We start from the raw sequence: 62,612 nt of genomic DNA, 5'->3' as shown, positions 1-62,612 counted from the left end.
CACACATAGATAGTAACTTCACATACCTAGTAATGCTCCAAACTTGAATTAAAGACTTTAACTTTGAAGAAGATTTCCAAAATCTTGAATCTTGAACCTTGAGATGGGTTTTCTTGAAAATCCTAAGTTAGGAATAATGATTTCTTGTTTAGATTACAAGGATATATATTAGAATTGACTTGGAATGATTAGAATAGGCTTACCTTGGTGTTCTTGATGATGGGAGAGAATAGAAGGTCGTTCTAGGGCTTGGGGGTGTGAAGAATGAAGTGAAAAAGCCTTAAAACGAAGTTTTAAAATTGTTGTTGGACCCATTTTACGCCCTATTTTACGGCGCATAAAAGTTTTAAGGACCATATATCCCACCGTAAATCAATTACAGTGATTTGGGCTTTCTGGGCCAATTTTACGGCCTAAATCTATGGCCCGTATAATTTTCACGGTTCGTAGATTCGTAACCCAAGCGAGAACACTATTTTAGTAAAACGGGCATAACTTTTTGTACAAATGTCTGTTTGACCTCCATAATATACCGTTGGAAAGTTATTTCAAAGATCTACAACTTTCAAGAAGGAAAGTTTCCTAAATTCCTTACAAGTTTTTCCGTATACTCATTTTAATTGAGACATGGTGCAAACTCACTTGAAAACACGCTCCGTAGGGTAGCTTCCGACTTTCCTTTGCTCAAGGACTCTTCTCATGTCTTGATTGGGTTTCAAACACCATTTATATACTACTCAGATTGGGTTCATTATACCCCCCTCTTATGAGTCAAATCTTAGCCCGAATGCACGAGGTGTTACAAAATCCTTGAACTAAACACAAGTAACGGAAACCCAATTTTGAGTTAGTATACACTCTAACGAAATAAGTTCAATGTGGTAATAACAAGTTGCTTTGTGTTGCTTAAGCACTGATCTCCTTTCAGCGCCTTAATTCTAATGTACTACATACTCTTATGTGAGAAGTTAAGGAGTTGTTAAATGCCTGAAATAACAAAGGCATAGTGACAAACTCCATAGTGCAAACTATTATGAGAAGAGGTTGAATTAAATCTTAATGGAATTAGTAAATGTCTATAGTAACAGGGACATAGTAGCTAATTCCCCCTATATGAATATTGGAGTGGTGCCGCTTCAAGCAAGATTTACAAGGGTTGATCTTGTAAGTATTCATGAAATCAGGATGAGCACATGGTTGTAAACGTGCTAAAGCATATACTGGCTTTTCTGAGTTACTAAAATAACATCGTGAGTGTGATATTCTCGGTTTTGACACAAGTAGTTGTGGTTCAAATCTTTAAAGATACAAATAACTTCGTTAGAACTTTAAAGTGTTTACACTAATGAAAAGTTCAAATATGTATAAGATACTTTTTTTTATGCATGATATTATGAGAAATATAACAAACTAGGGGGGGATTGTTGAGTAGTTTGTTATAAAATGGGAAAGTGGTGAATCCCACATTGATGGCTTTTAGCCTTTTCTTGGTCCTTTTAAGTCCTTGTCCACTTTTTACATTTATTTAAGAATACTATCATATATTTGATAGTAAAAAACTTATGTATATATAATATTAAATACTTGGACTTGGGGCTTGGGCGGGGCTGAATAAAAAATTAATTATTTTATTTATTTCTATAACAGAAAATCAGTTTATTTGAATATAAATTTTGGGAAAAATCAACTTATGCCTTGCGAATCCCAACTTCTGCCTTGCGAATCCCAACTTATGCCTTGCGATTTTTAATTTTTTTGACTGAGCTTGGGTTTGAACCCAAGACCTCTGGGTGTTAAGCGAAGGGCAAATATTAAAGACTACCAATTTGAGGGCCAAAAATTAAAGACCACCCCAAAAGAAGGGTAATCCGCGCAAAAAAAATGAACAGTGTTTTCTGCTTTTCTTTACCCTTTGTTTCTAAAGAAAATTAGTACTATATGTTTCCCTTATTTGGATTGAAAACATAGTACAGTCCAGTTTATAAGATAGTATTTCCCTGTTAATTCAATCCAAAAAGATTTAACAAGTTTCTAAATTCGGAAATGATTAACTATTTTTTTATAAAATTAAATTAATATACAGTGTATGATCAACAGTCTGGGTTAATTAGTAGATTATCATAAAAAGATTTCAAAAATTTAACTGTGGAAATTTTAATGGATCCTATCTCATATATAGGTTCATCCAGAGGTGTATCTAGCCTGTTAGATGGGGTTCAATTGAACCCCTAACTTTCAACGCGGAGCATAAATTTATGTGTAAAAAATTACTAAAATTGTAGTAAATAATAGATATGAACCCATAACTTTAAAAATATGATGGGTTTAATGCTAAGAATATCGGAATTGAACCCATAGAGTGTAAACCCTGGATCCGCCTCTGGGTTCATCATAAGAAACATATTTTCAGTGTTACTTAAGACTTGAGAGGCTACTAAATTTAAGTGGAAATAACTCATATATATAGCCTACACATTTAATTTGCAGCCGATGTAGCTCACTGTATCATCGGTGTATAGTTACGTTCTGTATAGCTATATATAAAAATTCATATACTCTCTATATATTATGTATATGCTTTGTATAATCATGTGTAAACACACAAAACAAACTCTAAATTACAGTGTATAGATAATTTATTTGTTTTGTATAAATAATGTATCCACACTGCAATACACAAAAACAAAGGGCTGGCAACCTCCGTTCACCTTCAAATTACACGAATCGAACCGTCTTCTTTCTCCCTATCAAGATCCATAACCCAAAACCTTCAAAACTCACTCCATCCCCATGAATTTCAAAATATCCGATATCCCTAATTTCTTCCTTCTCAATCCCAAAATCGTTTTCTACATGATTTACTAAATATTTATCACTTTACAGAACTTTAGTTTGCAGGGTAAAAAAAAAAGAGCACAGGAAAGAAGAAAATAGAAATCAAGCAAATCATCAAAGAAGCTTCAAGAATGGTAAACTGTCAACTTTCGAATTTGACATCAGTGAAGTGTATTAAAAAACACAGAGAGACCAAGGACATAAAGAGGGCAGAGACGAGTTAATGAGCTACCTACGTAGTACTAAGGAATTGGGTTAAATTTGATAAAGTAGATCACTTATGTGTATTCCGCCGTAATTATTTCAGTTGAGTTATTCAATGGAGCCTTCATTGAATTGGACATAAATCTCCTAGCTAAAGATCAAATCTTTTGAGTCTTGATCAATTAATGATGAATATTATATTATGTTATTATTGTTAATGTTGTTATAATCACCAATTAGGCACCATCGTTGTTATCGTCCCTAGACATTGTATGTGATCAAGATTTTGTTTAATTAGACTACTGACCACTGACCACTTTGTTCAAGGCCAAGAGATTAAAATATTTTAAGAAATTTCATTACTGGTTGGTCAGAAGAATCTGCATCCAGCGTGATTTAAGTGGTTAAACTCCTCAAATTTAGAGTTTGATATGAATAATTACGTTAATTGTATGCAGTGGTATATAAACAATCCCTTTAGATTGAATGCATGCATGTAAACTTGATTTCGATCGTCCCAAAGAAATAAGTGATTTGTATATACGTTACATTGTGCGGGGAGGATGTGCAGTAAAAAATTATGGATTCATATATAATCAGTAGCTTTAGCTTAAAAAATTTACTATATAAATATAAAAGATAGATTTCGAACTAGATCAAGTAAATGGGTTGTAATAGAATTCCGAAAGGTTGAATATGTTGAAGAAGCACTAGACAAATATCTCAAATCGTGAATCTGCATCTGTCTACATGTATGTATCAACGTTATATTTTGACTTTTAATAAGCGAACGATATAACAGAGAAGAATCTAGCCTTAAACTTATGCATCAATCCACATGAACCCAGTAAATGTGGTTCAAATCCTATAAAAAGTTATAAACTTTAAATTCTGAATCCATCTTTGGATAACTCGGCCGCCTTTCAAAAGTTTATATTTTGTTTAACAAAGGGACTTATTGATCGAGATAGTTAGGCAAGGAAGTTGAAGTCCTTTCCAACATATTTTGCCATAGTGGAGTAGTGATAAATTAACAAATACTCCTAGCTACGTACTAAATAATTGTTTGAGCATTTCTAATTTGGTTTGACTATTGACAGTCTTCAATGATATACACATTGATCCACGTAGCTTTACGTTGAATGCATGCATGTTTATATGAAGAAAATGCTGCTGAGGTGGAATCAACAAAAATTGGGACAAACATAAACGATATGTACGCTAGGAATCCGGAGCCAAAAGGGTATAAAAATACACGGTATAAACTAAAAGGGGGCGGCCAAAAATTTATATACCAAAAGGGGTATAACATGGATCAGCCCACGTTATACCCCAACTTTTTTTTTAATTTGTCAGATTCACAAACAGGAAGATTTTTTTTTACGTAAAACGTGGATCAGTCCACGTTTTACAAAACCACGTTTTACAAATATATTTTGTAAAACGTGGATCCCTCCACGTTATACAAATATATATTTGTAAAACGTGGATCCCTCCCCGACTCTCATTCAGTTGTTGCCCTAAATTTTTCATCGTCTCCTCCGCCTCTTCCTCCATCTTCTAAACTTACAGAATTTTGATCTCCTTCTCCTTTTCCTTCTCCTCCATTTATTTTCTTTTAAAACCTTGCGGTTACAGTCTAATTTTTGGAGCAACTTGTTCATCCTTATCTTTTGTTGCTATCTAAATTAAGGTATTTTTTCTAGCTCATATAATTATATATTTCTAGTAGATGTAGAATATTTGTTTGTCTTATATATCTTAATTGTTATTTTTTATTTGTGTTATTTTAATACGTATAAGATATATGTTTGTCTTATTTGTGTTATTTTAATTTGAACTTAAGATATGATTGTTAGAAGCATTATTATATAAAAGGTCGATTTGTTTAGTAGCACTTTTGAAGAAATTTGTTGTTATGTTACCGTTATTTTTGTGGATTGTTATATAAAATTTGGGTCGGTATTTGGTGACACTCTTATCTGATAATACATGTGTTTCCTTTTCAATGCTCAACTGAATACTTGTTTTCTCCAATTAAAAATTAGTGTGCTTAGATATTTACATAAGAGCTTTACGAAGATCTACTCCTAAGTGGCTAACATTATCAACGGTCCAACATTATTTTTGTGGATTGTTATACCTTTAATGTGATATTTATATAGTCAGAAAAGTGAAATTTAATTGATGCCTCAGTAGCCCAAAATAAAGATACTTAAAATGCCGTGATAATGCTTTATTATATGGGACCTAAGTCTAAGTGGGTGGATAATTATTTTGTCTATACCTTATAGGCATTAATGTGGTCCACTATCAGTGGTTTCTAAATAAGGCGAATGGAAGTCGACTTTATCTAGCCAGTGCATATTTGTTTTGCTAAAATTGGAATAATAATTTTTTTTAATAGTAAGTTACTCCAAATAGCTTGCTCTGGACTTTAATTTTTTTTTTTTTTATCTAAGGTATGGAGCTTCCACGGGTATGCGTACATCCGGGGCCAGAAGTGTATGATGTGTTAACACTCCAGGAGAAGCATCGATCACAGGCTGTGTGGGATGGTGCCTTGACAGGACCGACCCGATGCCTATTTCCACGACGCGCGGATACCAAATTTTGAAAGCACGTGAAGCGTTATCCTTTTCATCCTCGCATCCTTGACTACTTTGGCCTGTGTGGATTTAGGGGAGTAGTAGAGGTAGGATGTGTATCATATGATTGGGCAGTCATCACTGCACTTATAGAGAGATGGCGTCTGAGACGCACACATTTCATCTGCGTACGGGTGAGGCGACCATCACATTACAAGATATTGAGATCATGTTTGGCATGGTTGTTGATGGTAATCCCTTGAATGATGTTAATGCTAGAAATATAGGTATTGTTGGGTGGCAACAATTAATCCATGAGCTTATTGGTTGGGCACCCGGTCTGGATTGTTTTAATGGTGTTAGTAGGTTAATTGAATATGTTAGAGGCTTAGATGACATTACAGATCAGACCCCAGAAATTGTTGTGCAACAGCGGGTTAGGTTGTACTTGCTATGGCTTTGTGGCGGCACGATATTTCCGGATAAGTCTGGTGACTTACTTAATTTAGACTATTTGCTTGACATGCGTGACCTTAGAGCAATGAGTAGACAAGCTTCGGGAGCGGCTGCATTGTCATATTTGTATATTTGCTTATGCGCGCTTAAGTTTGAAGAAAGCCAAGGATGTGTGTGGATTCATTTCCTTATTGCAGGTACGTGACCTTTAAAATTATATAATTTTATTTGGTTGTCCTTTTTGATAGTTATAAGGTTTTTATGTATTTATTTAAAAATTTTAATATAGGTTTGGGGTTGGGAGCGAATTATACCGATGCAGCCACCACCCAAGGCCCTTCAGACACATACGGCTCTTGCACGAAAGTGGACTCATCGTAAAGCTCGCGAAAATGAGGCACGTGTTGTGCTACCCATATGTAGGGATGTATTGGACAACCTAACAGATGGTCAGGTATTTTATCATAATTATGGTTGTTAATGGCGTTTTGATATAATTGCGACGCTTATCTGTAATTTATTCATTTTATTATCATGTAATTTTATGTTCTTTCTATCGTAGTTTGTTTGGCAGCCTTATTCAGAGGCCATCATTAATGGACTCCCTGAGTGCTGTCGGCGTGGCCAAGATATTTGGATGGCGCAGGTTCCCCTTATTTGTGGGATCTATCGAGAGTGGCACATGCCAGACCGCGTTCTCAGACAAGCTTTGGTAGGAAGCAACATATTCCTGGACTATGTGCTGAGATTGATCCTTCTCATTACAAACGTGACAAACGGTATGCTATAACAGTGGAGGATCAACAAAATTTTGCACACACGGAGCTTTTGTGGGAAAATCGTGGACAAAGGGTAATTCAGTAAGTATGAAACCGAAGACCCGAGTCATTATCGAGTATTTTTGTTGGTATCGACGTCACTCGCGCACTTTTATAGGAAATCCGCGCATAATGTGAATAGAGGATACCAACACGTGGCGGTGCATGAGGCACTGGTACGTACATTACATTCCATTAGATGTTTGATGTCTTTATAGGTGTCTTAGACCACTATCAAATCTTGTTATTTAATTTTTTTTTTTTTTTTAGGCTTTAGGACATCAAGAATCGTACAGGTTGGCTCAAGTAGAGTCATTTACAGAAAGGTAAATATAACGATGTTTTTTCGCTTAAACTAGGAGACTTCTAACTAATTGTTTCTGAGATTTGAACCCCTTGAATTTTCCTATGTTTGTAGGTGTAACGATTTTGAAGAAAATCCCGTATTAACTCAGCTCACACAAATTGTTAGCAATAATGATGTAGCTAATGATCACTCCGGTAAGTCAGATAGTGATATCCCATTAGATCACACAGAAACAGACGATGATCACTCATCGATGATGATGGTCATTCTTATGAAGACATTACTGCTCGAAGTGATGGTAACGTTAGCTACCATTCTAATGCGATTCCGTATTTGGATTACACAGAAGAAGGCCCGGATGATTTTGCTTTCATGAGAGATGACGGTCCAGTTCGATCTGCACTTTGGGATTGTAAAAAACCTGAATTTATCAGATCAGGTTAGTATGGTGGCAATGAATATTCTTTTTATTTGTTGGCCCATTTTTAGGGGGTTGATAATTTTCCTTGTATTATGCAATTAGGTATGTTATTTCAGAACAAGCAGGAAATGAACGGCGCAGTGAGACAATATTGTCTCAAAGAAAAGAAAAAGTTCATTTGTGAACAGTCCAAAGGTAAATTTTGGAGGGTTATTTGCAAGCGTCATATGTTGGGATGTGAGTGGATGATCCGTTTTAGAGAAATTTCAAGTGGTATGTGGAAGGCGAGTTTTTGATCTCTACCACAGTTGTCTCACGTATGATTACAGAAAGGATCATTTCAATTTGAACAGTCACCTAATTACTACTACGTTGATACCATATATTATGGTCGATCCATACATCACTATTAAGTCAGTTCAGGAAAAAATAAAAGGATTGCATTTGTTTACTCCTAGTTATAGAAAAGCACAAAAGGGGTGTAAGAAAGCTATTGAAATGGTATTTGGTGATTTTGAAACCTCTTTCAATACATTGCCCCGATACATGGCTACCTTAAAATATTTCAATCCGGGGACCGTTGTTGAGTGGGAGCACGAATCAACTACAATGCAAGGTGAACACATCTTCAAGTTTCTTTTCTGGGCTTATAAACCAAGCATCGATGGATTCAAAAGTTGCAGGCTTTGTCATCTCAATAGATGGTACTCATCTGTATGGTAAGTATGAGATGAAACTGCTAATTGCTGTTGGAATTGATGCTAACAATAACATTTTTCCACTTGCATATGCTATTGTTGCACGTGAGAGCTTTGAGTCTTGGACGTGGTTCCTTGTGTTGTTGTGGAGACATATTGTTCGTGAGAGACAAGGAATTGGACTTATTTCCATCATCATCGGGGCATCTTGCAATGTGTCCAAACACATGATTGGTTACAACCACCATCCACACACCATAGGTTTTGCGTTCGGGCGATTTGAAAAGCAATTTGATAAAAGTTCCTCAACGGACCTTGAGAACCTAATGTGTTGGCGGCTACGGAGCACCGAAAGAAGAAATATAAAATGAGGATGGAACAAATCAAAACAATGTCAACTCCGAGCGTATACGTGGTTAAAATCTCTTAGGAGGAGAAATGGACATTGCATAAAGACAACGGTCATAGGTGGGGGTCTATGACAACGAATGTCTCCGAGTCTTACAACGGTTTATTGAAGAAAGCTCGTGGACTGCCCGTTACTGCCATGGTCCGTTATACGTTTAAAAATCTTGTTGATCGGTTTGTTGAGAGAAACACCCTTGCTGATTTGTTGATTGCGGATAAAAAGTTTTGGCCGCGCGCTGTTGAAAAGAAGTTTGATGAATCTTTGGGAGAGGTCCACTAAAGCATCGACATGCGACAATACTATGCAACTGAAGGGGTCTTTGAGATTCTGGCATTTGCACACGAAGGTAAGGGCGGAAATATCCATAAAGTCTCTGCCGAAGGGAAAAAGTGTTCGTGTCGGAAATGGAGAAACTACCATATGCCATGTTCACATGCAATTAAATTTTGTGATATCCGCGGAATTCAACCAAAGGACTATGTTAGCAAGTACTACAGTTGCAGGTTTTACAAGCAAACGTACAGTGAAAATTTTTCACCGTTGGGTGATGAGGCATATTGGCCACCTTCTCCCTTCAGTTTAATTGCAAACACTGAATACGAGCGAACTTCGAACGCGGACTACAACTAGAAGGAGGAATGAAATGGATATAGCTCCTGCTCGTATGGCTAGAAAGCGTAGTACGTGCAAGCAAAGCAGTCATAACAAGAATCGCCGCCCAAACAGTAAATCGGTAGTTATTGTTGCTTGTTGGTTTTTATGTTTTTTCTTAACTTGTACGATTGTTGTTTCCTTATGTAACCTTCCAAGAATATATAACATGTCTTGTGCCGTTTAATAATTATCATGTAATTTAACATTTATTACTTAGTTAATGTGTGACGTTTATTTAACTTATATTTTATTTTTTATTTATGTTCGCATATATAACACATATTTAATTATTGCATGTGTTAAAATATTTATTTGAGTTATTCACTAAAATTAACTATATGCTTTAAAAATTAAAAAAATCAATAAATTTTTTTTATTAAACACATAGCCGAATATGATTTAAATAGAGGTAACGTCTTACAAACTATTTGTAAAACGGTGCGGAAAAAATTAATGAAACGTATAACGTGGAGGGATCCACGTTTTACGTAATTTTTTTTTTTCTGTTTGTGAATCTGACAAATTAAAAAAAAAGTTGGGGTATAACGTGGGCTGATCCACGTTATACCCCTTTTGGTATATAAATTTTTGGCCGCCCCCTTTTAGTTTATACCGTGTATTTTTATACCCTTTTGGCTCCGGACTCTTTGCTAGATTATAATAATTACAACAAAAAACTGATTCTCGGCCAATTAAAATAGCAGGTAAAATCCATTAAAGATACGATATCAGATGTTTTTATTTTAACCTGTAATCTGTGATCATATACAGCAAATTGACAGTATATTCATGGTCAACAGATTGATTTTTATTATTTATAAAAATAATTATCTTGACTGCTTCTACTCTCCGCCACCGGAGCTCCGGTGAACGAGCTCCGACCACCAACCAACAACAACACACTACTGCTCCCTCCGTTCCCTTCTCCTCGCCGCCAACCACAACAGCTCCCTCCGTTCCCTTCTCCTTTCCACCGCCGACTCCTGTTGTCTTTGTCAATGGCGGTGGCGGCTTTCTCTTTCCCGTCGCCGTCTTTCTCTCTCTTTCCCAGTGGCGGAGTTGTTGGTGACGATGACGATGACGGTCATCGTCGTTGTATCGTCGGAGATGAAGGTGAAGATGAAGGATATATCGGCAGTTGTTGGTGACGATGACGGCGGTGTTTTCGTAGATCTGGTGGCCTCGGTGTCAGATCTGGACGAAAACAGTCAGATTTGGCCGGATTTAGTGTATTTTGTATTTTTGAATACACTTTATTTTCCAGATCTGACCGGAAAATACTCTGTATTTTTCAGATCTGATAGGAAAATAAATTGTATTATTGTATACATACAGTGTTTTTCGCCTGTATTTCGAAGGAGATCTTTTTGTATACAAATGAATACAGTGAATTTTGAAGTGTATACAAATGAATACAGTGAATTTTATTTCTCGTATTTAGTATTTGAGTGTATTCGTTATTTTTTTTAGTGCAAAATTCACCATTTGGGGGAGTATTGTGAAGGATATTTTTTGGTACACAACCGATTTTAAATATAATAAAGTGAATACAGTGTAAAAGTAGCTACAAATGAATATAGTTGAGTTGAAAACATTTGACTCGAATACAACTTAGTTGAATACATCGAAATCTGATTTGAATACAGCGAAATCTGAACTTGAATACAGCGAAATCTGACTCAAATTCGATTTTGAATACAATCTACTGTAGCGCATGAATACAATCTACTGTAGCGCGTGAATACAATCTACTGTAGCTACAAAATGTAATTAGCTAAAGTGTAGCTATGCTTAAAAAAAACCCCAAAATGTAGTCATTTATGTAAGTTTCCCTAGTTTTTATCTAGATCCAAAAGCGGATTCAAGATTTAAGAAGATGGATGCATTATTATAAAGAAACGAACTTAGAATTTACAATTGGCGGGTTTAACCTTTAGGTTCTTACCTTTAGCTATTGAAAAAATATCTAGGTTCAAAACTAAATTCTTTTTATATATATCTTTACTCCATGTCGAAACCCGAAAATATTGGGATGAGTTGAGCAAGTTGATATATGCATCGTCTATTGCTACGAGTTTTAATATAGTCATTTGTTTAAATATATAAAATTTCACAGTGACAAAAGTAGAACAGGAATTTAAATTTGTCAAACTTGAGATTTTGAAAGAATAAACCAAATAAAATAAAAAAGGACGAAAATGAAAAAACCGTGTGGCTCAATAATTCTAGAATAAGAAAGGAAAAAATAACAAGACAGACATAGAATTTGAACCGCGAATTTCACTTTTAGAGATGCACCCAATAATTAATGTAGCGTGCGTATATGACATTTTGCGCTTGGGTGCACACATATATATTGAAGTAATTTTGCAAGAATAATATAACATTATTATATATCCCCTCTGTCCCAATTTATGTGATACACTTTCCGTTTTACTCTATCCCAAAAAGAATGATACATTTCTTTATTTGACAATAATTTAACTTTAAACTTTACATTTTACGCTTAACGAGATGATCTATAACCACACAAATATCTTGGACTTATTTTAGATCACAAGATTCAAAGTCTTCTTTTATTTCTTAAATTTGTACCTAGTCAAACTATATCATATAAATTGGGACGAAGGGAGTATGATTAAGGAGAGGAGCATGGGTTCGTGTGAACCCAACCCAACACTTAGATACGCCCCTGTCCACACCCCATGTATGCATTACAATATCTATAAATTTTTTATTGTGAACCGAATTATTATTGTATATTAATTTAAGATCATCGTATAGAAACCCATAAACTTTAAATCCTGTATCCGTCTCTAATAATATCGTGACTTGTGTTCTTCTCGAGTAGTATTTCACTATTTCACATAAATGATTAAAATCCAACCTGCCATAATTGAGTTCTTTTAATTGTGGAGTCCACCAATGCCTTTCGAGATTGTAAAGACTGAATACGATTCTCATTAGAAACTGACATTGGCTACATTACTTGAAATTGAACCTACGATCTAAGCTATGATATATTTAAAAAAAAAAGAAAAAAAAAAGGTCGATTGAATCATCAGTTATAGTTGAAAGTGCTAATAAAAAGAGCAACTTGGGTGGCGATGACGTTTTTTGGCAGGTTTTATCCTATGAATTCTGAGGGAAATGTATGCCACATACATTTGTATTTGAAGGAAAAAAAAAAAAAAAACAGAGACAATTAGCTTGACGACAGGAAATAAATTAAAATATTTAATGAGAAGATTTCAACCAATTGATTATGTTTTTGGAAAATTGAGAGATATATCTATGTTGACTAGCATAGTTTAGATTTTCCCTACATTTTTGTGCACCTTGATGCAAAGTACGTCACCAATTAAGTGAGATTTTCAAACGAAGATTTTCTTACTGGCATTATAAAGAACGGATTTAGGTTATATGTGCCAAATATTATAAAGATTTTCTTACACTATTAGTATAGTATTAATGCTAGAGATTGCATTAGTCCATCAGCAATTGTGTAAAGATTTATAAAGGAGTTTATGATGTACTGAGCTACTCCGTCTACTACCTTAAGTTTTTCGGTTGGATTTCCTCTAATTATTCCACAAGTACTTTAACGTATGATAATAGGTTGCTTATCGTTTTTACCAAGTAACGAATTAATTCTTAATAAAAGATTACTTGTAATTACCTTCTAAATGAGTATTTAACACTTAGGGTAATTATCATATTCTCGAATCATGTCAATCATTGAAAATGAACAATTATTAGTCAAGCAACAAATTGATAGTTTAATTATGCCTCCTTGTATTCAACAAAGCACAAACAGTCACTCAATTGGAATACGATATTAGAAAATCATCCCTAGGGAAGTTTCTCAGAAGGTTGGAAATGAAATAAACAAGGATTTTTCAGAAGTGCCAAGCAGTTTATTAGTGAAAAAATCAAACAAGAAATGTCGGACTTGTCATTCAAAAGTTTTCTTTGTCATTTTCTTCACGCTATATATATTATATAGGCTATATTATAATGTCTTTACCTTGTAGTCAACTTTTAAACAAAGTGAACTAAGCTAATAGTAATAACCATCTAAAGTTGGGGCGGGATTTACTTAATCAGAGATCTTGAGTTTGAATATTGAAAATGAAAAAATTCCCAATATGAAGACCGAGAAAAAGCCAAAATTTAGTTTTATGGGCTCTGAATTTAAGAACGACGACTTCAAGCACTAATAACTGAATTTTAAATCTAATGTGTACATATTTAATGAATTTCTTAATACAACTATAATGTTTGAACAAAAGTTATTGGGTCCATCCAAACCGTTAGTGGGCGCCTCCGTAGGAGACGCTTATATTACCCCAATTCGAATTAGTCGGAGTTATAAAGCAGGTACACCAAACACCAAGTAGAAAAAGAAAAAAAAAAACTAAGCAAATAAAAGAGAGAGGTTGGGTTGGGGGTGGGGGTGGGGTACCATATCTTACCATCTTCTGAACCCCTATTGACAAATATATCACGTGACATCACTGTTGTATGCTATATATATATATATTTTTTTTTTTTCCTCTATTGCTCAGTTACATTGCTTTCAAAGAAGGAAAAAAACTTCTATACTCTTCCTAGAAGATAATGACATAATTTAATTACATGGGCATAAGAAACCTAAATTCTCATTTTTCATAGACAAAAGTCAAAAACCAAAATGTTAATAACTTGATGGCTAACGAATTATAAGTAGGTAGAATTTGCCAACCTCTACCAAATCAATGTTGATTTAGAAGTAAAAAATCGATAATCTTCGAAGTAAAGAGCTAAGAAATTAACAAATATTATTCCAAAAATGACCACCAAGAGTTCGTAGTAGAGAGAGTGTTTTCTCCTTTAATGTATATTACGAGATGCGACTCAACGTTACTTAAAAACTCAAAACAGATATCCAACATCAGGTAGAAACAAAAAAAAAAAAAAAACACAAAGATCCACAAATTGAGTATATCTTTGACATAGTTTGCTATATGTGGTGGAAAAAGCCAAGAGCTTTGACCTTTTTGCTAGGTATTTAGAAAAATTGTCTACTAAGTTACTTATCATTTTGCGTAATTAAGTTGATTTCTAACTTAATTTCAACCACTACTATATCTTGAGAGTTAAACGAATATTTAAGAAATTAAACACCATAAAGGAACCTATTTTTCTAATTAAGGATCTAACTAACATACATTAACATGGTAACATGGCATGAATAATTACCAGTTTACCTTAATATGTGTAGTAGTTTATCGGCATTTTTTTCAGCTTGCTAATTTCATTTCTTTTGAACGATCATATCTACAATTATCATTTAAGTCATAATTTGATAGTGTATAATTTTTTTGACATTATCGGTGTATAAAAGCTAAATTCTACTATTAATTATATGTGGATTTTGATTTGAACACAGCCATAGAATTCAAATAAAAAAAATTATTCAAGAGTATACAGCATCTTTTTTTTTTTTTTTTTGTCTCTTTTTGAACAACCATCTTCGAGAGCAGTTATAGACCAAAGAAGAAATGCTAGGTGATATATATAAGACGACAAAAGACAAAAACTACGACAAATTTGATGATGATTTATTTTTCAATAATAAGATTTTGAAAGTAGCCGAACTAATCACTAGGGAAACCACATGACGCTGCATAAATTTCATGTTCATTTTTTTTTTTCTTCTCTTTTTTTATGGCAAAGGGGATTTGAATAAGTAAAATAAATAAGAGCTCCGATCCACTTATTTGCACCATTGTAATTTAACATAGTGGGGTTCCATTGTAATTTAACATATTGGGGTTGTTTGCCATTTTACTTTTTCAATACTAATTTCATTACTTGGGACAGTTGCTTATAGTACTGATCTTTTAAATAACTTGATATTATAAATTTATACCATCAGTCTGTAGAATTTAAACTCAATAAACTAGAACACTTACCAATTCAAACTTACGCTCAAGCTCTTTCAACCCTTACTTTTTTCTTAGACAAAGTATTTGTGATCGGCGGTAGAACTTCAGCTTCTCGTCAAGCAATAGTCTCACGGTACGATCCTTGGTTAAAAATCTTACTATTTTCACTTTGTTTTTAAATGAAATAAGAAAATTATATGATAGAACTTTTCCATGAGGTAAGTACGTCGATATATTTTATTATAGGTGGTGGTGAGACTCGAACTCAGAACCTCTGTCTATTCCTAATATCATATTGCAATGTGTGACCATCTCATTTAAAAGTTTAAGCTGTTACAGAGAGCACATTTTTTATTTACTTAATTATATCTTCCACATGCTCTATCACGTGCGGGCCTGATTTCTCTTTCATGGGTCAAGTACGATGAAACTCTTTTCTTTTTATTACAATGGGTGACGGTGAAATTTGAACTCAGAACCTCTACCTGCACTTGATACCATAGCTCATCTAAAAGTTTAGGCCGGTAGAAAGGGTATACATTCTATTTACTGAATTATATTCTCGATAAAATTGCCTATCAGAATTAATATTTAGACTCGAACCCGTGACTTCTAGTTAAAGGCGGAGAAATCCTTACCATGAACACTTTGGCCCACCCTTCTAGCAGAAAAAAAGATCAAAAAGGTCTCTAGATGACTTATCCTATTACTTGCCGTGTTGCTTTAAGCTAATTGCTCTTTTTTATAATTATTATATGAAGAAAAAGCTTGACCTTGTGATTGAAACTTTATAGAACAAAACTATAAAAGCCAACACTATGCTTGTTTGATAAATCATAAGCTTCTTCGATAATATCATTTATTTTTCTCTAATTTAATTTTGTTTGTTTATTTACACTAAATTTTATAGTAAAAATGGGGAGGTATCCGTGTTGCAAAGATGATGATGATAATGATTTGAAGAAAGGACCATGGACAGAAGATGAAGATGAGAAATTGACTGATTATATAAACAAAAATGGCCACACAAATTGGACATCAATTGCAAGAAAAGCAGGTTTAAAAAGATGTGGAAAGAGTTGTAGATTAAGGTGGAATAATTATCTAAGGCCAGATATTAAGAGAGGGGGATTCTCACATGAAGAAGAAGAAACCATCATCAATCTCCATTCTGTTCTTGGAAATAAGTAAGTATCACAATATTCCATAACTCCATCCTGTCAGAAATTGACTTTATCAGAAACATTTCTAATAGAGGGAAATCTCATATTTCCGATTTCCTCAAAATGTTTCGTCAGAAATTCACAATTTTTAGTAGTGATCTTCTTCTTCCTATCTCAAAACCAATTGAAAAGAAAAATAAGACATATTAATTTCTAAGATTTAACTTATATACACTAAGAGTGTAAGAAATTTTACACTATCGTCTATCAGTTTTAACATATGGTAGCAAACTACGTTAGTAGATTTTTTTTTTTTTAAATAATATTTTTAGATGATATGAGAGTGTAAATTTTTTTTTTTTACACAATCATTATGTAGAGCTAAACCCTAATTTCGACACTTGTTATTATTTGTAGGTGGTCGAGAATTGCAGCTCATCTTCCGGGAAGAACTGATAATGAAATCAAGAATTTCTATAACACACATTTAAGGAAAAAACTTCTCAAATTGGGAATTGATCCCAAAACACACAAACCAATAACTCATCTAAATTCCCTTATAGATCTTTCTAATCAATTTACATCTAACTCAAACTATTTTGTTTCTTTAGCTTCTGCTCTTAGATTACAAGCACATTTTACTTTACTAGCCAAAATCCAACAACTTCTACAAAGCCCTCTTTCATCTACAAATACAAAATTCTTTTCACCCATGCAAGGCAATTTTTTAGGTCATCCAATTGATCAAGCTGAAAGATCCCAGTTCTTGAATTCCTCTCTAGCAAACTTCACTACCACAAGACCATGTTTGGATAATACTCCTAATTCACTTCCCAATTATTATTCTTCTATTTCAAATTCCTTAGAAGTTCCTTCTGAAAAATTTGATAAGATTGAAACGATACAGAGAAGTTCAAAGATGGCCCCTGTACGAGGGTGACATGCACAAACCGAGAAATGGTGCAAATTCATCAGAATATTTTCAAGCAAGTGAGTTGAATTTAAATGCAGATCATGCTGAATGCTCAATTCCTTCACTTGTTCCCTCTACTTCTGAAAATTCAAATTTAGACCAAAATTGTATACCCAAATTCTCAGAATTAGATGATATTGATGCATGGGAGATACCTCAAGATGATGAAGCCATCAGTTCTTTTTGGAATACCATTTTCCAATGATTTTTTTTTTGGTCATGTTTAAGAAAGGATGTATTTTTTGTATGTCTTGATACTTTAGCCTAGTTCTCTTTCTTTCTTTCTTTTTTTTTTTTTTTTGGTCACTTCTCTTTCTTTCTTTTTGGTACAATGTTGATAAAACATGTTTTTTGTGTGTGTGGAGGGTGTTGTTTTTTTTATCTGTAATTGTTGAAATCATCTGTCAATGTTATGTTTCCATGTATGTATGTCTATGTTGGAGCTGTTGTTTGTGTTATTTTCTCATTTTTGTCTAAGTATGTTATGAATATCAATTAATTATAAGGACAAGAATTGTTAATTTACCTATCTTGCTTAATTTATTGAAATTCCGCATCACTTAGTTCTGAATCCCAACCACATGAAAAGGGATAAGTAATTAGGTAACTGTGATGACTTCATTAAATACACAAACAGTTGGATGGATCCCCAAAAGAGAAAGGGAGGATAAAAACACAAACGGCCGGTGATAACCATCAAATTTCTTCCGCTAGCCTTAAACTAAAATTAGCCATAAAGTTTTTAACCTGGCAAAACTAATAGCTATAAGTTGAACCCAGCAAAAAACATGTGATTCCTTTACATCTCCATAAAATTTCTTTCCAAAAAGGAAAACGACCTATCAAAAATGATTTCAGATCTAACAGGGGGAGAATTTTCAATGGATAATATTTTCTACAAATCTTTCCAATTTATTCAAAGTTCCCCGCTGAAATCCATATCTACCCTCCTCCAACAAAAATGAAAAATAATTAAAAAAGAGATATATACTGATTTTCATGTATAATTGGTGTAACAATGATTATACATTGAATTTACAGTGCATACACCCAAGATAAAACACAATGTATACTCTTTATAATCGATGTATAATTGATGTATATTGAATGTATAAACATTTAACACTCATTATACATCACATATATAACGATTATACATCAGGTATACATCGATTTTACATCGGGCATGCAGTAATTATACGAGACTAAGTATTTGATGTCCGCGTGTTTTTTTGTTGATAGCTCAAAAAGTGTCATCATCTCCATATCTATCCTCTCATCACTTCCGATTGGATATTATTTTCCATTTTTTTTCAACTTTTTCTATTCTCTCACGAAACAACAGTCAGCTTTGAGAAAGAAAATGCTTCGACTTTGTATGAAAAATTGGGGAGATTGAATAAACATGGTACAAGTAGTAGTTTTTTTAAGAAATACATAAAATTTCAAAAAAAAAAACCCTGAGTCTTCAAGTACAAAATTTTCACAAATTCGAGTTTGGAAGAAAACTAATTATGAAATCATAAAACCGAAAATCAACCCAAAACTTCAAAAATAGGAGTCTAAAAATAAGAGAGGTGTGGCGGCTCTTCAAAAGTTGCTCTCCGATTTAGGGTTTGCTAAAAATAATAAAGTAGGGATTTTAATTGGTTAAAGTGAGTAGTCAAAAAGGAATACGGCTATTTTCAGTTTAATACAAATATGAGCTGCTAATCTAGTTAATTATTCAAAGAGAAAAACATTAAGCTAAACTCAGATGGAGCATACTTATAACTGCAAAGGGATACAAGATTTGAATTTTACATAAAATTTTGATTTGAAATCCTACCTCATTCTATTTTATTTATTGGGTTCGAAATATATTATTTATATTTATTTTAAGGAATATTTAACACATACAACATTTGGACTGAAACTACTGGATTAAGATGAAATCATATCTTATACCCTACTTCCGCCCCTAACAATGTGAAAAAAAAAATATGCAGTCATTTAAAAGTAATTGTAGGTAAATCTATGTAATAATTATTAATTGGTAACCTGGAAAAAAAAATGACAATTAATCTTCTGTCATATCTTAACATATCTTAAAATTCACCGATAATGTAAGAAGTTATATACACTATCAAAAGTTATGTTATGTTTCTTTCATTACGGTGTCTCCGGATAAGTTTTTAGATAAGAAGTCAAAAAAATTTCTTTATGAGATCGATAGTTATAATAGTGAAAACAAAATCTCTTACATATTGATATTAACATTGCCTCAAAAGGAATACTCCTTATTAACATGCTTAAAAAACAAGAAATGCCGACAACTCATGAAACATCTTATCTGATTGAATGTTCCTACTAACTAGCATTGGAAGGCCCTATATCTATGGTCACGTCTATAGGGAGGAAAGTCAAGAAGTTAACTGATATATACATTAGTATAGTTTAAACAGAAGGACCACGACGTTGAATGCTTGTGAAGACTTTAAAAAACAGTGGCGGAGTCATGATTCAACTTTATAGGTTGGAGTTTAAAGCGACGATTTGAAATAATATATAACTGAGTTCCCAATTTAATAAATCTACAAGCTTAATAAATTTTTTAACACAAATATAATGTTTGAGTAAAAATTACTGTCATTTTGTGTAAGTTGATTTCTAACTTTGCAACCATTACTATAGTATTGAGAGTTAAACCAATATTTAAGATATTAAGCATCATAAAGGAACCATTGTTTTCTAATTAAGGATCTAACTTACATATATTAACATGCGTGAAGAATCATCAGTTTAGCTTAATATGTTGTAGTAGTTTATCGGCATTTTTTTTTTCAGATTGCTAATTTCATTTCTTGTGAACGATAATATCTATAATTATCATTTAAGTCATGATTTGATAGTGTGTAAATTTTTTGACATTTGTCAGTGTATAAAAGCTAAATTCTACTATTAGTTATATGTGGATTTTGAATTGAACGTAGCCATAGAATTCAAATAAAAAAATTAGGCAAGAGTATACAGCATCTTTTTTTTTCTTCTCTCTTTTTGAACAACCATACTCAAGAGCAGTTAGAGACCAAAGAATAAATGGTAGGTGATATATATAATACATAATTACAAAAGGACAAAAAGTATGACAAATTTGATGATGATTTATTTGTCAATAATAAGATTTTGAAAGTAGCCAAACTAATCACTTGAGAAACCACATTTACGCTGCATAAATTGCATGTTCTTTTTCTTTTCTTTTTTAAGTATTATTTTTATGGAAAAAGGGATTTCAATAAGTAAAATAAATAAAATAGAACTCCACTTACTTGCACCATTGTAATTGAACATATTGTAACAGGTTGTTTGCCATTTTATTTTTCGATTACTGACTTCATTACTTAGGAACAGTTGCTTCTAGAGTTATAGTACTGATCTTTGAAATAATTTGATATTATGAAAAATAAAAAAAATTATACTGTCAATCTATAGAACTTAAACTCAATAAACTAGAACACTAGCCAATTCAAACTTACGCTCAAGCTCATTTTACTTTTTCTTACCCTCTGTTTGGATGGTTGTTTCCCGTGGTTCATTAATGTACAGTATGGTATGGTATAGTATGGTGTTATATTGTATTGTACTGTATTAATGAACACAATATTTGGATAGACTGTATCGTTTGTTGTGGTTTAATAACATTTGTATTGTTTGGTTTGATTGTATGGTACTGTATAATAACTTGTAAGTTTACTAAAATACCCTTAACTCTTAATTAGAAATTAGTTTATATATATTAATAAAACTCAGGTAAAGAATAAAATAGGAACTTTAAAAAATAAGTAGGTATTGGGTGGGGATAGTGGAGGGGTGAGTGGTGTGAGGTGGGTGGTTATGGGATGAGGATGGGGATAGTGGGTGGTAGGGTGGGGGTGAGTGGTTATGGGGGTGGGATGGGGTGCATGGTAGTGAAGGGTAGTGGGTGGTAGTGAGGGGTAATGAGTGGGGGTGGTGGAGGGGTGGGTGGTGTGAGGTAGGTGGTTGTGGGATGAGGGTGGGGGTAGTAGGTGGTAGGGTGGGGCGAGTTGCTGTGGGGTAGTAGGTGGTGGTTAGGGTGGTGGGGATGGGTAGCAGAGGAGTAGGGTAGTTGGGGTAGGGGTGGGTGGTAGGGCGGGCGTGGGGTCGGGGTGAGTGGCGAGGGGATGGGGTAGGGTGGGGGTGAGTGGTAGGGTGGGGTGGGGTGGGGTGGATGGTGGAGGGTGTGGTATAATGGAGAAATGAAATATGTAACCACGGAAAAATCACCAAATCCGTGGTTATAAAAATTGGGACTTTTCATGATTATACAACCATGGGATGAACCACGAGTTTACAACACCATATCACGTAATTTTAAGAACAATGGAAACAAACATGATTTCATATAAAACCATACATTAATGAACCACAGGAAACCAACCATCCAAACAGGGGGTTAGAAAAATCATTGTAATTAAGGTAGAACTTCAGCTTCTCGTCAAGCAATAGTCTCACAGTACAATTCGTGGTTAAAAATCTTACTATTTCCACTTTGTTTTCAAATGAAATAACAAAATTATATGATATCAACTTTTTCCATGAGGTAAGTACGTTGATATTTTCTTATTATAGGCGGTGGTATCACATTAAAAGTGTGACCATCTCATTTGAAAGCTTAAGCTGTTAGAGAGAAAGATATTTTTTATTTACTTCATTATATCTTCAACATGCTCCATCTCGTGCGGGCCTGTTTTCTCTTTCATGGGTCAAGTACGATGAATTCTTTTGTTTTTATAATGGGCGGCGGTGAAATTTGAACTCAGAACCTCTATCCCATATAAAAGTTTACGCCGGTAGTAGGAAGTGCATACATTCTATTTACTTAATTATATTCTCGATAGAAATTACCTAGCTATCAGGCTTGAACTCGTAACTTCTAGTTAAAGTCGGAGAAATCCTTATCATGAACACTGTAATTTAGTCCACCCTTCTAGCTGAAAAAAAATATCAAAAAGGACTTCTCCTATTACTTGCCGTGTTGCTTGAAGCTAATCAATTGCTCTTTTTATAATTAATAATATGAAGAAAAAGTTTGACCTTGTGCAGGATTGAACCTTTATATATAGAACACAATTATAAAAGACAACAGTCCTATGCTTGCTTGATATCTCATAAAATTCTTCAAGAATTTCATCTTCTTTTTTGTCTAATTCAATTTCTTTTCTTTCCATTAAATTTCATTGTAAAAATGGGGAGGTATCCATGTTGCCAAGATGATGATGATAATGATTTGAAGAAAGGACCATGGACAGAAGATGAAGATGAGAAATTGACTGATTATATAAACAAAAATGGCCACACAAATTGGAAATCAATTCCAAGAAGAGCAGGTTTAAAGAGATGTGGAAAGAGTTGTAGATTAAGGTGGAATAATTATCTTAGGCCAGATATTAAGAGGGGGGGATTTTCAGATGAAGAAGAAGAAATTATCATCAATCTCCATTCTCTTCTTGGAAATAAGTAAGTATCACAAATATTCTATCATTCTATCCTGTTAGAAATTGACTTGTCGGAAATATTTCCGACTGTGGAAAATCTCATATTTCCTATTTCCTCAAAACATTCGTTAGAAATTCACATATTTGAGTAGTGATCTTCTTCTTCCTATCTGAAACCCAATTGAAAAGAAAAATAAAATGATCTATATATTAATTTCTAATATTTAACTTATATACACTGTGAGTGTCGTAAGAAATTTTACACTATCATCTATCAATATCTTTTAACATATTGTAACAAATAACGTTAGTAGATTTTTATTTTTATTTTAGATCTCAATGGTACAAATTTTTTAGATGATATGAGAGTAGAATTTTTTTTTTTTTACGCAGTCATTATGTAGAGCTAAACCCTAATTTCTACACTTGTTATTATTTGTAGGTGGTCAAGAATTGCAGCTCATCTTCCGGGAAGAACCGATAATGAAATCAAGAATTTCTATAACACACATTTAAGGAAAAAACTTCTCAAATTGGGAATTGACCCCAAAACACACAAACCAATAACTCATCTAAATTCCCTTATAGATCTTTCTAATCAATTTACATCTAACTCAAATTATTTTATTTCCTTAGCATCTATCCTTAGATTACAAGCACAGTTTACTTTACTAGCCAAAATCCAGCAACTTCTACAAAGCCCTCTTTCATCTACAAACACAAACTTCTTTTCACCCATGCAAGGCAATTTTTTAGGTCATCCAATTGGTCAAGCTGAAATATCCCAGTTCTTGAATTCCTCTATAGCAAACTTCACTACTACAACACCATGTTTGGATAATACTCCTAATTCACTTCCCAATTATTATTCTTCTATTTCAAATTCCTCAGAAGTTCCTTCTGAAAAATTCGATAAGATTGAAACGATACAGAGAAGTTCTGCATGGCCCCTGTACGAGGGTGACATGCACAAACCGAGAAATGATGCAAATTCATCAGAATATTTTCAAGCTAATGAGTTGAATTTAAATGCAGATCATGTTGAATGCTCAATTCCTTCACTTGTTCCCTCTACTTCTGAAAATTCAAATTTAAACCAAAATTGTATTCCCAGATTCTCAGATTTAGACGATATTGATGCATGGGAGATACCTCATGATGATGAAGCCATCAGTTCTTTTTGGAATACCGTTTTCCAATGATTTTTTTGGTCATGTTTAAGAAGGGATGTATTTTTTGTCTGTCTTGATACTTTAGCTTCCTTCTCTTTCTTTCTTTTTGGTTCAGTGTTGATAAAACATGTTTTTTGTGTGTGTGGAAGGTGTTGTTTTTTTATGTGTAATAGTTGAAATCATATGTAATGTTATGTTGCCATGTATGTACGTCTATGTTGGAGCTGTTGTTTGTGTTATTTTTTCATTTTTCTCTATGTTATGAAATAAAGCGTGCTCATATCAATTAATTAGAAGGACAAGAATTGTTAATTTACTTATCTTGCTTAATTTATTGAAATTCCGCATCACTAACTTAGTTCTGAATCCCAACCACATGAAAATGGATAAGTAATTAGGTAACTGTGTATGACTTCATTAAATACAAAAACAGTTGGATGGATCCCCAAAAGAGAAAAACGTTAAGCTAAACTCAGATGGGGCATACTTATTGTCACGACCCGAACAACGGGCCATGGCGGGTAACGGGGGCTACCCACCGAACACCACTCATGCTGTTACTTATCTGCTCTCATTCATACTATATGCTCATGATCATAGGAATGTATCATCATTTGAGACATAATCACTTTTATAAACATAGGCCCTTCGGCAACCAAAATGATATATATATATATATATATATATATATATATGCATACACATATAACTATGGGACCATACTACCCACATTGCGTATCTACGAGCCTCTACTAGAGTATCGGACAGATGGACGGGACAGGACCCCGTCGTGCCCAATCATGACTATATACATATATATGTACCAAAAGAATAATCGTGGCACCTCCTCAGGAAAATGGAGTGCTCTCTAATCAGCTGCTAGCTCCTATGAGTCTGGATCACCTCCCCAATCTACTGTGGGCATGAACACGGCGTACGAAGAAAAGGACGTCGGTACGAATATTGTACTGAGTATGTAAGGCATAAGCAATAATAAGATGTCAATAAAATAAGGAGGCATCAACGAGGAGCAATCTGTAACTGACTGAATCATAAAGGAAGTAATACATGCTAGCTTACTTTCAATATCATCATCATATCATATATGCATAAGTGTATAAAATTTTGCCAAGCCCATATAGGTGCGGTGTGATAAACAATAACATTAGCAATAGCATTAGCATTAGCATTAGCTCGTCGTCCTGTGCCTCCCGCGTCCGGGTATCATCTCAATACCGCCCACTAGTGGTGTACGCCCATGCCATTTTGGCCATGGTGTATATTTTGCCCCGCCTTGGCGGATGTTGCCGACGTTTAGGCGCGGTGTGATATCATCGTATACTCATCATATCATGCTCATCATAGTATACTTTTCATAATACATTTATCATACATGCTTATCATAATATACATATCATAACATACTTCTAGCAATACATGCATAGAGACTCATAGATAATCATACTTTATCGGGGTGACATAAGGTCGTGAACCCCCGACTTCATTATTGAACATTCATCAGTATCCTGCCTCACCTTGGAGGAACAAGCATAAGGTGAGTGTAAATAATGATCAACATCAATAGCTTTATAGGAACATCATATCATGGGCTATAGCTTCGTAGACTTAACTTATCATCATCGTTATCGTACTCTTAACGCATTTCTTATCTCATATAGCTATTCATGAACAAGGGCTCTTAGCTTTCTTGGAAATAGAACATTCATAGTAAAGGAGGGAATTCATGCCATAGGACTCATGCCTTGGAAGGAAGGGATTAGCCTCACATACCTTTGTCGTTTAGCTATCCTATCGCGTGCTCGTTCTCCTTTAACGCACTTGTTTATACCTTCAAGAGAATTCGTATCGACGTTAGCTATATCGTCGTGAAAGCATATTTACTAAAGCTATAGAAATTTGGGCAGCATTTCCTTTGTTTATACTACTTTCCGCCATATTCCATATCAACTCCCAACATTCATAACGGCAATCACAATATCCCTAACAACAATCGTCATTCATTCGTATGATTCATATTTCATAATTCTACTTCAATCCTCCATATTCATGACTAAAGTCCATCGTCGTACTCTTTCATATCCAATACTTATTTCATGTTCTATAGGTCATTTATAACACATTCATAACATCAACATATCCATTTCCATGATTCAATTCAACTATCACATACTAGCAATACTATTCACACATTTGATGACCCATTTGCTATACACTTCACAATCCATGTGTTTCAACTTATAAATACTTCAAACAACATGTAAACATCATGAAACTTACCTTAGATGATGGAGGAATAAGCTTAGAATGGTGATTCACCCTTAGCACCAAAACCCTACTTTAATTATCTCTCTTGGGATTTCTTGACTTGGAAGACTTTTAATGGGTTTCCTTCACTTGATTCTCTTGATTTCTTGTTGTTGATCCTTGATTTCTCATGGATGAAGTGTTTGGAACACTCTAGAGGTTTCTTGTGTTGTGGGGAAGTGAGGTGAAATGAAATGGAAATGAAAAATGGTCCCTTATATAAAATACACATTCAGCCCCGATTGAAATATACGGACCAACATACGGTCCGTATAAAATCTACGACCGTATGTTGGACCGTATATCTGGTCCAGTGAATCATGACATACTGGGCTGGATCTACGGCTGGACATACGGTCCGTAGATCTTATACGGCCAGTATGTCTGGCCGTATGTTTGCCCAGTTTTCCGAGAGTTGTTTCGTCGACTCGTTTGATCTCCGATCCTTATGGAACCTTCTTAACACTTGTTCCTTACTTCAATACCATTCTAAGGGACGTTATAACTCTTCCTCAAAGGGTCATTAAGACATCATTAACTTAATACTCGTAATTCTCATCCGATACCCAACATATGACTCGCTTCTCTTAACAACTTTATTTCCTTAACCCGAATGTCTTTGGAAATCTTAATTAGCATCGTCGATTACTATCTCCTACTTGTCCAAACCTCGTATACATCATACCCCTCGCTCGTCTATTCACTGTACGCTAACGGGAAATTTTCTAAGGTGTAACACTTATAACTGCAAACGGATCTAAGATTTGAACTTTATGTAGAATTTTGATTTGAAATCCTACCTCATTCTATTTTATTTATTGGGTTCGAAATATATTATTTATATTTATTTTAAGGAACATTTAACACATATGCAACATTTGGACGGAAGCTACTGGATTAAGATGAAACCATATCTTATACCCTCCTTCCGCCCCTAGCAAAGTGAAAAAAAAAATTATGCAGTCATAAAGTAATGGTAGTAAATCTATGTAATAATCATTAATTGGTAAAAAAATGACAATGAATCTTGTGGTATATCTTAAAATTCATCGACAATGTAAAAAGTTATATACAGTATCAAAAGTTATGTTATGTTCTTTTCATTACAGTGTCTCTGGATAAGTTCTTTAATAAGAAGTCAAAATCTTTTTTTTTATAAGATCGATATTGATGATAATGAAAACAAAACCTCTTACCAATTGATATTAACATTGCCTCAAAAGGAAGTACTCCTCATTAACATACTTAAAACAAAACGCACGCAACTCATGAAACATCTTATCTGATCGAATATTCCTACTAACTAGCATTGGAAGGTTCTATACCTATAGTCACGTCTATAGGGAGGAAAGTCAAAAAGTTAACTGATACATATATTAGTATAGTTTAAACAGAAGGACCACGACGTTGAATGCTTGTGAAGACTTTAAAAAATAGTGGCGAAGTTATGATTTAACTTTATAGGCTTGGAGTTTAAAATGATGATTTGAAATAATATAATAACTGAGTTCTCAATTCAATAATTGTACAAACTTAATAAATTTTTTAACACAAATATAATGTTACGTTAGAGCAAAACTTATTGAATTCGGCCGAATCTATATATAAGTTACCGCGCTATTGCCCTTGGTGGGGGGGGGGGGGGGTTGGGGGAGGGGGGTTTGCTTATGACTTATGAGAATATATATAATTTAATGTCTCCAGCATTTGAAATTGTGGTCGACGACTTGGAGAACATAGGAAAATTAAATGATTCTAGGTAGATTTCTTTCTTGTGGTCTTCAAACAAATACGTATACCGGTATACATCACGCATGACTTATATTTGTTGATTCCTTTTGAGTGGCGACTTGGAAGTTCTATAAGTTTTTGAAGCAGAAAAGATATAGAAAATTAAACTATTGAATAAAACTACTTAATTTATTCGTATCTAATGTTTGCATTATGTTAAGATATGAGTATTTTAAATACACATTTATAATTTAATCATGATTAAATGATATGTAGTCTTACGTTAATTTTAGTTATTTAGATTAAATTATTTGATCAAATTTACAACCCACTCCATGCATCCAATCTATTTCTACTTCATCTATTAAGACCAACAAGTCAATTTTAAATGATCAAATAAAACTACGTAAGGCTTAACCAGGTTTTCAGAAGAAAAATTGTAGTAAATTATAGAAAATCATCATTATTCCCCATGAATATTTGCTTTTAAGGCACGTCAAGATAGAATATCTAACTACTCCCTAACAATATGACCAACTAAAAAGATTTTAACTAAAGTCAGGTAGTTGCGGCTTTTAAGAAGTTACACTATATTATTTTGGTTTCTCATCTAGTATTTGGTATCCGCATTGAGATATGACTAAATTTGAATTCGCGCCGGAACGTCTTATCTTAGGGGTAAGCCGCTCCCTAATAAAGGTGACTCCATATCTAGAGCTCGAATTCGGAACTTTTGGTTAATGATGATAAATACTTATCACTCAATCAAAACCCTTATCGGTTGAAGGTTTCGAGCAAGTTACTGCTATTTCATTGATGAAAACAACATTAGTTTTTTCACTTGTATATATGAATCTGTAAATTTAAGTTGTATACATTGACAGTTTATATATTATTTACATTAATAATATTGTTTTTAATATGTGATGCAGGTTAGTTAATTATCTTTTTTACCATGTTATTGATTAATTCATGTCATAAAAGTTACTTGTAAATATCTTATTAATAATTTGATTGTGTAAATATTTTTTAATCTTTCAGTGCATAGAATTTAAACTCATCTAATAAATGTTATGTTTGAATTATTTGTAATATGACATGAGAGAAGACCCTTATCTCCCGTTTTGACTGTATTATTTCTAGCTTTCGGAATTGTTTAATCATATTGATAAGCTTAGAATAAACTGCAGTTACTTCTTATCCATTAGGTTTATACAATAATACTGACTCCAAATATTATTGGTGAACTAGGAATTAGGTACACAGCTACTACGCTTCATTGAAAAACCTTTTTTTTTTTTCTTTTTTTTTTTTGTGATGTTTGAATTTGCATTAAATGTAAGTTGTTACTTAGACTAGCACTGTTATGTTTTAGCTTTATCTGATTAAGATAGTGAATTCACAAAGTTGGTATATACTTAAACGGATTAGGCAACGGTATTAATATTCTACAATTTATTTGGCCACGCAAGGAGTTTGGTGCATGAAACATGTTCTATTTTTCTATGAATTGAGTTTACACAAATAACCTAGATTTGAAAGAAAAAAAAAGAAGGATAAAAATACCCAACCAGCAACTGATCAAATCGTAGACAGTACTCCCCAAATAACTTTACATATATTTTTTTTTTAAGGTTCCATCTATATGATGGAGGAGTTTAGGCTATAAATTTACATATATGAGTGCAAAATCTACTAAGAGGATAAAGTACTATAGTTGTTGTCCACTATTTAATCATTTTTTGTCGGTATAGCTTAGAGGTCTGCTTAATTTGAATTAGTGCCGGAAAGTTCCAATTTGGGGATAAAATATTCTAGTAAAGATGATTTCATTTTTAGAGTTCAAATTCGAGATTTCTGAATAAAAAAAAGAGATAAGGGTCAAAAACACACCCCAACTATCACTTTTTTGAGTTTCGTACCTAAACTATCAGAAGGTTGAGAAAACTACCTAAACTATCACTATCTAGTTTGCAAAATACACCTCAAATTATTCTTGAATGGCATCTGATCTACACTTTCCATTTCAAATAAAAATGTTGCCAAGTGTTGTCCCCGTGGATAAATAATGTCACAATGGCATCTACATGGAAATTATAAAAAAAAAAAACTATTTGTTTTAAAAAACAAACTAAAAAATAATATTTTTTGTTAAAAAAATCAAAAATTATAAAAAAAATAGTTTAAATAATGGAAAAGTTATTTTTTTTTTTAAAATAAGAAGCCTAATTATTTAGTTTTCACATTTTAAAAAAAAAAAATCAGCTATATCATTTTTAAAATGATTTTTTTTTTTCAGATTTTCTAAATTTTTTGATATTTTTTTGCAAAAAAAATATTATTTTTTTCATTTTTTTTTAAATCCAGATTTATTTATTTTTTAAAAAATGCTGATTTTTTTTTAAAAAAAATAATGCAGTTTTTTCTAAAAAAAAAATATACAGTTTTTTTTATAAAAAAATATTATTTTTTAATTTCCATATAGGTGCCACCATAGCATTAATTATGCCATGTGTACAATTTTTTTGAGAAAATTTCGAACACTTCACATTGCTTTTGGAGAGTGAGTTCACACATTTAGTTCAGGTGTGTTTTGCAAACTAGAAAGTGATAGTTTAAGTAGTTTTCTCAACCTTATAATAGTTTAGGTATGAAACTAAAAAAAAAAAGTGATAGTTAGGGTGTTTTTTTTACCCTTATCTCTAAAAAAAAAAAAAAAAAAGGGAAAGAGAGTCGAAGACATTTCCGTACTAAAAGTTTTAAAAAGATGGGACTGTAACTAATTAACGATTCATCAACACTAAATACTATTTCTCCATTAGAACTTATTTAATTTTAGTGACGCCAAAGATATAAATAAAATTCATATGACTCAATCTCATGAATTGATAGTTTGATTTTGTCTGCTTCCTAGTCAACAAGTACAACAGCCGTAACTCTAATTGAGTACAAGATGATCATCATGAAAAGTATCTTGTGAAGGAGGGCTTAAAATCAAATTTGGTATTAAAATCCAACCAAAATCTGTGATTCTTGTTTTTCCAAATGTTCTTTTTGTTACTTAAAAAATTTCCCTGTTTGATGATTTTAAATTGTTTCTCTATTTTAATTCCCTTCTCTTTTTCCTAATACTAATTGATAAGTCATACAGTATTTTTTTGGTTAGTCTCACGAGACGATTAAAAGATGGACCCCCTTTTTTTTTTTTCACTGTCTAAACGTTTCAAAACTGGCACTATTCATCCAATATGTACACAGCTGCCATTCAGCTATATGTTCATATTGATTTGAATATTGTGTTCGAATTTGAAGATCAAGAATTAATATATTTGAGAATTGTTAATGGCAAGATATCGGACCAGCGTTAAGGCCCCGACTAGATCCGAATTCACGCTGGAAAGTCTCGCATTGAGGGACAAAGCGCTCCCTAAAAGACGACTTCATACCCAGGGCTGGAATGGAGACCTCTGATTAAGGATGAAGGAATACTTACAACTCCATCATAAAGAATGAGGTTTTTCTTTATCGATATCTACTTTTGCGTCTCTCTTCCGAGAACTTATAAGATGCTATTTTTCCAGGGAGTCCAACACTTCAATCGGGTCATGTGCGAATCGGCGGAAACACCTTTGTTGGTGAATGGAAATGAAGTTAAAGACTGAGAATGCAAGGGAAATTTCAAACAGCCATATTGAAAGAGCAGTCGGAGATTTTGCTACCTTTGGTAGCAATAATTCAAAAGTTTTATAGGAATAAAGGGTACCTAATGCCATTTGGAGATAATTAATATATGTACAGGAACAAAGAATTGAATGTAGCCTAGAAGTATAATCACTAACAATACTTCAATATTTAAATGCGTGTTCATTTTAGATGCCAATATAATGAACAATTATCCACTCAACAAAAATGTTAAGTCTATCCCAGTAAACTAGTAAAATCAAGGTGCAATCCTAACATCTCCAAGGACAAAGATACTGTGATAGTCAATTAACAGTACCATAATGAAAAATAGTCGTGTTGTATTAAAACACACTCGAAACTTCCAACAGCAATTCGATAATAGACCTACGCCCTAATTCGCAGCAGGAATATACATCCAACAATCCTAAAGAATCAAAACCACTAGATATTAGACGGGCAACCCATTTTATTTGCTACCCCAGCTGTGGCGGAGACAGAATTCTCGCCAAAAGAGTTCAACATCTGCTATATATACAGATAACAAAAACTTAACCTTGTATATAGAGTGTAACCTTCTGGAGAAGGGCCCCCTTCCGCCCTCTAGCTACCACCCACCCCCTCCCCCTTGACCCCCAGTGTGTTATACCAGATTACCAATCAATACCTAGCAAATAATTTTTGTTTTTATAACATTAGTCTCTAGGCCTACTTACGTGCACCTCAACTGTTCCGCCAGATACAGGTTATCTCTCTACTAGCACAGGTACTAAATAGCTCTGCTTGATGCCTAGCGAATAACACAGGGTCGCCATAGCAAATATCTAAATCCCATTAAAGACATCAAGCAGCAAAGGACTCCCAAAAGGAGCACAACACCCTGGAATGCATGCCTTTATCATGAACTGTACAGCAGCAGCGGAGCAGATACAATTTCAGCTTGAGGCGCTAACAGAAATATGAATGAATCCTATACCTTTCTCGGCCTTTTGGCTAAGATCAAGTGTAGCATATGTTCTTATCAGTTTAATACCCGTAGGCCATATGCCCACACGGTATAATTCATTTTTTGTAAGGGGCAGAGTCTGTTAAGGTAGCTTTTTAAATTCAGGAATCAGAAAAATATGAAGTCTAGCATTAAATTTATAAATGAATCAGTTTACCAGCTTCTCTTTCTAATTTTCTAACCTCTACCACCAATATTCCAAAATAAAAAAATAAAACACATTCGATGCGGTACAAAGAATTATAGCAGATACCTTCAAGTTCAAGAAGCTAACATGAGCAGAATACCTGATGAAATCTGGCTTCAATTAACTGAAAGAAGTTTGCATGGGGCTGAACACCATCGGCTATACCAGTGTGTCCAAATACGGTGGCTAAAACCCCACTTCATGTTTTCATCAAAATTCCATGCCAATGCCTGTCAGTTTCTTAAGATGCATGGGTGCATATCCACAAGTTTAGCAGCCAAAATCAAGCACACACATGTACGACAGCACCAATACTAAAATGCAGCAACGATAAGCGGATTAGTGCGTAGAGTGGGAAAACAATGCAGTTGTTTCAAGTTTTACAATAGAAGAAGCATTGATAGGCCTTACTATTTTGTTGAAAATGTCAATGCCAATTCTACAAAGGGTAGAGTTACTCAAGCTAAAGAGACAAAATCCCAAGCTATCTAGTATGCTATAGATATGCACACCAGAAAGAATGATATCACTAGATGACAGGAAAATCAGGTGTCAACAATCAGTTAGTCGCCATTATACAAAGAGGTGACATCCAGTGGCGTGAAGTAACCTCAAGAATTAAACACTTTCACCAGTTCAAGTGTGGTCCTTGGTTAAGTTTGAACTCCTTAAGTTATTTCCCCTTATTAAGGAAAGAGCACATCATTGTATATTATATGTTTGCCCTGAATAACTAAATATCTGATTTAATGCATCAGAGTGAAAACCTAATACTGTATCCACCGGGCCAATCCTCAATACTGTATCCACCGGGCCAATCCTCCCTCTTTTTTGTTATTGTACATCTCTGCTCCTGACGCCTGCTTCTTATAATTTTAGTAACTGCATAAATGTAGAAGTGCAGTCAAATAACCCTAATGAGTCTAACAGAATCAGATTCACATAAAGATAAAAAGAAAAGGAATCCCTGGGAAGCGATCCATGACAGTCTATTCAGAACCTGACATGTCAAGGAAAATGAAAAAATTAAAGGGAAAGCCAACCATGCAAGGCAAGAAGAGGAAAGAAAAGAAATACCATTTTCTTTTCTAAAGATTGAGAACATACACTTTATAATCTACTACATCTCAGCGTCAAGTACTAACTACGGGTACATTTACTCTTCTAATCAGAAGGAAACATCTTGGAAAATATTACCATTTGCTTTGCTAAGAATAGCATCTCTGTGCTTAGATTCCCTATGGTACAACTAGCACTAGGTCCCAGCTCCTCTCAAAAACAACTATACATACAGAGCTTTCCCCCTCATCGAAAAGCTGACCTGGCACTTCTAGATATGAAGATCTACCCTATTCCCCCTGTGTTTCTCTTTTCTCTCTTCTATACAAAGGTAGTACAGATCCTCATCAACGAAGAATCCACACAGTGAGAACACTTTAGGCTAATCAAGTCAAGGATCAAAATTAATTCTGCTGGTAAGAGTTCTCCAGACATATCGTGTCATTCCAGAAAGCAAAAATTGCAGTTAAAAGTAGTACATGAACAAACAAGATGCTCATGTGACGTGAGATACAAGCGTGCAGAGTGACCCATCTAACTGGCAACAAAATAAGTAAATAAAACAAAAGCATTGACATGGTTGTTTGTGATGCTAGATTTTTTTTTTTTTCTTTCAAATATTACATCTCACAGTTGCCCAGCACTCTGGATTTTGCGCAACTCTTTTTCTTTTGGAAGACCCAATCCATGCAACTCATATAAGGCCATCTTGCTCCTATATCATAATCATGCAAAAACAGTTGTGCCAATTCAACATGGTGAGTTATGCAACTAGATATGAAAGTTATCTCGTCAACAGTCATATAACACCAAAAAAAATAAGTAAATAAGGCAAAGCCTTTATGTTATTTGCAAAGACATCACAGAAGCGATGCATGTCAAGCAGAAGAACATCCATCAATTAAAGATATGAAGCTCTAAAGTCAAGCTAGGAACTCACAATTCAAAACCTACTTCTTCCGGTCCTTGACCTAATATGTAATCACTCCGTTTAATATGTGCAGTTCTTTTTTAGCCTGTCCCAAAAAAAAAAAATGCCACCATTCTATACTTGCTAAGTTTTTAATTCCAAAATTCTCATTTTTCCCTTACTTTATAGGAATAATGTTTCATGTTTAAGATTACAAGATTCAATGAGTATTTTTGGTATGTTATATTCACCTTAAGTTTAAGCCAACAAGATTCAAAAATCATCTTTACATTCTTTAAACTTCGTGCATAATCAAGCTAAGACACATAAAGTGAAAAGGGGAGTAGTATCAACTCACTCAGACTAAAACTTGCATAACTGTCAGCATGATAAAATACAAGCTACTTTCTCGGACGGACAGCTTTCGTCCAAACGATGACCGAAAACAAGCATACCTGAAAGGGAATACATTGGTAAAAGATACGAAAGTGTAACTAGAGTCATAAGAGACAAATTGATCCGACAAATAGAATCCCACGGCATAATTCATTCCTTTTCCTTGTTGTCCTTTTCATTAGTGGTAAGTTTCTTCTGAGCATTAAATCTCATACATACGGTGCAACATATAGTACACATGTACTATACCAAACAGAAATGACAAGTATACTCTAAAATACTAGCACCCAAATCTTGTTTTCCTGTATATAAAATATCATGGACCAAAAGAACCAAAGAGAAAGAACTAGCTTACTGAAGTATATGGATCTTCCAATTAGTTTTGAAGATATAAATTCTTTTGGCCATAATAAGCGAAATGCTCCCATAAATTAGGCGGCGAAATGAACCAATTGCACACTCTTGATGCAGTTCATTTCGAAGAGATTCATAAGTTCCTGAATTTCAAGCATTTTTCTTTTCTTTACCTTTTTCTTTTAACAAAACCTACTTTTCAATCATGTAATCCATGTCCAGTTGGTTGGCTACTTGAACTTCCAACTTGGTTGGTGGGGGGTTCAATTCCCCACCTTGCAATCTCCTCTCCCATTCCCCTCCTCCCTTCCTATGTATAATAAAAGATTTTAGAAGAAAAAGTCCATGCATACATTGAAATAAACCAGAGAAGCAAATTAGCATGGAAAAGGAGTGTACTAAGGCTTGCAGATCCAAAGAGGATCATCTACTCTTAAAAATTTGATGGAGTACAACCACAACGAATAGTTTTCTATACATTCTCTTGTCGGGCATTAATTTCTCCAAGGAATTTCTATATAGAGATAGGGAGACAAACAAGACAAGTATACAATCAACAATGCTTGAGTAGTTAAAAGGGAAATCCAGGACTACAGCCCAAATCCAAAGCAAACTGTACAAGAGCAGAAAACCTGCCTAACCCAAATAGCTGAAATTGATCAATGGCAACTCAACGATCCCATCCACATGAAAGTCATAAAAGAAAGAGTACAAAGGTTTTCCGATAATTGAAAGATCATTATAACCTAAGCAGCTAAAGTTCTCTTTACAGCAAGTAGTCAGCCGACCATCAATGCAAGAATAAATGCGGTGGGAACCTAGCTCCTGGTATGGTTCCACTCATGCTCTCTAATCAAGCATCATCATTCAAGAATCAGACTGACAAACAAGACCATATGGATCTTTGAAAAATAGTTCACTGAAGGCAAGAAGGTGAGACACATATTTCAGGAAACATAAGGCGTTGAAAATTCTTTTTCTGTTTCTTCACATTTTTGATACTTTAGTGCTTAAGTATCAAAAAGGAGCAGTAGCCCTAGCACAAAGAGGAATGCAGTAACCCTAGCATAAAAGAGAAATTCAATGGCAAAAGCAAATGACAACCAGACAAAACAACCATTACGTAAAAGGTATAAATACTGTATGCCAAGCCTTACTGCCAGAGAATCTAATTCTCAAGTACGAGATTAACCTTCACTAGCAACTTGAAAAATCAATGAAAATGACCACTCGTGGTAAGTGGAAGTTGCCTCTCATACCCAAATATAGCATAAGAATCTGACAAAATGGATTAACTCAACGAGTCCATCCACATTAAAGAGTCATAAAAGCAGTAGTACATAAGAAGGTTAATTTCTCTTTGCAGAAAGTAGTCAGCAGGCCATCAATACAAGAATAAACGCAGTGGGAACTTAGCACAAAATAAGAAACGATAGTTCCACTTATGCTCTCTAATCAATCTTCATCATGTTCAAGAATCACAACGACAAACAAGATCAGATGCATCTTTGAAAAATAATTCTCCGAAGGCAAAAAGGTGAGCCACAGATTTCAGGAAACAAAAGGCATTGACAATTCTTTTCTGTATCTTCACATTTTAAATACTTTAGTGCTTAAGTATCAAAAAGGAGCAGTAGCCCTAGCACAAAAGAGGAACGCAGTAACCCTAGCATAAAAGAGAAATTCAATGGTAAAAGTAAATGATAACCAGACAAACAACCATTACGTAAAAGGCATAAATACTGCATGCCACGCCTTACTGCCATAGAATCTAATTCTCAACGAAAGGATCAACCTTCATTAGCAACTTAAAAAATCGATGAAAATGACCACTCGTGATGAGTGGAAGTTGCCGCTTATATCCAAATATAGAGTAAGAATCTGACAATATAAATTAACTGTGATGCTAAAAAGCTAATGAACTTGATCTCAGCATGTATGGTCTTTGTTCGGGTTGTGGTCCATAAAAGGAATATTGTTGCAGACATAATTCACATTAACTTCCGTGAAAGAGACAGTATAATAAAGAATTATTCATGTAAACACCAAAGAGGAAAAGGATATTCACCGAGCTATATCCCTCCTAAGACATTGAAATACATAACAAAAAGAAGTTACTATTTAGGATGCAAAACCACATGCAATTATATCGGCCTACAAAACAGAAAAAATGAAGGAAATACAGTATGACAAGCCATTAAGAATACAGAAAAATTCATTGATTAAAGTTGTTAAAGGCACATATTGAAATATTGTTCCTGTTGAAGTACAATTGCCTTTAAGAAAACAACTTTCCTAGAAAAGAGTATCTGCAAGTACCTATCTCGACTGCAAAGATAGAATGTACATGTTTCAACAAAGAACACCATCAATGTGCCTTCAGAAGGCCATATCAGGAACCTACTTATTCACTGCTGTACTAACTCCCTACCTAAAAATAACCCTTCAGTTTTAACAGTAACCTGCGAAACAGTTCATATCTCGAGCAAATCTTCTGATCGACCCTTGTCCATCCGCAAGCCTCCTTAGACCTGAATAGTGTTATCCTTTTCTTCCCTCTTAAGAGGTGAAACCGGTAGTGTCCCTTCATCCTCACCATACCCCTTATTCCCAACTAACATCCTGACCTCCTTTTCACAACTACTCTTCTCTAAACTCTCGAAACCCTTATCGTTCTTATTCAACACATCCCAGAAAAAGTCTGTCATCACACTCTCGTAATTCGGCATCTTTGCATACCCAGGGAAATAGTTAATGTCAATAATAAGGTATCTATTTCCAACCCTATTATCCCTAATCAAATCAAAATTGAACAAATACAATTTCGTAGCTCGTCTAAGCCCTCTCGCTATATCCGTCAAAAAACTCAACGGTGGCAATTCAGCATCATCCAAATTCATCAGCTTATAGTACTTATCATCATTCTTTTCACAAGTGTTCAGATTCGAAACCTGTGAAAATGACAAATAACTCTCTAACTTGTTCTCCTCGGTCACATCAGGTAACGACTTCCTCTTCACACATTTCACATAATCACCAACCACATATACCTTAAAAATCACAGCACCATGATTCACAAACTCCTGCAAAACTATAGGTGGTTTCAATTTACTCAAACCATCTTTGTTAAACACCAACAGCATCTTATGCGATTTCGCACTTCCATCAGCCACCAAAGGTTTCGCAATCACCGGAAACTTCAATCCTTCACTCTCAAGGTAACTCGCCGATACAATTTTCGCATCATAAACAACAGTCTGTTTAGGAATCCCAAATGACACCGTCTCACACTTAATTTCCAGCTCAGTAGCTACCTGAAACATCAAAATCATAGATATTTAACTGAGTTCACAATCACATATCATAGATATTTAATGAATTTCTTAATAGAAATACAAGTTCTGTGCAAAAGTTACTAGGACCAAACCGATTAGTAGGGTTTTTCTTAAATAAAATTGTAGGTTTCTATGCTAGCGTTTGGCCATAAATTTTGGATCAAATTTTGAAAATTTATCTTCAAAATATTTTCAAGTTCCGAAAACTGGCTCGGACTAGTTTTTGGGAGAAATTTCTCAAATTGTTTCCATGAAAAATGCTTATCCAAACACAACTTCAACTTCCAAAAATCACAACTTCAAAAACTCAAATTTTCAGGTTTCAATTTCCAAAAATCACAGCTCCAAAAACTCATTTCAGTTTTCAACTTTCAAAAATCACAACTTCAAAAAAACTCAAATTTTCAAATTTCAACTTTCAAAAATCACAACTTCAAAAACTCGAATTTTCAAGTTTCAATTTCCAAAAATCACAACTCCAAAACTCAAATTTTCGGTTTTCAACTTTCAAAAATCACAACTTCAAAAACTCAAAGTTTCAAGTTTCAATTTCCAAAAATCACAACTTCAAAAAATCACAACTTCAAAAACTCAAATTTTCAAATTTCAACTTTCAAAAATCACAACTTCAAAAACTCAAATTTTCAAGTTTCAATTTCCAAAAATCAAAGCTCCAAAAACTCAAATTTTCAGTTTTCAACTTTCAAAAATCACAACTTCAAAAACTAAAATCTTCAAGTTTCAACTTCAAAATCTATCGCCAAACAAAAGCTAGTAAATCTATAACCGTACCAAATAATTAGGTAGATTTTTAAATTTTATAAAAAATAAACAGACCGTATCAACTAAACTTATATATATATATATATATATACATTTTAAATATTAAGTTTAAAAGTAATGAAACATAATTTCATATTCGCTACCCAAAATTCAAACCGCATGAACTTCAATACTTTTCATGTAGTTTTTAAATATATAAATTCAAATTGACTCTCAAAAAGCTAAAAATATCTCAAAATAAACTGAAAAAAATACTGAACAGTACCGAATAAACTTCTACATATAAAATCACATTTTATATATTAAGTATAAAAATAAACAAAAATTATTATTTTTTTATTTTTTTTTTTGGCGACCTGAAGCATGGAAATCCGATTATGTAACCGCTCAATCGCTTCAAGCGAATCAATAATCAAAACATTCATATATTTCATATATAGTTTTCAAATATATAAATTTTAATTTTAAAATATTGAGTCAAATGTAGCTTCAAAATTTAGTCAAATTAGCTCTCGAAAAACGAACAGTATCACATAAATTGGACGGCAGAGTAAAAATAAACCAAAAAAATAATGAAACAAACAAATAAACTTCTACATATAAAATCACATTTGATATATTAAGTTTAAAAATAAATAAAAATTAATTAATTTTTTTTTTTTTGGGCGACCTGAAGCATGGAAATCCGATTATGTAACCGCTCAATAGCATCAAGCGAATCAATAATCAAAACATTTGGATATTTCAAAGCATATTCTTCCAATTGCTTCTTCCAATCCTGACCGTACAACTTATGTAACACACAATCGAACGGTCCTTGTTCGATTAAAGGCTTATCCATATCGATCTTAATTAGATCGATTCCTTTTTCTTTCGCTAAGTTAACTAGCGATACTTGTATGAAACTAGCTTGCTTTTTCGGTGCTAAAGCATAACCTATACTGAATCGAATCATTTTTTTTTTCACTAATGAAAACAAAATCACATTATTTTGAAAAGGATTATATAGCTAGGTTTTTTTTTTTTTCGATATGATCAAGCATACATACACGATTTTGGGTGTGTGTGTGTTGGTCACGTTTTTTGTGAATGTAGTGAAATGTTGAGAGAAAAGAAGAGAAGAGAGGACAAATGGAAGAGGTGTGGGAGATATATATAGGGTTAAGATTTTGGGGTTGGGGGAATGATTTAGGGTTTTGATAAAGTAACTGAGGTTGAGTTAAGGGCGTTGACGTGGCATATCCTGAGGTACAAATTTTTACTTATCATGTTTCGCTTCTCGACGGTTGAACTACATGAATTTTGATCAATATGTTAAGATGTATTTCTTTGTTGTATAGTATATTTCGTATAATTTTTTGATATTTAATTTTTAATCTTAAAATATTAAATTGATTTAATTCAATTTAACTTTGAAGATTGACTATCGAAAAATGAAACGTGATAAGTAAAGGTGAATGGAGGAGGTACGATACAATACAAAATATTTTATTTTTAAGTTTCAAATTACACTTTGGTGTACTGATGTATCATGTTTCATTTGGTTCGTGGATTAAGTTATTTCGAGATTAGAGTTTTGAAAGGTAGAATAAAGTAATATCAAATTTAATGGCATAAGGTGGGATATTCAAGGTTAAATTTATATTTTGTGATTTGGGAAAATAGTGAGAAAAGAAGAGAGGACAAATGGATGAGAGATGTATATATAGTGGTTGGGTTAAGGGGGTTGACGTGGCGTATTGTGAGGGAATTATGTTAATGGGGTCCGTTTCGTTACGATACAAAACAAAATATTTTTATTTTACGTTTCAAATTACACTTGGAGTCTTTCCAACCCTTTGAAGCCTTTGTTTTTTTTTTACCAACCATCGAAGCCTTGACGTTAGTGAAATTTGTCTTGTACTTAACCTTGATTTTAACGGAGCTTCAGCATGAAAGTGATGTATCCATCCGTATTGTTTGATTCGCAGATTAAATTATCCGAAATTATATTTTGGGATTAAAAGGGGATATTTTGGGTTTTTATAAAGTAAATGCGGTTGAGTGAAGGGTGTTGTCATGGCATATTCTAAAGGGGTTATGTAAACGGGGCTCATTTTATTACTATACGAAATATTTTAATTAACGTTAGGTTATATTTTGGAGTTTGTCGTATTCCTTATATATCTTAACGTTAGTAAATCGTTTTTGTATTTAACGTTGATCCTAGCAGAGTTTCAAAGATAAAATTGGTCGATCCACATGTCAAAATAAATCGGAGAAGGTTCAAATTTACCTTTGTACTTTTAATTATACATGTATAAAATTGCCCCCGATTATATTTTGGTTAGGATCCATGTTGGAGTTTCGTTAGGCTCAAGAGCAAATACGAGATAATTTGCTTATGACAAGTGTATAAATGAATCCAAAATATGACGGAGGGTAAAAGTCAACTTAAAAGGGCAACCTTTGGAGTAACGTTAAAGTCGTCTCTCTGTGATTTATAGATCATATGTTAAAATCGTGAAATTAGTCACTGATGATTGTCAAGGTATGTTATCTACATAATACCTCTTTGGGGTACGATCTTTCTCCAACTTGAGCTGGTGCTTACTTCATCTTAGAATCATGATAGCTCAACACAACCCATTGGATGATTATTCTTATTCTGAATCCATTCAACGATATGGATTCTTAGAGGATACGTTAAACATGGAACATGATGAATATTTGAGTAATTAATCATTCCTTTACGAAGAATAATGTGATGATAGTGACCTCTTTGGATGAGAAGTGGGAAGGTTGGATTAAAAATTAAGTATAGTTGCATGGGCCAAAAGGAGTATGAGAAGGGGATATGTTTTAGTGGAAAAGAGAATAGGGAATAATAAGTGGAAATTGGAAAAAGATTAGGTTATGCACAATTGGTTCATTGATACTTGCCTTTTATAGTGCTTCTTTGATGATAGTGACTTATGAAACCTAACTTTGGAAGCCATGTGGATTGATCGGGCATCATGACGTAATAATTTGGAAAATATCTTAAGTAGTATGTAACTTTTTTATTATAGCGTCATTAATCCGGATATTTTTTAATTGTTATACCAAAATATTATTACAGAGAATATATAATACAAAAAAAGGCTCAAATATGCCATTGAACTATAAGAAATGGCTCATCTATGCCACTCATCAATAGTTTGGCTCATTTATGCCATCGTCGTTACCAAAATGGCTCATTCATGTCATTTTTCATTAATTTGGATCGGATTTTTTAATTAATTTGGGAATTAAAATTGAGCTAGTTTAATTAAATAATGTGGATCTCTAATTGGAGGTCACGTGTCATATCTAGTATTATAAAATTGATGTTAATGAAAAATGACATGAATGAGCTATTTTAGTAACGGCAATTGCATAGATATATGAGCCATTTTGGTAATGGCGATTGCATAGATGAGCCATTTTGGTAACGACGATGGCATTTAATGAAACGGAAACTATTTGGCAAAGAAAGAAAAGTAGATGGTATTTCTATAGTTTAATGGTATATTTGAGCCTTCTGTACAAAATAACATGAAAAATTGGTTGGTTGGGTCTGTGCAAGGGAGTTAGCGGTTGGTCTGAGGAACTCAAGTGGGCTATTAACTATGGAAAAGAAAAATTAGCTAAAGTGTAATTCTACAGGATGTCTTTGACTTGCTGCATATACCAATTTTAGACTGAGCGAACTCGAAGGATTTTCCAGAAGAAGGCCAACAGTACTGGTGAAAGAGTGTTGAGGTTAATTGCTCAGGAAATACATGCTAAGGGTGAAGGACAGGCCAGACTTGCTGGCCAGCTGAGAAGACTGAATTCTTATTAGATTGAGCTTATTCTGGATTTGTAGCAACTAGTAATTATACAATTGTCCACACAGTTACTTTGTTAAGTAAAGGTTAAGAACATGGGGGGCTTTTTTGGGTTTGGTTTGTAAAGAATATTATAAATATCTTTCCTGGTAATACAAAAATTCACCGAAAAGACAGGAAAAATTGGTTCAAAAACAAATTAATTGTTAAAGCAAAATACTGTTAGAAGGATAACTATTATAGAGAGATTTGATTGTATATGTAGTAGAGCGTGACGCACAAAAATATTTTAAAGGGTACACTTAAATACTCTTTTAGCACAAGTCACGTTAAAGCATTCACCAAAATTTTGTTCCTCCGAGTCTTCATTGTAACAAAAAAATAATATGCATCAAAGGTTTACATTAGTAATATACAAAGTTATATATTATTATCAATATATATAATTTAAAATCAAATTATTTGACATAGGTATAAACTTCAGAATAATATTGAAAGATACGGAAAGAGAGGATCTCTGAGAAAACAAGAATTGAATAAATATATATATATGTGACTAATCGGACGTGCTTGGTAACAAATTTCTTTATTTTCTCGAAAGACTTTGCCATCACAAGTCATAAAGATACATGCGTTACATCAGAATATTAGGTTATCATGGAAAAATACGCACAGACAAAGATAAATAAAAAAGAAAAATTAATCCATCATTTTCAAGACAAATATCTCTCTGGAAGCTATTCATATACACCGCCAGTATATATTAAGCTAAAAGAGAGCTTAATTTAGGCAATTGCCTATAACTAGTAAACTAATTATCTGAAAAATAAGATAATTAAATGACATGTTATAACAAGTTAAATTACATTATAATAATATTAAAACTATTAACCCTTGTGTAATGATGAGTTTAATGAATATTTATGACCTTTCATGTTTCTTAATTAGACTTAGGACTCAAAGTAGCTAGTTCTGGGTTCATCAAATTCCAAAACATTTGGCTCAATTATATATGAATTAAAAATTTATAAATAATTGCAATTATTATTTTTTAACAAAATAGTTAAGCATCTTTAGGTCTTTGGTCTATCTGTACAAGTGTAAATAGTTTGCATCTTCATAGACATTCTATTTTACTGAACCTCACTCTGAGATAATGTCCGGATTAATTATGTCTTTCATACGGATTATTATTGGAATTTTGCTACCTCGTGATCATTATAATTACAGCCACCTAATAATTCAAATACAATATGGTAAAATTTCAAATTGACTTCGTGAAGTTTAACTTTTGAATCCGCCTCCGAATAAAATCAGTCCGACTAGAAGCCATGTTTATTCGCTATAGAAAAGTCAAACTAAATAGTGCTCTATACTAGTACATGATTTTCATTCATTCAAATACAGATTATACATATATTTGTGCAATCATATCCAAACTGAGTGGCATTCGATCGATCCCTATCATTTGGCAGGTGAAACCAATTATATCATGAAGAATTTTATTTCTCTTCTTGTGGTGGGGTGGTGGGGTACTTGTGTTTCCACAATGTTTTCACTATGCTTGGCAGCTAGTTACTGTCAATATATCCCCACAAAAAACGTTTGCCAAATAATAAATTTATTGTGTTTTTCAGAGAACATAATTTATAATATTAAAAGATTTCGATACTTTTATAACACATCCCATCAATCTCAAGCAGCAATATTCCATCAGTTTAGAGGAATTGAATGTCTCGTCTCTCGTCTCAATAAGTACCAACAATTAGTGTAATATAGTAAGATGAATAATGTGTATCTGGCATTGCCACAATACATGCAATAAAGCATAGTCGGTTGAATACATCTCGGCAAAAAATTATATCGTATACAAAGCAAGTAGTGCAAGGAATTCATCCAAATTTTCTTCGCTAAAAAACAATATAATGTGTACAAAGTCCAAGTTATTGTTTATGTATGTATATTAATGTTGAATTCCTATAATTTCTTCGTGTATTTACTTCTGTATATTTTGATTTTTCTGAGTGAAAATTTTGACTCCACCTGTAAAAAATGTTTATACTGAATATATAAATCAAAAACTACTTTATATATCCAACAAAAATTTCTAATTTCGCCAGTTTACTGCCACATTAAGTACTTTACGGTTTGTTTGATGATTTATAACATTACCCACCGGCCATACCATAAAAAGCTGTCATCCACTTGAATAATGCTCGTCAATTTTTATGGGCAAAAGTTCTTTGCTGAAAAGCAATATGTCCTGTAAAGTTCAACCCATCATCGACATATAGTGAGCACGTTTTTTAACTTTAGAATGTTACAATCGTACTTTCATGAGTGTAAAAAGTAAAAGTTTATACTTCAAGGTAGTGTCGGCACAAGGAGAATCAGAATTTGAAGTTTATAGGTTTAGACTAATTGTAATTATTAAATGATTTTGTAAAACAATTACAATATTTGGACAAATATTATTGAGTTCATTCGAACCAGTACTTTTGTTTCTAGCTCCAGACATGGGTGTCGGAGGTAAGATTTTCATCAAGGGATATTCTTATTGAAGACCAATAAATTTATGAGAGCGTAATAACTCGACCCTAAATAGAGTGGCCAACCAGTGAACGAATGGGTTAGGCGTAAACAGAGGCGGGGATCACCTCTAACGAGCGTATGCTTTTGAGTTTAGATTTCTATGTTCAACGTCTACTATGTAAGTATTTAATAAAAAGGATTTAGATGAATCTCTTTCGCTCCTCTAGCTCCATCTATTGCTTCAAGGTGCAATGCATGTAATGAAGAATTCTTAAAACGTATCGGATTCAAAAGGTAAAAGGAATGAGTTTTAAAAAGGAAAAAAAAGAGTTATCTGATGATTCTTGATTCAGAGTTTATGTTATAGTACCAAAGTGATAAGAAATAGGGTTAAATTCATTCCCTCAATCTGCCCAAAAACCACCACCTACCCCCCACTAAACAAATGGTGAAACAAAATGAAGATATTTTGTCTCACACAATCTAGAAAACTAGTCATATTTAACATAATAATAAAACAACTCATCTCTTTAACGAATGGGAGATACTGTGATGGGAATAAGAGTGGAGTTAGGGTGAGCAACTGGTACATTCAAACCTTCTTTTGGTAATTTTAATCACATTTGATGCTCCATAATTCTGTATTGAAACTTGAGGTAGACTTTATCTTACTTGAGTATCCTAGTATTCACTTTCCTTGATCATGCCTAAAATTTCTCCAAAAGTAGCGTCTCTAATTTGAGTCTTGACACCACCATTGGTATTCAGTCCTGTTACGCCTCAAAAATTTTCCCGTACTTGAGTGATGAGTAGGACCATGAAGGGTTGAGCGTGTGGTGTTTTGATAGGTCGGGGATGGCTAAATATGAACTTTGGAAATCATAAAGTTGCGGAGAGTTTTCGGCCAAATGGTCGTATATGGCACTATACGACCCGTAAAGTGGTTTACGGACCGTATAGTGCAATCGTCCTCCACTCGTTGAAAATCTCAACTTTCGTTAACGTATGAAATGATTAAAAACGACACGGAGGACGGCCCGTAAATCGGTTCACGGACCATAAATCGGTCGTAAAGTGCCATGTCCCTCCCAAGCTTCATTTTTTTTTTAATGCTTAAACACGACCGGAGGACGGCCGTAAACCATAGTACGGTCCGTAAACCGTGGTTTACGACCACCGTTCACCCGACGGAATTCATTAAACATCAGCGTTTGAGTTGTTAAAAGGGGACTTAGGCATCATTTTAATTCATTCTCCATTCATACAACACAAGAACACTCTAGAACTCTCCAAAATATTTCTTCCATAAGAATCAAAGAGAATCAAGGGTAAATCAAGATTAACACCACCAAATTCACGAAATCAAGTGTAAGAACACAACAAGCGATTATCTAAGTGAAGAAATTCCAAAGAAGGTGGAACTAGGGTTTTGGCTAAGCGAAGTATTTCAACTCAAGGATTGATCAACCACCATCCAAGGTAAGTTTTATGATCATTCTACGTTGTTTGAAGTATTGGAAAGCTTAGACACTTGAAATATAGAAGAACATAGAAATGGGTCATTGTTGAGTGAATAGTGACACAAATGAGTGATGGGTGACTTGAATTGTGAATGTTGAAGTGTTGTGAATACAAATACGTTATAAATGATGTTTGTATCATGAAACGAGCATTAAACGCATGAAAACGCAAGGATGAGCTAGAAGTAGAAATAAAGGGAAATTGGAGGAAAATGGTGGATTTTGATAAATGTACGTAAATGACGACTTTTGATTTCGATATTGTGAATAATGTTATGAAGGTTGGGAGTTGATATAGAACACGGGAAAAGTAGTATAGACGAAGGAAGCGCTGCCCAACTTTTTCTAGAATTAGGGATACGTTCTTGTCGCTAGTTTACTAATGATCAATACAAATTCTCTTATGAAGGTAACGACGCGGTATTGAGGAAGAGCAAGTGAGCGATAACCTAGCTAAGCGACCAAGGTATGTGAGGCATCACCCCTCCTTCTAAGGCATGAATCTTATGCATGATTTTCCTCTTCCTTCATGAATCTCCTATGTTTCTAGAGATGAAAGTCTAAGTTCATGAATGACGAAACGGGACAAGAAATATGTTATGAATGCGATAACGACTCTAGAGACCAAGATATGATGTTCTTACGAAACCAATAATGATGATCACGATCCATTGGCATTCCTTCTTATATGTACTCACCTTAAATTGTAAATCCCTCCAAGGTAAGATATGATGCTTATGCTTATTCCATAACATGACCGGGGGTTTACAACCTTATGTCACCCCGACATAAACACAGCCGCTCTTAAGCTTAATGTATGTATACGTATATGTAACTAGGGATGCTAAACTATGGTAATATTGTGATAAGCCACGATATGTCTATGAAATGAATGTTAATGATGACAAGTATATGAATTGCATAGTATGTGTGATAATATGATTCCACCGCGCCTAATTGGCCGGACATGTCAACCGCTACTACAGTCGCTATAATTCCACCGCGCCTAATTGGCCGGACATGTCACCGCTACGGCGGGTCGTTATTATTCCACCGCACCGAGAAAAGGGCGGACATGTCACCACCAGTGGGTCAGCATGGGATGGTTACCCGGACGCGGGTAACGATGTGATGATGCGTGATTGATGTGACGATGCTTGCATGTTATGATAATGCATGTGATGTATTTATATATGATGTATGTACATGAAACCGGTTCCTATGTAAAGAGTGTACGTGTTATACCCTCATCTCATGATTTATGATCTCCGATTATGTTATTTCACTCTGCCTTACATACTCGGTACAATGTTCGTACGACGTCCTTTATTCGGACGCCGTGTTCATGCCCGCGTAGGCGGGAGACTACGGTCTTGATCCCTGGAGCCGATGGGCGATTTGTGAGCACTCCATCATCCGGAGGTGCTATTGATTATTCTTTTGGTACATATTTGTATATTCATATTTTGGGCATGACGGGGTCCTGTCCCGTCCATATGTTTAATACTCTAGTAGAGGCTCGTAGATATGCATGTGTGGGAAGTATGGTCTCAGGGTCTCCACGTATATTCATGTATATGTACGTATATGTATAAATATCTTTTGTTAACCGGAAAGCTTATGTTTATAAAAGTGATTATGTTTTAAGTGATGAGATATTTTTATGAAATTGGACAAGCATTGTGAATAAGAGCATATAGTTAGTAGCATGAGCGGTATTCGGTGGTTAGCCCCGGATGCCCGTCACGGCCCGTAGTTCGGGTCGTGACAATCTTTCCTGCACAAGAGGGAAACTAAGCTAGTATTTTGGCTTGTTTGGATATACAAAAGATTGAATAGGAAATGCTTCAACAATTTCTCTAGCATAATCATTAATTTGCTTGCATAAAACATCAATGGGTAGATATTTATTTTCAATCACAATTCTATTTCGCTCTTTCCAAACGGCGACATATATAATAGAGAATAAAAGTATAACACTACATGAAGGTTGCTATATATATTATGTATAATATAATATCATTCAGTCATACCAAAGATCGGCCTTTCAATCATAGCCTCGATGAACTTTCTCTATCAGTTTTGACTTTGAGAGAGACTCTGATAATATGTGAAGAATCCCCCACAACATTATCGTATTGTTCACACTTTGATGAATCGGTGATCTCCCAAGTAGGCAATACAAACTCTCTCTCTCTCTCTCTCTCTCTCTCTCTCTCTCTCTCTCATCCTTCTTGTTTTCTCATCAAACTTTTTATTCGTGCAATATCAAAACAAAAACGTCACGAATTTCATGTAAAAAAGTCATATAGAAAAATCTTATATACTTAAGTCTTCGAAAACTAGTTAAAAGGTGACTATGCCTATTTCTGTTCCTTCTAATGAGAGAAAAAAAAACTGTTTTAAGGTATTTTTTAGGTGACTGATATCTTCACATATGTTTTGCACAACCCAAAATGCTAACTTCAGTCCCTGTATTATCATTAACAGCTCTTTTGTATTCAATAAGATATAATTTTCCTCTGTTAAAAGTTGTGCGTTCTCCAAATAGTATATGAGGGACCTAGTTATCTACCAGTTCCCTGAGACAATGAGTAAGTAAATGACATAACATTTTACCGTGAAAAACTCCTTGCTCATTGAATTAAAAGCCATGACTTACCACGTAGGATTTCAACTCCATTACATTGAACAACTTCAACTTACAACCTCTTGCAATCTAGGAATTTAACTCACATAAATTCCTCACCCTTACAATACGCCTATTGTAAGCTACAGTCTTGACTATCCTTAGCCAAGCACTCAACAACAGTTGAATACCCTTAGCCAAACCAACTAATACACCTTGACTAACTCTACCCAAAGGTACCACCCAGTGGATTAAATAGGTAAACTACCTATGAACAACTACTGAGAATGTAAAGTACCTACACCAACTTCTTTACAGAATAGTAGGTTTATGGTTTAAAGAACAAAAGACAAAGACTCAAACAGACCTAAGGACTTAGGATATCTTCAGTGGTGTGAACTGATCCTTCTGTTTGTTGAAGCTTTGTTCTTGAGAGCACCTCTAGAGGTGGAGACCTGCACTTAGGATATGAGCAATTTGATTGTGGAAGAATAAGTCTTCACTTGGAACATGATGTTGTATATGTAGAGAGAGTGTTAAGGTGACAACCCATAAACTTTGAACCATTGGTCAAGCCACTCTCACGATTTATCGCCGCAAAGGGTTACAAAGGTCGGCGACTTTTGCTACCTATAGATTTGACTTTTTCAACAATCCAGAGACCCGATCTCTCGTCTGGAGGAACTTGGTCCCTTATCTGTTCTTGAATGGACTGCAATAACTCTGTTGTTGTACTGCTACACCACTGCAATGTTAGTAGCTTTACAGTTGTACAGTTGATCAAGCAATAGCTGGGAGCCTGATCCCATTTGGTCCCTCTGACAATGTGTATGGTCCGCAATGTCAATAACTTTACAGCTGTACAGTTAACCAAACAATAGATGGGGGCCTGATCTCATTTGGTCCCTCTAAAGACATATCTGGTCCATTATATATGAACATATCCTACTGGGAGTCTGAACTCATCTGGTTCCTTAAGGTTTGTTAAATCATCAAAACATAAGGTAGCATAACTTATCATCCTCAGCCTACAATTTGCCCCTTTTTCTATGAGCACCTATAATATATGGCAATCTTAACCCTCGGTCATAATGGCAATCATCTTAGTTGAATGATTCTGATTCTGTCATTAGAACTTGGAAAAAATTGATGAAAGGTTGAGTGGCAAACAAAAAGCAATAGTGTCGCTTTTCTTCTTCTTCTTCTTCTACTATTATTATTATTATTATTACTATTATTATTATTATTATTATTATTATTATTATTATTATTATTTACCTCTTTTGCAACAGTGAAGAGTCATGTTTAGAAAATATAAGAAAATCATTTAATTTTATTCCAGACGTCATTTCTAAAATGGATGTTAAATAATTCATCAAATTATTTCAAAATGGATTTAATCTACATACATCGATAACGTAAAGAAGTTTTACGCTAAAAACATATAACATATTTTTACATGTTGTACCAGATTAGTAGGTAATATGGTTTATTTTCTAGTTCACAAATCTCTGATTTTATGAATATTAATAATTATCTTTTAAGTGACCTGATAGTGTTAAAAAAAAATATTGACACTAGATTTTCGTAAAAATTTTCAGAATTCTAATATTGAAACCCGAAGTTAATTTGTCTAAAGTTTTGCTCAATTTGGACAAATCTTTTGGGACAAAAATTCTCAAATGGTAACATTTCAGCTCAGTAATTGAATGATTGCAACTGAAATTTCAAATTTTACATGTAAAATTTTAGGATATTATCATAAAAGTTTATTGTAAATTTTAAAAAGACAATCAACAAACGACCGGCAAACTCTATTTCTACAGTCTTTTGGCTCAATAACTTAATCTAGAAGCTTCTCTCCTAATGGTATTGCCCTCTAATCTTAATTAAGTATCTAATTAAACAAGTATGACTCATCACGATTAATATATTAGTTTGTTCGCGTATCTCCATAATAACTAAAGTAAACTCACTTTAGATTTCCATAATAACTAAAGTAAACTCACTTTAGATGACATGAAAAGCACGATTAATTAAAATAATAATAATCCTCCTATAAAATATATATAAAGTAAAATCTTCAAGTGGATTGTAGTCTTGTAGAACACTATAATAATAATTTGAGAAGGGGGCATCTTATTTTGGATTAGGTATTTAGGTAATCATCCTTTATGGTATAAACAAAATGCATAACATATTCTAAAAAGATTATAAAGTATTCTAGGATAACCAATCCCAGCTCATTCTGCATTAATAACTTACTTTAATCTACCTTTTTATATTCAACGACAGAATCGGATCTGTTATTAATTATTCACTGGTTTTGGATACTTTAACTAATTCTAGAAAGTATCAGCACTTAAGATTCTAATTGTTAATTAATTTTGCCTCTTCCCTGTTCTAAAACTTTGCTTTGATGCACCAATTTTGGGATATGTATAGATTCTCACCCAGTTATTTTATAATAATTTTTTTACTCAATACGTAGATCATGAGGTGACAAATAATTCATAATTGAAGTCGTAATTATTTATAGTAAAACCCTTACCGCTAAACGGTGTTTACACCATCAAACCATACTAAAACCCCGTTCGAGTTAGCTGATTAAAAGTAATTGATAAGTAATTTTTTTTTAACTCATCTCCAAAAGCTCTCCCTTTTTCCTCCCTTGATGAATCGAACAAATAATTTTCAGTTGAAGGTGAAGGGTGCTTACCATCTTAGCGACCTCTTCTTATTAGTTGAAGCTGGTAATAAGCAGTTAGTATATTTGATAAAAAGTGCTAAATAAGTATTTTTCCAGTTAAAATAACTAAAATGTCCTTGAAGCTAGTCATAAACAATATAAATTTTAAAATATTTTAAATAAAAAAAGATGAATGGCGAAAATAGAATAAAGAGATAATTACGAGTTATGTCTTAGGAAACGTATTACAAAAGATATCTGGGTAAAATTGTACAAGACTTTGTCAAACAAAAAATGTTTATTAGTTGCGCTATAAGTTGGGTGACTATGACGACTTTTGGCAAATTTTGCCTTATAGCTATTTTTTCTATATACCAAAAAAATCTATATATAATATAAAGCTAAACATAGATAAGGTGATGTAACACCTCTCTATGACCTAGAATGCTATTTATCTTTTTTCTCAAATTTTTGACATTTTCTTAATTTTTCCTACTTATGTAATTATGATATACTACTAGAAAACTTAAAAATTATTTCTTAAATACATTCTCTGAATTAATTATCAATAACTATTTTCAGTTTAGAAAACCCAAAAGTCATTATCATTAATTTAGTAATTTAGTGATAATTTATTATGCAACATTTATCTTCCACTTCCCATTTGTTCATCCAATAAGAAAGATTCGACATCATCCAGGAGTTAGAAGAACAAGTGGACACTTCTTTTGTGGGGGGATTGGACTTCCGATGGAGCAAGTAGATAATACTATGGGGCATCCCCTTTTTTTGGGTTGCTTCAAAATGTATCATATCTACTGTTTAATTTTGGTGTTACAATATTGCAAAATTTAGATTGTTGTATTCTTTGTTCCTTTCCTTTGACAAATTCTTTTTCAACGTAAAGATTTTAACAAACTTTATACATGCATGAAGGAAGTACTCAAAGAGAGACTTTGTCACAAAGCATGCAGTAAGCTTCGGAGGTGCTTAAAATTCCAGCAATGAAGGTAAAAAATTGATGTGTACTATATTCTTAGTTTAATTATCCGGTCATTGAAACTATCATTTTTGAAGTTTTAAGAATAAACGTATTGTTATAGGTTGATCAAGAAGATTTTTTTCTTTTTCTTTATAGGGCATGAGTTGAGGTACTTTGGCCCTTTAATTTCTTATATGAAGTGTTTGATGCATGCGATATGTAAGTCTATCTGAAGTGAATATGGTTTCGTTTTTAGAAAAAATCTTAATTACGTTAAACATGTTATGTTAAAAAACTGAAAGATATTTTTTTTAATTCTCTTATTATGCTTAAAAACTAATGACTTTTTGATATTAGTTGATTTTTCGTTACAGGAATTTGTATCTATCTATATATTATATAAAGTCAGGCATTAAAAATGTGATGTGATACCTCTATTACACCAAGAAAGTGATTTAACTTTTTTTTTTCCTCTCATTTGTTTTTTGCCTTTTTCTTCTCATTTTTCCAATTAAATTATATGTTTATTGTTTATTCCTTTCAAAAGAAAGGGTGTAACAGGTTCAACAATCATAATGATGGAATTACACTGTAATAAATTACTTAAATAATCTCCTTAAATTGTATGACCGTCTGGTAAGGAACTAACTATATATTCACATCCCTTTTGTCCTGATTTTTTTTTTTTTTTTAAAAAGATTTGAGATGAAAATTCTCTTTGCCCATATTTGTGCAAGAAAGGTAATGTAACTACACCAGTTCATCTTCCATACACGAATATATATAAAATTGTAATTTTTTCTTCACATACCTATGTATTTTAAGCTCTCAAGTTCTTTCATAAAGGCCTCGAGCCCTTATTTCTGGTATCTATTAAGATACTTTAATTTATGTTCTCATTTTATTGCTTTTTTAAAATGAATGTTGATAAGAAGACTTTAATAGATTTAAAATTTCTATATCATATATGTGAATGTGCAAGCACCGTGCAATAGAAGAAACACAAATTTGCATGAGTTCATAAGGCTTAAAAATGGATCACGAGGTTAATTTTCAAGAAATTTTAACAAGTTTCTAAATAATGCTCTTACTTCTTAGTCATTATGATGGTAAAATTATTTTATATTGCTTTCTTCCCTTTTCCCTTTTGTTTTGTTAATGTCAGGTTATTAGGTCCATTTTGTATTTCAGAACAGAGAGAGGTACGAGATTAACAAGCACGAGTTATATTCCTATTTCCGTTTGTTTTCCTTTTCTCCATATTTTTTTTCTTTTCAGAAAATCTATCGTTTTATGCTTATTAGCATGTTCATTCTACTTTTTGTGCATTCATATTGTAAATTTTCATTTCCCGATAGAACCAAATGTTTTAAACTATATATAGGCATTAATGTATATTCCTTCAGTTTACTTATCTACATAATTCTTTTTGTAGTATTTAATTTTTATTTTTGTAAGATAGAATATTTATAACCGCGCGTAGCGCGGACATATTCACTAGTACGTCAATAAACTAAAAAATTCTTATAAGTTAATGTGATCGGCTTATAATCTTAATCAAAGTCATAACTATTTTAGTATAGACGCATCTCGTGATCCTATTTGGCCTCTAGTGATAGGTATTTTTTCACATTGATCTCGCCAGGTAAATTTTTTTCTTATTCTTTTACAATTTTAAATCACTATAGTTTTTATAAATTTTTGGCAATATATAATGGTGTCCTCTGTGATAGTGACAATTCCTTATATGATGACAACATAAATTGGAGAGTCCTAACAAGTCTCCTTGCAAGTAGATGGGTCATCCAATAGCTCTCCTGCATCTGAGGCGAATTTTAGATCTTATTCCGGTTTGCATGCAGAAAGACCAGCTTTTGACAATAAATCCAATGAATACTTGCACTGGGTTCATCCAACCCATAGGGGCACTTTAATGGACTAAATAATTGTTATCTTACCCTTATAAAGGAGCTTCATTTCTTAAGGAGAAACTAAACATGCTCTTGATACTAGTCATTCAATAAGGGGAAATTGACATTTATATACTATTTTAATTTTAAAGAGCAATTGACAACAATTAGCCAATAATTTATATTGACATTTGAAGCCCAAAACATTTTTTAACAGTAATTTCTATAACTTTTTCGCTTCATTTCTTCACGATTTTTCAGCCCACCTCAGTTCTCTTCTCCAACAACTATTTAATTACCTATAAATTTCTCAAGACAGTTCTCTTTAGCTGGAAAAAAATAGTAGGTCGATGGAGAGTACCATTTTTGGCACATTTTTTGTCCAAAACTGACTCTATTTTTCTATCTAATTGTATTTCATCTAGGGTATTAGCAAGTGCGGTTAAAATTTATTGGAAACTTCTGAACGAAACTATATATAAAATTGAGGAAGATTATAAATGACTTAAATTGGTTCAATAAGAGTCATGTCATGACCAAAATATGTTCGAGCCAAGCACGCTAACATTGTCACACCAAATCCTAACAAAATGGACAAAGCTAGTAAACACGATAACCTAAAAAGGGGACATTTACGTAAAGAAATTTGGAAAGTGTGCTTGTGGAAGGATCATATGACTTGTCAAATTTGTACCCGGTATGGCCCAAAAGAAGAGAACTTGGGCGTAGTTGGTCTTTGGGTGTTGGGGTCACCATAATGGGTCATTGGCACTTATGTTCCTATTTTGTTCTGGTCTTTAATTTTTGTCCCTCATAAAGAATAATTTTTTTCTAACACACGTTTATATTTTTCGCATCATAATATCCCACAAGTTATTTCATGCCCTTACTGATGTCCCGCTAGCATAAGTTTGATTGTGAGGGACGAAAATTAAAGGCCATCCCATTTAAATGACAAACCGTCCAATTTCTTCAAAAAAGGCACATTTGCGTTAAGAAATTTGGAAAGAAGTGTGCTTGTGGAAGGATCATATAACTTGTGTCAAATTTGTATCTAGTAAGGCCCAAAAAAAACGGATTTGGGCCTAGTTGGTCCTTGGGGTTACCATAATCTCATTCAGAGATGTTCTTTCTGTTCTGAAAAATAAAACAAAATTGCTTTCATTGAGAGTCGAACTCAAGACCTCCCGCTTACTAAACGGGTGCTCTAACCAACTGAGCTATGAAAGCTGGATGCCACAAGAGACCACTAAACCCTATTTCTTCTACATGAACTCGTATTATAGTCGCATTAGACTACAGTCGCTACTTCAGTGTAGTTTTTTCTCCTTTTTCCACGTGAAACAAGAAAAATTATGCCACCTCCGGTTTATTTGTCATTAGTCCGTTCTAAAAATAAGGAATAACTTTGTATTTCCTAAATGATAACCTTTTATAATTGCATAAATACTATGATGTATTTGAAATATCGCACTTAAAAATCTCTAATTTTTTCCTTAAACTTCGTGTGAATTCAAGTTATGCCAAATAAATTAAAATAAATGAAATATTATAGACTATTAAATTGTGGTGGTACGATTTACAAAGACTTACATTCTAGGCTCTTACGTTCTAGGCTACTCATCAATAATGTGAAAAGGTTGAACTCATCGAAAAACACTTGTGGTTGGCAATATCTTTTATTTAGACACATTAACTAAATCTTGTACCTATTGAGCACTCAGACTACATTGAATTTATTTCACTTAGAATTTTTTTTGACAATCGGTTAAAATTACAAAATGTGTGTAATACACTCGCGGGTGGTGACATGATGACCAATTAAAAGAGGATATTTGCCATTTGGTTGCAAAATGATAATTTAAAAATAAATAAAAAGAAAAAACTTTTTTCAGCAAATAAATAAATAAAAGAACCCTATTTTTTAAATCCAACCCCACTTACTCCACCCCTACTGGACTATTGGCGGGGAAGCACAACACCACCTACTCCGATAAACTCCAATCAATGAGACAAAATTGTTGGGATCGAAATAACATGGCGTCATGCGGAAACTAACAATTGCAAACCTTGACGGCGATATCAGATAACAAAGAAAGGTATACTAAAGTCGCATAATACTTTGATATTATTTGGTCAATTGACCTACATAAAAAACTCATAGAAATCTTTAAATGACTACATTACGGATGCTATTGTGTTGTGAATGAGAAGAATCAATCTTCTATTTATAGAAGTCTAAATCTTCTCCTACAAGGAAAGGAATAAATGTGGTAGAGTTCTTTTCCACAAAGGAAACCTTCTCTACCAAGAAATCCATTTTGAAGTAAAACACAATCATGACAAAATTCAAATAAGATATAAATTCAGGGCAAACCCTAACAAATCTCCCTTTGGCCTGAATTTTCTGGCAAAATAATATTGATTCATCTTCCTCGCATAATCTTCATCACTGCTGCTTGCCATGATTAAAAATAATGGCTAAAAATTGGTTTTAAAATATTTTGCTTTATTTTTAAATATGCAGCAGTAGGGATGTGAAAATATGGTTGAAAATTCATCTCCACATATAGTACTATGGATAAAAATCTTCATTATCGTGACATTGGTTGCAGCTTGATTTGAACATGCCTTGAACCTATCTTCAACCTGCTAAACCATTGGTTGAACCATCGGTTCTGATACCACTTGTTAGGATTGAAAGGACTTGGCGTCATGCTGAAACTAGCAATTGCAAACCTTGACGGCGATAAATCAGATAACAAAGAAAGGTATACTAAAGACGCATAATACTTTGATATTATTTGGTAAATTGACCTACATAAAAAACTAATATAAAAGAAAGTATAAAAACTATTGAGAGAAAAATTTTCCCCTAAATGAAAATCTTTTAATTACTACATTGCGGATGCTATTGTGTTGTGATTGAGAAGAACAAAACTTCTATTTATAGAAGTCTAAATCTTCTCCTACAAGAAAAGGAATAAATATGGTAGAGTTCTTTCCACAAAGGAAACCTTTTTTACCAAGAAATTCTTTTTGAAGTAAAACACAATCATGGCAAAATTCAAATAAGATAGAAATTCAGGGCAAACCCTGACAAAACTAAACCAAATCTGGCTGAAACAAGTTCGACGTCGGCGAACTCTGCCCCAACGAGGATGGACCAGCCCCCCTGTTCCCGTTGAAGCGACCGCTAATCAGTGGACTTGATGATGATAGGTTAGTGTCACTTCTTCACCTATTGATAAGTCTCAATGCAATTGTCGTTGGACGATGAAGATAATAAAACACATGAGGACTTGCCATTAAAGCCAGTAGTTTAAGCCCAAGGTTTTTTTGCCGATATATCTGTTTAGCTTCAATTTTTTATCTTTTTAATATTAAATTAGTTGATGGAAAAAAAAAAAGAATCCAGGAAAAAAAGGTGTTGTCGTGGATTCAAGAAGAAAAATGTAACCTGAGCTTCCATTTTTAGAGTTTTGCCTACGTTACTGGCAGGGAGAAAGAGTGAGGAAGAAGAATGAGAAAGAAATATTTTTCATTAAAAAAAAAAAAACGTCTCCTGCGCTCAAAATTTGTATAGGACACATAATATGCCAAGTTGAAAGGAATCTGTTCTCTGAAATCTTGTGAGAATGGGGTCGGTGGGCACCTGACAGACTGAAAAGAAAGAATTTCGAAAATATTGCAGGTTTGAGTTTCAAGTCCATAACATGTCTATAGATAGACAGGGAGTATGGAAAACTAGACATACTGAAAATAGGTGGGCTCAATACTATTGATAGCCTAACGCCAAAAATCAATAAGAGAACTTAAATTTCTCTTAATTATAATAATCTTCTTATAATCAATTTCTTCTAATCGGTGCTTTTCATTATAATATACTTGATTAGCAGATAAATATTTGTTGCTTCATAAACTTCAACAATGCTTGATATCTCATAAAAAGTAGATCAATATTTTATTTGCCACACACGTTTCTCTTATTTGTTCTAGGACGCACAATATTTGCAAGAAGAAGATATTTTAGAGGCACAAAAAAAGTGAATAAAAGGTGCAGTTTATAGTGTGTACGTCGTGTTTTAAAGAGAAGAAATGGTATTTGTATAAATCAAAAAAGGAAGTAAAAAGTCTTCCACAATCATTGATTGGAAAGGTAAAAAGAGAAAGGAATAATTACTTTGTCACATCTCTTCCAGAAGTTTTGTATGTATACGTTAGAAAGATGATTTTAGGCCTACTTTTTGGTCAAATTAAAGTTTAAAAGTTTTTTTTCCTTTTCAATTAAACAATGTAATTGTTATAAACTATATAATTGGAAATAAACTTGAGAAGCAAACTAATAACTTTGTAGAAAGGAGGGAGAGATTATATTTCACTTCTTATTCATTTCACAAATTGAGAACTTAACCATCTATTTATAGAGATGGTAAATCTCTTGATAAGTCATCAATGACAACACAAGAATTAAAATCAAACTTGTGTTGCTTCATTTTCTTCATTTCATACATGCCACCAAATGTACATGTACCTTGCCACCAAATGTACATGTACCTATTCTTATTTAGGACATGTGAAAAACCTAGGCTATATGGACATTCATATATATATATATATATATTTTACAACACTCCCCCTTGGATGTCCATTGATACATAATATGTCTCGTTAAAACCTTACTAGAAAAAACCCAGTGGGAAAAATTCTAGTGAAGGAAAAAGAGTACATATTTCTAATAATATACATTTTGGTTGCCTCATTAAAAACCTTACAAGAAAAACCCAGTGGCACAAAACCTTGTATGGAAAAAAGAGTGCAACATGTATTAACTTCCCCTGATGAGAACTTCAGTCCAAGTATTTGAGTCTTCGCATTCCAATCTTGTGCACCATCTTCTCGAAAGTTGCGGTTGGTAGAGACTTGATGAACAAATCAGCCATATTATCACTTGAACAAATCTGTTGCATGTTGATATCACTATTCTTTTGGAGCTCGTGTGTGAAGAACAACTTTTGTGAAATGTGCTTTGTCCTATCTCCTTTTATGAATCCTCCTTTCAATTGGGCAATGCATGCTGCATTATCTTCATATAAGATTGTGGATATTTTATCACATTTCAAACCACACTTTTCTCGAATGAGATGTATCATTGACCTCAGCCACACAACTTCACTCCGCTCGCTTCATGAACGCTATTATCTCAGCATGATTTGATGAGGTAGCCACAATAGACCGCTTTGTAGCTCGCCAAGATATGGCAGCACCCCCACAAATAAATACATAGCCTGTTTGAGATCTAGCTTTGTGTGGGTCAGATAAATACCCTGCATCGGCATAACCAACAAGATCGGACCGCAATTGCTAGAATAAAATAAGCCCAAATCGATAGTCCCCTTTAGATACCTCAATATGTGTTTAATTCCGTTCCGGTGTCTCCTTGTAGAGCACAACTATGTCTCGCTAACACATTAACTGAAAATTCTATGCCAGGACTTGTGGTATTGGCAAGATACATTAGTGCACCAATTGCACTAAGATATAGTACTTCTGGACCAAGAATTTCCTCATTCTTTTCTTGAGATCGAAACGGATCTTTATTCGCATCAAGTGATCGAACAACCATCGGAGTACTTAATGGATGTGCTTCATCCATATAAAATCGTTTGAACACTTTCTTTGTATAGGCAGATTGATGGACAAAAATGCCATTTGTCAAATGTTCAATTTGCAAATCAAGGCATAATTTTGTCTTTCCAAGATCTTTCATCTCAAATTCCTTCTTTAAATAATCAATTGCCTTTTGAGCTCGGGAGTTCCAATAAGGTTTATGTCGTCAACATATACAGCAAGTACAACAAACTCCGATATTACTTTCTTTATAAAAACACATGGGCAAATTGCATCATTTGTATAGCCTTCCTTTAAGAAATATTCACTAAGGCGGTTATACCACATGCGCCCGGATTACTTCAAACCATTAATAGATGACGTGCCTCGTTAAAACCTTATTAGGAAAAAAAAACCCCGTGGGAAAAAGTCCTAATGAAGGAAAAAGAGTACACATATCTAGTAATACGCTTTGAGAGCTGCCTCATTAAAAACCTTGCCAGGAAAACCCAAATGGGACAAAACCTTGGTCAAGGGAAAAAGAGTACAACGCGTATTTGCTCCCCCTGATTAAAGCATCACATAATTCTTGACGATGATGTAACAAATCTTGTATACCAACTTATCATATCTTGAGATTGACGAGCTTTTATCGGATCTGTCAAATGATCATTTGACGAACTCGGTTGATGATTTGCATCTTCCTTTCTCGGATAGAGTTGCATCATCGCCGTATAATATTGTTGCAATCGGACAAGTACATCATGACTTGCTTCATAATTTGTTGTTGTCTTTCTATGATTTGACTGCCATGACAATAATCCTTCATGGAAATAGATAACACATCTGGATTGAATTCTTATGTCGATCGATGAATGCCTCGTATGTCCAAAACACTTGACAAGATTGGGTAGGACAAATACATTCATGTCGTGGCTTTCATTTGCAATATGCGCTGATCTATTTCAATAACTCCATGTTGGAGTAAATTATATCATGCCTGTAGTTACAACAAGATAT

The 62,612-nt window shown here is 33.7% G+C and overlaps 3 protein-coding genes and 4 non-coding genes across 8 annotated transcripts; 5 read left to right on the top strand and 2 right to left on the bottom strand.

The window, feature by feature from the left end:
* The first annotated feature begins 16,177 nt into the window (after positions 1 to 16,177).
* On the top strand, positions 16,178 to 17,994 carry LOC132030934 (transcription factor MYB93-like). Its single transcript, XM_059420738.1, has 2 exons — positions 16,178 to 16,507; positions 16,901 to 17,994. The coding sequence occupies exons 1-2, from the start codon at positions 16,236 to 16,238 to the stop codon at positions 17,421 to 17,423; spliced, it is 795 nt and encodes a 264-aa protein (XP_059276721.1). The 5' UTR covers positions 16,178 to 16,235; the 3' UTR covers positions 17,424 to 17,994.
* On the top strand, positions 17,351 to 17,455 carry LOC132031500 (U6 spliceosomal RNA). Its single transcript, XR_009408290.1, has one exon. It is a non-coding gene; the product is annotated as a U6 spliceosomal RNA (small nuclear RNA).
* A 4,693-nt stretch (positions 17,995 to 22,687) lies between the features above and the next one.
* LOC132067065 (transcription factor MYB39-like) lies at positions 22,688 to 29,116 on the top strand. Its single transcript, XM_059460214.1, has 4 exons — positions 22,688 to 22,973; positions 23,394 to 23,521; positions 26,641 to 26,658; positions 29,112 to 29,116. The coding sequence occupies exons 1-4, from the start codon at positions 22,702 to 22,704 to the stop codon at positions 29,114 to 29,116; spliced, it is 423 nt and encodes a 140-aa protein (XP_059316197.1). The 5' UTR covers positions 22,688 to 22,701.
* Positions 23,844 to 23,947, top strand: LOC132031489 (U6 spliceosomal RNA). Its single transcript, XR_009408284.1, has one exon. It is a non-coding gene; the product is annotated as a U6 spliceosomal RNA (small nuclear RNA).
* A 3,716-nt stretch (positions 29,117 to 32,832) lies between the features above and the next one.
* Positions 32,833 to 33,019, top strand: LOC132031468 (U2 spliceosomal RNA). The gene has a single exon (XR_009408274.1). It is a non-coding gene; the product is annotated as a U2 spliceosomal RNA (small nuclear RNA).
* A 4,950-nt stretch (positions 33,020 to 37,969) lies between these two features.
* On the bottom strand, positions 37,970 to 40,924 carry LOC132058599 (inositol-tetrakisphosphate 1-kinase 1-like). Of its 2 annotated transcripts, none has more exons than XM_059451057.1 (2): positions 40,561 to 40,924; positions 37,970 to 39,086 (listed from the first exon to the last, which is right to left on the bottom strand). In XM_059451057.1, the coding sequence occupies exons 1-2, from the start codon at positions 40,843 to 40,845 to the stop codon at positions 38,298 to 38,300; spliced, it is 1,074 nt and encodes a 357-aa protein (XP_059307040.1). In that variant the 5' UTR covers positions 40,846 to 40,924; the 3' UTR covers positions 37,970 to 38,297. The 2 variants fall into 2 exon arrangements, with proteins under 2 accessions (XP_059307040.1, XP_059307046.1); XM_059451063.1 differs by lacking the exon at positions 40,561 to 40,924 and adding an exon at positions 40,247 to 40,356.
* A 16,214-nt stretch (positions 40,925 to 57,138) lies between these two features.
* Positions 57,139 to 57,212, bottom strand: TRNAT-AGU (transfer RNA threonine (anticodon AGU)). The gene has a single exon. It is a non-coding gene; the product is annotated as a tRNA-Thr (tRNA).
* Between the last annotated feature and the right edge of the window lie 5,400 nt (positions 57,213 to 62,612).

The sequence above is a fragment of the Lycium ferocissimum genome, chromosome 1, assembly GCF_029784015.1.
Source record: "Lycium ferocissimum isolate CSIRO_LF1 chromosome 1, AGI_CSIRO_Lferr_CH_V1, whole genome shotgun sequence".
NCBI lineage: Eukaryota > Viridiplantae > Streptophyta > Magnoliopsida > Solanales > Solanaceae > Lycium > Lycium ferocissimum.
The sequence above is the reverse complement of the archived record's forward strand: the minus strand, read 5'-3'. Positions and strand labels throughout refer to the sequence as shown.

Bases quoted from the DNA above. Each gene is read 5' to 3' on its own strand.
- LOC132058599 (XM_059451057.1), bottom strand. From the start codon at position 40,845: ATGATTCGATTCAGTATAGGTTATGCTTTAGCACCGAAAAAGCAAGCT. The intron at 39,087-40,560 runs GTCGCCCAAAAA...TTGATGTTTCAG, and splicing joins ATCGGATTTCCATGCTTCAG to GTAGCTACTGAGCTGGAAAT.
- LOC132067065 (XM_059460214.1), top strand. From the start codon at position 22,702: ATGGGGAGGTATCCATGTTGCCAAGATGATGATGATAATGATTTGAAG. The intron at 22,974-23,393 runs GTAAGTATCACA...TATTATTTGTAG, and splicing joins CATTCTCTTCTTGGAAATAA to GTGGTCAAGAATTGCAGCTC.
- LOC132030934 (XM_059420738.1), top strand. From the start codon at position 16,236: ATGGGGAGGTATCCGTGTTGCAAAGATGATGATGATAATGATTTGAAG. The intron at 16,508-16,900 runs GTAAGTATCACA...TATTATTTGTAG, and splicing joins CATTCTGTTCTTGGAAATAA to GTGGTCGAGAATTGCAGCTC.